The following is a 70630-nucleotide window of genomic DNA, read 5'->3' on the forward strand; positions in this document are numbered from 1 at the left end:
ACTCCAGATGTCTATACCCCATTGAGTATATTTGCTGTTTCCTCTCCTAGCCATCTCTGATGAGAGCAAAGGTTCCCTCATTCCCCCTTGTCTTCCCCCTTCCATATCATTGCAATAGCTCATTGTAATTAAAAAAAATCTTATTATGTGAAATAGCTTGGACTATTCCCCCTCTCCTTTTTCTTTCTCCCATTCCATTTCCCTTTTTTTCTTATTGACTCCATTTTTACACCATATTTTATCTTCGAATTCAGGTTTCTCCTGTGCTTCAACTATAAAAGCTCCCTCTACCTGCTCTATTAACTGAGATGGTTCATATGAATATTATCAGTATCATTTTTCTATACATGCAGTTCATCCTCATTAAGTCCCTCATATTTCCCCCCTCTCCTCCAATCTCCATGCTTCACCTGAGTCCTGTATCTGAAGATCAAACCTTCTGTTCAGCTCTGGCCATTCCAAAAGGAACCTTTGAAATTCCCCTGGTTCATTGAAAGTCCATCTTTTTCCCTGGAACAGGACATTCAGCCTTGCTGGGTAGTTCATTCTTGGCTGCATTCTAAGCTCTTTTGCCTTCTGGTATATTGTATTCCAAGCCCTACGACCTTCCAATGTAGCTGCTGCTAAGTCCTGTGTGATCCTGACTGCAGCTCCACGATATTTGAACTGTGTCTTTCTGGCTGCTTGTAATATTTTCTCTTTGACTTGGGAGTTCTGGAACTTGGCTATAATATTCCTGGGGGTTGGTTTTTTGGGATCTCTTTCTCAGGGGGATCGGTGGATTCTTTCCATTTCTATTTTGCCCTCTGCTTCTAGAATATCAGGGCAATTTTCCTGTAGTAATTCTTTGAAAATGATGTCAAGGCTCTTTGCCTGATCATGACTTTCAGGTATTCCAATAATTTTCAAATTATCTTTCCTAAGTCTGTTTTCCATATCAGTTGTTTTTTCAACGAGATATTTCACATTTTCTTCTAATTTTTCATTTTTTGGGTTTTGAAGTATTGATTCCTGATTTCTGGTAAATTCATCAATCTCCCTGAATTCTATTCTCTGTCTGAAGGATTTATTCTCCTCAGAGAGTTTTCTTATCTCTTTTTCCATCTGGCCAATTTTGCTTTTTAAAGCATTCTTCTCCTCAATAACTTTTTGAACTGTTTTATCCATTTGACCTAAGCTGGTTTTTAGCATGCTATTTTCTTCAGCATTTTTTTGGATTTCCTTGACTAAGCTTCTGACTTCATTTTCATGTTTTTCCTGCATCTCTCTCCTTTCTTTTCCCAGTTTTTCTTCCAACTCCCTCATTTGATTTTCAAAGTCTTTTTTGAGCTCTGTCATAGCCTGAGCCCAATTTCTGTTTTCCTTGGAGTCTTTAGATGCAGGAGCTTGTGCTTCCTCATCTTCAGACTGAGTATTTTGATTCTTCTTGGGCTCATTTGCAAAATATTTCTCAATGGTCTTCCTCTTGTTTCTTTGTTCATTTTCCCAGCCTAAGCCTGTTTTTGGGGGGTGCTTCCTGAGCTTTTGGGACACTCCCACAAGGGTCTCAGTGTGTGAGGCTCTGTCCTTCCTCCTGGTCTGTGAATGACCATAAGCGCCCCCCTCTGCCATGGGGCTGAGGTGGGGGGTTCCCTGCTATTCTATGGGGGGGCCTAGACTGCGATCAGGATCTGAATGTGGTCAGAGCTCCAGAGTCCTGTTCCAGGGGCAGAGGACAGAGCTCGGCAGTCTCTCTCTCTTCACTCCCCTCCCTCAGCTCAATGGGCTCATGCCCCGGGGGCTCCTGCTTACCGGCTCTACCTGCTTCTGTTTCCGGGTCTAGGCTGCCCAAAGACCAGGCTGCTGGCTGTGTGCCCTGAGGACTAGGCTCCATGTGCTTGCTCTGGCAGAGGTCCCCCACTGTTCCCCCACTTTGTGCCCGGTGCTCCCTGGGGTGCAGCTCAGGAGACTCCCCCGCTGCTGTGAGCTGAGGCTCCCAGCACCCTGGGGCTGCCTCTGGGAGGCTGAAGTTCTTTGGCTCTGGCGGGCCACCCCTCTGGAGGGCTGCCTCTCCGGCCCTGGGGAGCAGAACCTTTCTGCTCTTTTCCAGGTTACCTTGAGTAGGAGAACTGCCTCACTGGGTCTCTTTGTGGGTTCTGTCTCTCAAAAGTTTAGTTAGAGTCCTTAGTTTATGAGTTTTTATCAGAGAGCTCCTAAGACTCGATCCCTTCATGTCACCATCTTGGCTCCGCCCCCAATTTTATTTATTTTTAAGAGAAAAACAAATGTACTCTGCCTTAAGCTATTAATAAAGTATTAATGCTATGTAAAAGAATTAAGTCTCTAGGGACTGCAATGATATATTTTGAGTTCCAAAGGTAAGAGTCAATTTTTGAAATATTGTGAAGCCAGTACTATTCAATATCATTCAAGGGAACTACCATGGTCTGTGCAAATGGAATATGAACCAAGAAATGCTACCGGTAAGTGTATGTGCCTGAAAAGGTTGAGAAATGATTGTTGTTCAATCCTTTACAGTCTTGTGACACTTTTGGAATGTCATTTGGGTTTTCCTTGGAAGAGATAACTGGAGCGATGTGCTATTTCCTTCTCCACCTCATTTAAGGCCAGTGGGGTTAAGTGACTTTTTCAGGGTCACAGCTAGTAAATGTCTGAAGCCAGATAAGTCTTCCTGGCTGCAAACAGAGCTTTTTGAGTAGCCTTGCAAAGGTAATGCCAGAATCCTCTTGACTCAGTTTCCTACTCTGTTACTTTTTTAAGAAAATAAAAGTTTCCTGCCTAGTTAATCTTGAGTCTTGTTTTGATACCCCATGAATAATTTTGAACTTTTGTATTATTGGCCCTTTCCAAAAGTTAATTTTGACTTTTGCCCCAAATCAAACAGATAAAAGAAAACTTTATCCTGGTGTAGTTATTCTAGGTCAGTTTGTGCCTTTAGGTTTAGGTCAGAGGGAATAGTTTTGATCTCTTCTTCCTTCTTTTCCCCCATAGTCAATTTCTATAACCATGTCTGATGAATTATAAAGATTTCATAATGAATCATATTATCAGAATTCTCAAACATCTTTGAGCTACTACAATGAGATATAAGAATGAATGCCCCCATTGTTTTGATTTTTACTATTCTGACTTCATTATTTCCTCTTATTTTAGCTTTTTATCTGAAGGAAAAATCAGCCTTAGTTTTGGCATCTCTTATCTCATTGAATTAATGTATCTTCATGTATAAAGTTATACCTTTAAAATATCCTATTCTTTCTGGATGACATGAGGATATAATATTTTCATAGGGAGAACTATGTGGTATTTGATAAGTGATAAAGATGTAATAGTTTTCATTTTGAATGAAATAGTAATCTTTTTGCTTTGTAAAAAAACATCAAGATCCAACTATTTCCTCTTGAGAACTAGGATGTATGTGATTGACTTTCAACGTTTTCCATTGAGTAAAAGAATATAGGTAAAGGCCTTGTGAAAGCTGTAGTGGTCTTAGAACTTTGGCTGTTGTGTCAGTAAAAACACAATGGTAGGAGAGGCTAGGTGGCACAGTGGATAGAGCACTGGCCCTGGAGTCAGGAGGACTTGAGTTCAAATCCGATCTCAGACACTTAATAATTACCTAGTTGTGTGGCCTTGGGCAAGCCACTTAACCCCATTTGCCTTACAAAAAATCTAAAAAAAAAACACAATAGAAAAAATCAAAGAAAGATGCTGGTTCTAAATCATCTATTTAAAATTTTATCCTAGAAGTAATTAGGAACTACTACTGGACTTCTTTTAGGACTATTTGAACATTCACAAATGCCTATTCAAACAAGCATACAGGTCTTAGATTTGTTTTAGCAACAGGTTTTAGATATTTTATAAGGTCTCAAGACAGACTGAAGTTTTTATATATAGAATTATTTCAATTAGTCATTAAATGTTTAAATCATGTTTTTTTTTTTTAAATTTAGAGACAATCAGGCTCAAGTGACTTACCTAGACTCACACAGTTAACAAGTGTGTGAGACTGGATTTGAACTCTGGTGTTCCTGACTTCAGAGCCAATGTGTCACTTAACTGCCCCATAGATCATGATTTTTTAAAAAAGAAAAAGATAAAGAGGAGACAAATATCACCCATCTCCTTCACAAAAACATCTTAAATTACTGTACCTAGAAATATATATATTTTACATTGAAAAAGAAAGGGAGATTCTTGTATGTGCAGAATGAGTAGAGATAGAATCCTTTGTCAAATCATACAGTAGGTCAGGAAGGGTTCAATGAAAATGTTTTTTTCAATGAAAATTTTTTAAAAGGTTAGCTTGACTCTATGGAAAAAGAAAGATTGGATTAGTGAACTATTAACATTCTCTAAAAGAAATATATTTTTAATAAAAATTTAAAAACTAGAATAGCTTACCTCTCCAAGGAAACATGGAAAATGAATAAAGAATTTGATATTCTTTCTTACTCACTTTGTAGAGATTGCTGCTTGTTCTAAGCAAATGACCAAAGATACCTTTGTCTCCTTCCCTTACAAGGTGTGGCTATTATTTATGCAAAATAGTTGGATATAGGTTCATGAAGCATAATACATCTTTATATTCACATAATCCTAATGTTCCTAGCTTTAGAAAAAGGTTATTCAATTTGTTGAAGTTCATTAAATAGATTTGCTGGCTAGTTTTTTTTTCAAAATGGATAAGATGATTAAAAATCATTTTATTAAATGTTTAAATGTTAACAATTAAAAAACCCTATTTAAAAATGCAAAAAAATCTTATTTTGTGAACTTCTTAAATAGGAGAATGATTTTAATTAAGAAATTCTCTTAGGCAGGAGTACCTGAGTTCAAATCCAACCTCAAACACTTAATAATTGCCTAGCTGTGTAGCCTTGGGCAAGTCACTTAACCCCATTGCCTTGCAAAAACCTAAAAAGAAAAAAAAAGAAATTCTCTTTAAGATCTCTCCTAAGATTGAGAGGAGCTCTTTTTTTTTTTTTGCAAAGTCATATCCACAAGTATCTTTTTTAGAGCTTTTTCTAAACTACAGGTAGCATTATCAAACTAATACAAGTTTAAGGCAAAGGCAAAAACAACAAATGATATAGAAGGACTATGACTTTCAGATGAATTTATTGTTCTTGTTAAGTTGTTTCAGACTCTTCATGTTCCCCATTTGGGGTTTTCTTGGCATAGATATTAGAGAGGTTTACTATTTCCTTCCCCAGTTCATTTTACAGATTAGGAAACTGAGGCAAATGAGTTAAGTGACTTGTTCAGGGTCATGCAATTAGTAAATGTGTGAGGCTGGATTTGAACTCATGAAGTCTTCCTCATTCCAAATCCAGTATTCTATCTACTAGGCTGTCTAGCTAGCTGCCCAGATGAGTTATGCATGACCTAACCTGATATTCTTCCTTTAGTACTAATGCTCATGAGATTAACTATTAAGTCTTGCACTGGCATTCCACATATAAGCTAATTGCTGTAAACCCAATGTAAGCTTTGTAGCACAATACTAAATTATATTAGTATTATTTCCTACAGATTTGAGACAATAAATTCCTAGAGAATTTCTGCAAGTGAGTTGGAACTTGGAAAATGGTCAAGATATACACACACACACACACACACACACACACACACACACACACACATATGAATATATATGAATATATATGAATATATGTATATATATATATATATATATATACCTTCAACTTGAAAACTAAATGAAAAGATTTCTTTCAAGTACCATCAGCAATCAAATTCCTCATTAAAGACACCAAAATGTTTATTCAAAGATACATGCATATCTCTGAGTTTAAGTTGATCAAGCTTGACAATTTGTGGCCAATGGTGAAGGACAGATACGTTTTACACAGAATTTCCAAAGGAATATACTTCCCAGAAGCTGGTAACTTCATGAAGTAGAAAGCAATCTCCCCCTTACCCCCAACAGAATAAGAAACCTGCTAACTATTTGAACATTAAGTTGCATTCCCTATGACGTAGCTTTATTTATTGTCCATTTTTTTTAGCATGTTCTAATCATTTTTGAGAAATGTTTATGATTCTCCAATCTTACTTAAAAGTTTTATTTAAACTTTCTTATTCCTTCTCATAGTTATCATTATTGATTGATGTTTGATAAGTAATGTTTGTCCTTCCTTCTTGAAGAAGACCATGACATCAGGGGAGGTGGGGGGTGATGCCATAGCAAGTTGGATCTGAGTGAGGGGCTACTGTCTCCCTTTCTCCCCCATAACCAACTGGATCTAGGGGTCAGATATGAATCAGATGATTGGAGATGTCCCTGGATGCAAGACAATCAGGGTTAAGTTACTTGCCCAAGGTCACGCAGCTAGTAAGTGGCAAGTTCATGAGACTAGATTCAAACTCCTATCCTCCTGACTCCAAGGTCAATGCTCTATCCATTGCACCTTCTAGCTGAGAAATGTTCTAAAATTTATATGATTTGTTAGCCATATATTTTTGTTCAAAATATAATCCTCTTTGTAATGTTACCTATTTCCATATTGGCAGCCAAACTAATCTCACACTTATATGATATTCTAAAGATAAAAATGGTTTATGTAGGAACAAAGTAGAAATTGAAAATAACTGACCTCATTTTGTTGTTTTGATCATTTAGCTATGTTTGATCTGTACAGTAACTAAAGGACAAGCTATAATAACATTCTCTTGAAAGTCTTTCCTCTTCAAAATGGTACAAAAAGATGAATTGCTAAGTAAAAAGGATTCAGGAGTCTCTGTAATGTCTCTTTCCCATATTTAGCCTGACAGATACGTCTCTTTGATATATTGAAACTAGCTAATTTAACAAGGTACATATCCTCCTTAAGAAGCTTACATTTTTCTGTGTTCAACCAACTCTATTCTAATGAGCAGTCATCTTGTCTTTGTCTTATGTAAGATAGAAATATTAATAACTGAATTGTGAATGACACATTTCAATCAACTTTGATACTTTGAATCTAATAAAAAAGAATGTTTATGGGATTCATGCCGGTTTATTGGCATTAGTTAGTTGAAATGGATAAGAAAATGAATGCATCAATTGACAATAGTACCTTAATGGTAAATCTGGCAGTTTTAAATCACAGAAGCTCTCTACCCCACAGAAGGTAAACTTTATCTAGGGAGATTTCTGGGCAAGGGAAAAAAAAAATGGACGGAGCAGTTGAATTGTTGTCTATTTAGAAAATCTCAGAGACAAGTTAGAGTTCTGTGTACCTGTCTGCATTTGTTTGTACTTGTCTTTCTCTTACACAAGACTGGTCTATTAGGCAGAAGCCATTGGACTCAGATATATTAGCTAAGCAGCTCCGCTGATATCCTGAGGAGTGTAATGTTCTGTGTGTGTGATTCAAGATTCAAAAGCAAGGGCTTGGTCTTAATGGGAGGAGCTCATCTCCTCTCCTTTTAATAAGTGACTACCTGGATTAGTATGAGGATTTATTTAAACTTCATGCCCTTTCATCCTATTTCCCACAGACACATAAGAAAGAAACTGGTCTGATTGTCATTGTAATAATTATACTGTCTAGGCTACCCCATCTGTCAAAATTCTCCAGTAATCATGGTCTGGGTCTGACAGAAAACTCATTTGGTCACTGAGGGCCCTGATCACTAATGATGGAAATCCAATGTCAGGATCATTTTAGAATCCTTCAGTTTCTGGTGACTTGAATCTGCTTCTGGTAACTCTGGGTTGTGACAAACTGCTTGTAAATTTGGAACCTAAATTACTCCTAATCACATTTACTCATAGCCCAGAGACACCCCTTGGGCTGATCAGAAGAAATTCCTTTCAAAGAACCCAGTTTTTTTAAAGCTTGATCTGACATCTTTGCAAAAATGTCTGGACTGGATTAACTTCTGAAACTAGACAATCTTGATCCTGGGGAGAAGGTTTGGGGAGAGAATCTCTTCATGTCTCTCCTTCTTTTCCCTTCTCTTTCTCTTTCTCTTTCCCTCTGTCTCCTCTTCAACTCTCTGTTTCTCCTTCTCTTCATCACCCCCCTTTCAGATTCTTTCACTATCTGCCTCTGCAACTGTGACTACTGTGCTGTCTGCAAACCCAATGTAACTTTCTATCTCTGTGTCTCTTTCTCTTTTTTTGTGCCTCTCTGTCTCTGTTTCTCTATGTTTAATTGTTGAAACTTTGTTTGGAAATCAACTCTGTTAGGTATCTGCATTTCTGTTAAACTCACCTCCCAAAAAGAAATCAAAATCAAACCAAGGACTTCACTGACCTTTGACTATACTTTCATTGGGAAATGTGTTTTAAGAACAGGCAGGAAAAGAATGCATGTATTTTCTGAGTGAATTTTAAAACTTTCAAAAGGATATCAACTCAGGGCTGCTAGGTGGCATAGTGGATAAAGCACTGGCCTTGGAGTCAGGAGTACCTGAGTTCAAATCCAGCCTCAGACACTTAATAATTACCTAGCTGTGTGGCCTTGGGCAAGCCACTTAACCCCATTGCCTAGCAAAAACCTAAAAAAAAGGATATCAACTCAATTTCCCATGCTCCTAATTCTTGCCAGATTGGGGTAGAGACGGTCCTGTGTGTGTGTGTGTGTGTGTGTGTGTGTGTGTGTGTGTGTGTGTGAGAGAGAGAGAGAGACAGACAGACAGACAGACAGAGACAGAGACACAGAGAGACAGAGACACAGAGGTAGAGACAGAGACAGAAGGAAACAAAGAAAGACAAACAGAAAGAGAAAAAGAGAGAGAGAGAGAGGGGGGACAAATATAGGGACAGCAACATTAACAGTTACAGAGGGAGAGAGGGAAAGAATCTGAAGGGGGCGATGGGGAAAGAGAGACAGAAAGAGGAAGATGGAGAGAAAACAGAAAGAGAGAAGGAGAAGGGAAAAGAGGAAGAGACAGGGAAACAGAGACAGAGATTCACATATTGAGAGAGACAATGAGACAGCAGAGAGACAGACATAAACATAGATAAGGACAGACAGAAGGAGAGAGAGGGAGGACTGGTGAGAGATTGGGGAAAGGAGGGAGATGGAAAAGGTTGGAGCATACTTTTCCTTCAGGGTCCTCTCCTATTACTATGGTATGTTGAAGCTCCTGGCTAAAGGCTGAAGGGAAGTGGGAGAGTTTCTGATCTTTGACATCAGCACAAATGGAATTCTTCTGAGAAAGAAGAGTGATCCTTTAAAAATCTATGGAGAGAACTTATACAAAAATTGACCATGTCCTAGGACATAAAAACCTAATGATCAACTGCAGAAAGGCAGAAATAGTGAATACACCTTTCTCAGATCACAATGCAATAAATGTCATATGCAATACTGGGCCAAGGAGATATAGACCCAGAGCAAATTGGAAACTGAATAACCTCATTTTAAAAAATGAGTGGACCAAAAAACAAATTATAGAAAGAATTAATCATTTTATTCTAGATAATGATAATAATGAAACAACATACCAAAACCTATGGGATTCATTCAAAGCGACTCTCAGGGGATATATTATAGCTCTAAATGCTTACATGAATAAGTTGGAGAAAGAGGAAATCAATGAATTAAACATGCAACTAAAAAATTAGAGAAAGAACAAATCAAAAATCCCCAATTAAATACCAAATTAGAGATTCTAAAAATTAAAGGAGAAATTAATAAAATTGAAAACAAAAAAAACTATTGATTTAATAAATAAAACCAAAAGTTGGTATTATGAAAAAACCAATAAAATTGATAAACCCCTGGTCAATTTGATTAAAAAAAAGAAAGAAGAAAACCAAATTGCTAGTATCATAAATGAAAAAGGTGAACTCATCACCAATGAGGACGAAATTAAAGTAATAATTCAAAATTATTTTGCCCAACTCTATGCCAATAAATTTGATAATCTAAGTGAAATGGATGAATATTTACAAAAATATAAGTTGCCCAGGTTAAATGAAGAAGAGATTAAATACCTAAACAACCCTATCTCAGAAAAAAGAAATTCAACAAGCCATTACTGAACCCCCTAAAAAAAAAATCTCCAGGGCCTGATGGATTCACAAGTGAATTCTACCAAACATTTAAGGAACAATTGGTTCCAATTCTATATAAATGCTTTGGAAAAATAAGGAAAGATGGAACTCTGCCTAACTCTTTCTATGAAACCAATATGGTACTGTTACCTAAACTAGGAAGAGTTAAAATAGAGAAAGAAAATTATAGACCTATTTCCCAGATGAATATAGATGCAAAAATCCTAAATAAAATCTTAGCAAAACAATTACAACAAGTCATCACTAGGATAATACATTATGATCAAGTAGGATGTATTCCAGGAATGCAGGGATGGTTCAATGTTAGGAAAACTGTTAGTATACTCAATTATATCAACAACAAACCTATCAGAAACTATATGATCATATCAATAGAAGCTGAAAAAACTTTTGACAACATACAGCATCCATTCCTTTTAAAAACACTAGAGAGTGTAGAAATAAATGGACTGTTCCTTAGAATAATTAGCAGTATCTATCTGAAACCATCAACATGCATTATATTGAATGGGGAGAGGCTAGAGGCATTCCCAATAAGATCAGGGGTTAAACAAGGGTGCCCATTATCACCACTACTATTCAATATTGTATTAGAAATGTTAGCATCAGCAATTAGAGAAGAAAAAGAAATTAAAGGAATTAGAATTGGGAAGGAAGAGACAAAACTCTTACTCTTTGCAGATGACATGATGGTCTACCTAGAGAATCCCAAGAAATCATCTAAAAAACTACTGGAAACAATTAGCAATTTTAGCAAAGTTGCAGGTTATAAAATAAACCCTCATAAATCCTCAACTTTTCTATAAATGTCTAGCAAGAAACAGCAGGAGGAGCTAGAAAGAGAAATCCCATTCAAAGTAACCTCAGACAATATAAAATATTTGGGAGTCTATTTGCCAAGACAGACTCAGAATCTTTTTGAAAACAATTATAAAACACTTCTCACACAAATTAAATCAGATTTAAATAACTGGGCAAATATCAACTGCTCATGGATAGGGAGAGCTAATATAATAAAAATGACTATTCTACCAAAACTAAACTCCCTGATTAGTGCCCTACCGATCAAAATTCCAAAAAATTACTTTAATGAGTTAGAAAAAATTGTAAGTAAATTCATATGGAGAAATAAAAAGTCAAGAATTGCCAGGAGCTTAATGAAAAAAAAAGTGCAAACGAAGGTGGCTTAGCCCTACCCAATCTAAAATTATATTATAAAGCATCAGTCATCAAAACTGTTTGGTACTGGCTAAGAAACAGAGTGGTGGACCAGTGGAATAGACTAGGTGTAAAAGCAGGAGATGATTATAGTAATCTGCTGTTTGATAAACCCAAAGAGTCTGGCCATTGGGATGAAAACTCCCTCTTTGATAAAAATTGCTGGGATAATTGGAAGTTAGTATGGAAGAAACTTAGATTAGGCCAACACCTCACACCCTTTACTAAGATAAGATCCAAATGGTTACAGGACTTAGACATAAAAAACAATACTATAAGCAAATTAGAAGATCAAGGATTAGTTTACCTGTCAGATCTATGGAAAGGGGAGCAATTTATGACTAAGGAAGAGTTGGAGAACATCACCAAAAACCAATTAGATGATTTCGATTACATTAAGTTAAAAAGCTTTTGCACAGATAAAACCAATGTAAAACCAAGATCAAAAGAAATGTAGTGGATTGGGAAACGATCTTTACAACTAATGATTCTGACAAAGGACTCATTTCTAAAATATACAGAGAACTGAGTCATATTTTTTAAAACAAAAAACCATTCCCCAATTGACAAATGGTCAAAGGATATGCAAAGGCAATTTACAGATGAGGAGATCAAAGTAATCCATAGCCATATGAAAAAATGCTCTAAATCATTAATTATTAGAGAAATACAAATTAAAGCTTTTCTGAGATACCACCTCACACCTCTCAGATTGACCAATATGACCAGAAAGGATAATGATCCTTGTTGGAAGGGATGTGGGAAATCTGGGACACTATTACACAGTTGGTGGAGCTGTGAACTCATCCAACCCTTCTGGAGAGCTATTTGAAACTATGCCCAAAGGGCAACAAAAATGTGCATACCCTTTGACCCAGCAATACCACTACTGGGTCTGTACCCTGAAGAGATGAGGAAAAAGGGTAAAAACATCACTTGTACAAAAATATTTATAGCAGCCCTGTTTGTGGTGACAAAGAATTGGAAATCCAGTAAAGGTCCTTCAATTGGGGAATGGCTTAGCAGACTGTGGTACATGTATATCATGGAACACTATTGTTCTATTAGAAACCAGGAGGGAAGGGATTTCAGGGAAACCTGGAAGAATTTGCATGAACTGATGCTGAGTGAGATGAGCAGAACCAGAAAAGCACTGTATACCCTAACAGCAACATGGGAGTGATGTTCAACTTTGAAGGACTTGCTCATTCCATCAGTGCAACAATCAGGAACAATTTTGGGCTGTCTGCAAAGGAGAGTACCATCTGTATCCAGATAAGGAGCTGTGGAGTTTGAACAAAGTGCAAGGACTATTCCCCTTAATTTAGAAAAAAAAAAAAACCAGATACCTTATTGTCTGATCTTGTTACCTCTTAGACTTCTCTTTAAGGGTATGATTTCTCTCTCATCACACCCAATTTGGATCAAGGTACAACATGGAAACAAAGTAAAGACTGATAGAGTGCTTTCTGTGGGGGTGGGGTGGGGGAGGGAAGCAAGATTGGGGGAAAATTGTAAAACTCAAATAATATCTTTAATAAAAATAAATTAAAAAAAGAAAAAAATACATTCAAAGAAAATGAATAGTGAAACAACTGTGAACAGATCAGTGAAAGTACATAGGGAGAAAAGGTAGAATAGTGATCAGTTTTAGGCAGGAAACTAGGTTGGAAGTGCTGCAAGTTGGTTCTGTTTTAGAAATTTCAGGAAACAATCATGAAATTGTCCTGGGGTGAACAAAGGCTAGAGAAAGAAAGAGTAGAGACTCTAGGGAAATAGGAATTGCAAAGAGTGTAGTTAGAGGTACAGAAAAGATCACCAGAAATAAGAACTACTAATATTTAACCAATTTCCAGGAAATTATAATTGTAATACTATTTAGTTTCTACCTTTCCTGTAATTATGTCTGTTTTTAACCTCAGAAGTCACTTTTGATGGTAATTTATTTTTCCATACAATTTCTTAGTTGAATGGCATTTAGCCATTTAGATTAATCTACAGAAACTATATCCTTCATATTTAAATGGAAGAAACTGATTAGCAGTTTTGGTAACTAGAAAGTACACTACAGTGTACTTGGTGGCAAATGAAAAGTCTTTTTAACATAAAATTATTCATTTATTTTTCCAAATACATGCAAAAATAATTTTCAACATTCATTTTTTTGGTAAGATTTTTGATTCCACATTTTTCTCCCTCCCTTTCCTCTCTGCTATTCTTGACAGTGAGTAATCTGCTATAGATTATATATGTATAAATATATTAATCATAAAAGAAAAGTGCTAAAGTCAAAAAAAGTTTGAAAGTTATTATTAGAAATCATCCCATGTCAAAATTTGCTGGTGATACTATATTGTATGGATTTTTTCCCATTGAATTTATATTTATTTATTTTTGGTTTTATGACCTTTTTAAAAAATTTCACATTTTTAATAAAGAATGACAGATTGCTTTCCATGGCAGGGGTGGGGGGAGGGAAGTAAAATTGGAAGAAAAATTGTAAAACTCAAATAAAATCTTTAAAAAAAATCTATGGAGAGGAAAATAGATGAGGAAAATAGATGAGAAATGTCGTGAAAAGGTCCTTCCTCAAACAAAAAACCAGTAGCAAGAGAGGTATGATCCAAACAGACATCCTCATCCCTTCCTCTTTTTTTTTTAGTTTTTGCGAGGCAAAGGGGTTAAGTGACTTGCCCAAGGTCACACAGCTAGGTCATTATTAAGTGTCTGAGGCCAGATTTGAACTCAAGTCCTCCTGACTCCAGGGCCAGTGCTCTATCCACTCATCCCTTTCTTTTGAAAGAAATGACTTTTGATATCTAATGATTTGAGGAGATTTTGGAGAGTGTTTCCTCCTTTTCTAAAGTTCTAATTTTAAAAGTTCGGTCTCTTGAAGGTCATTACTAGCAATGAAACTGGACTGGGATCCCACTCTGTCAACTATGTCATCATCTTCAGGCAGAATGTATACATTCTTTAATTAGCCCCAAATTGGTTGAGTGGTCCAAGTTTAGAGATAGCTTCTCTGTTCAAAGATGACATAATTTCACTCTCAGTCCTTCATTGTAATAAATCTCACCTCCTATTGTGTTAACCGGAATTTCTAGCTACCCCTTTTCCAAAAGAACATATAAACCCTGAGTCTACCACTGATTGTCTTCAGTCTAACAGAGAAGGTCAAATGACCATTATTTTATTAAGAAACTGCTCACCTCATGAATAAAATGATTAAATTAGCCCAAATCTATGTCTCTCAAGTCTTTTTAACCACTACACTCTTCATTTGCATGAATATTCATCTTTTCTTTGACAGAATCCATAGACATCACCATCATCCATTTTGTCACATGGCAGGGATGTCAGAAGAACTGGGCTTGCACTCATGCCACTTTTCTACAAATGGAGGTCAGATGTTGATGCAAATCTTCCTAAAAGGGCACTACAATATTTCTTCCAGGATCATCCTACTTTCTTGTGGAAGCTGCAGGGGAGAATGAGAAAGATATCCACAGGGAATCTACTGTAGACTGTATTCTACCATGTTTTGGTCTGGAGGCTTGTTTGGTCTTGCATATTTTTTCCTGATTGTATCCTTTTGCATTTGGTTTAATTTTGCTTAAGGGTAGACATAGGTCACATAGGTCATAGATGTAGATCATAAAGCCAAATATGGAAAGAAGTCCACCACAATGCATCTTTTTTTTTGATACCTTTCTTTTATTGAAAATGAAGCTGAGGTCTCTGCAGACAAATGACTTGCCCAGAGGCACCCAGGTAGTAAACATCAGTGACAAAATTTGAACCCAGGGGTCATTGACTCAGAGATAATGCTCTTTCTATTGAATCATGTGGCCTTTCTCATTTTTAATAAGTGGGTTATGGTAACCAGAGTGCTGGAACTGGAATCAGGAAGATCTGAGTTCAAATCATGTCTCAGTCACTTAATCATCATGAGATTCTCCCCTTAATTTCATTGAACCTGTTTTTCTCTAAAATAGTCCCTGAATTCTCTGAACCTGCTTTCTCATCTGTTAAAAATAAAAAGGAGGAATGTACATTATGACCTTTACTGCCCCTTCCAGTCATAAACCCCTGATCCTCTGTCTTTATGGTATCCAATGAAATTGTGCTGTGATCTACCAAGTTGGAGAGTTGCCCCCATTGGCATCTTCAATGAAGTCCAACTGTTATATTCATAAGGTTGTAACTATAATCCTTCCCCTTCTTCTTTCTCCTTGATATCTGAGGGATTAAATCTTCAGATAGGGTCTCAGGACCATGATTATGGCTTCAGGATGCTTCTGTGGAACTGAGTTCTCATAGTTCTGCAGAAGTGTGTGATATCCTCCCATTGGTCATGTTAAACATTGCCTTTTATTCATTGGTTGACAAAAGTCATACCATGCTTAAAGGAGAGTCTTATCAAGGTAATGATGACGGGGCAACTGAAGGAACTCCCAGTGATGGACCCTGCAGCAAGGAAGGAGAGGTAAGAAGGGAGAGGATTTCCCCATAGTCTCAAATGAATATTTGAATGACATCAAGTCAATAGCAACAGTATGAATGTAATAAGCATGGACTGTATCATAAACCCATTTAGTTTGTTTATGTAACATTAGGCCCTTGATGCCCCAATTGGAATGCTCCCCCAAGGTGTGTCTGTAGGTCCAGTCTACATTCTGTGGTCCTTGGATTACCTCCATTGCCACAGTGAGATATTGGAATAGGATTTTACTAGAGATTTATCCCCCCTTATAATTTTCAATGTCATCCAAATATCTCTCCCATATTCCCTTTGTAATTTCCATTTTTTCTATGAACCCCCTGATATCTCATACATATATCTTTATTCTTAAACCCACAAATCCCTTCAGATTCCCAGTGTCATCCTTCTATATTCCCTTTACCTCAAATATCCCTTACTTATTTCCAACTTCATTGTATATTGAAGATATTTATTAATATCTGATTCAGAACTAAATTTCTGGGTTTCTAGGGACTGGGTTCTGTCTTGGAGACTTTTCACTGATCATTCTATATTTGCCTCCTCTTCCTCCATCCAGGATCTCACTGAAAACATTGGAATTTGGTCCATTTTGCTCACACTAAAGATTTCCCTAGGGAATAGCAGAATATGGTCATGTCTGGGACTCTGACCAAAAGAAAAGGACCCCCACTTTCCTTGCAAACACTGTGACAAAATGTTGACTATCAAAAGGCTTTATTTATTTTTCAAGATTAAAGAAAAAATGCAACTATAAAGAATAAACAGAGGAAATAGTCCTCTTTTTCTTTCCAGTCTATTTGGGTATCTAAACTGTCTTCTAGACTTATTAATACTGCTGTGAGTGGGTCGGTGGGGGACACTATTAGAGTCAAGCCCCGATGATCTCCAATGCCCACAGATCCCACAATGCTGTAAATCTAGAGTTCTACCTTAAGCAGAGATCCCTTATAAAGGGAAAGCACTTAGGTTTGCTAGACAGTAAGCTCCTCTCTCCATACCCATAGAATCCACATAATTCTCTGGACTCAGAGATCAGGGGATAGTCCTCCACAGCATTGCTCTGGCCTTCATGGTTCCTGTTTAGTCTCTCTCTTAATGATTCTCCACTTTAGTGGGATGGAATTCTTGGAGCTTGGTCCAGAAATGACTGGGTGCTGTCTATTTGATTTAATTTCCCGGGCTTTGATGTTCCCAATCAATCAATCAATCAATCAGTCTTTATTAAATATCTATCATATGCCAGTTACCATGATAAATCTGTTTGAGGATTTCCCATGGATGTGTAGTCCTTCCTCCAATGAACTGAGTTTGAGTTAGTCTATGGCTCCTCACTTGAATGTGTCTTCTACCAGGTCTTATTCTCTTAAGTCTCCAACCTTCAAAATGTTCATATTCAATTAGTGAATGAATTAGATGTACATCATTGATCCTTCATCGTTCAGAATGTGTGTCAATAGGGTACCAAGTACCCAGGACAAAATAAGAAATTTTCACCTGATCCAAGAGATTCTGTAGAACCAAATGTAGCCTTAAGAATTTTCTGAAAGGGGGCGGCTAGGTGGCACAGTGGATAAAGCACCATCCCTGGAGTCAGGAGTACCTGGGTTCAAATCCAGTCTCAGACACTTAATAATTACGTAGCTGTGTGGCCTTGGGCAAGCCACTTAACCCCATTTACCTTGCAAAAAAACTAAAAAACAAAAGAATTTTCTGAATGCAAAGAGACTACATACACATTTTAAAATTATATAAAATTCCTTGATAAATAGAATTATGGAGATATCTCTTGGGAAGAGTTCAGATGGTAAGATTTTCCAGATTAATGTTGTACTGACTGCATCAATCCCCAGAATAGTGATGTTTCTGTCTGTCTCTGTCTCTCTCTCTGCCTCTCTCTCCCCCCCTGCCCCCCCCCCCAAGCTGAAGGTCTCCAGAACCATTGTGCTGACCTCATTGTTGTATACTTTTGAAACCTGGACAGTACCAGAGTCATGCCAGAAAACTGAATCACTTCCATTTAAATTGTTGTAGGAAGATTCTGATGATCACTGAGCAGGATCAGCTACCAAACACTGAGGTCCTTTCTCAAAAACTACATGGGGCTAGCCATGTTGTTTGCATACCAAAATGTATGCTTGCCAAAAAGATTATTTTATGGAGAACTCACATAGGGCAAACACTCATGGGGGGAGGGAGGATGGTCAGCAAAAGACAGGACACTCTAAAGGTCTCTCTGAAGAAATTTGGAATTGACTGTGGAGCATGGAAGACCCTGGCCCAGGACTGCCCAGCATGACTTGCCCTCATTGGAGAGGGTGCTGTGTTCTGGAAGCAAGGCAGAGTGGAAGCAACTCAAAGGAAATGTGAGATGTGCAAATTTAGAAAATTTGCTCCAAATGTTCACATGGAGTATTTGTGCCTGACCTGGGGTAGAGCCTTCCTGGTTCATATTGATCTGATCAGCCACAGTCAGACACATTATAATTTGACTCTAATGAAGTGATATTGTTTTGATCCTCTTTGAGAACAAAGCCAACTATATACACATATGTATGTATATGGGTAATACATACACAATATATATCTATCTATATGTATAGATATCTATATCTATATCTATACCTATATATATCTCATCTTGTGCATGACTCGATTTCATTTCTCAGTCTTTCTAAATGTGTAAGTTTTTATTATTGTATTTTATTATTAATTTAAGTTATCATTATTATTATTATTAAAATTTTAATTTATGGAACAAAATAAATATTTCCATAGCATAACATAATAAAAAGATGATTTTACATGAAACTGTGAGTCTATTATGTGCAATGTTATTCCTTTTAAATACATAATAAGATTATTATATAAATTTCTATTTTTTTCTTTTTCCTCTCCCCCACCCTAGTGATGGCTACATCAAATATACACATCTACATATGTATGTAAAATTTTTCTCTACTTCTGTTTTTGAATTTATTCTCTGAATGCAGAGAGCATCTTTGCTTCATATTTTCTTTATAATTAATTTGGACATTAAGTGAACACTATTGTAATCCATATGTTGCCCATCAATTATGGTACATTATGAGAATGATGAGAATGACCCACTTTTTTTCCTGGTCAAGCACCATTTGACCTGTGTATCATGCACAATTTCCTGTTGGCCATCTGTTCCACTTCAATGACCCATAATTTCAATGAGAGAGAGAGAGAGAGAGAGAGAGAGAGAGAGAGAGAGAGAGAGAGAGAAACAGAGACAGAGACAGAGAGACAGACAGAGACAGAGAGACAGACAGAGACAGAGACAGGGAAATAGAGACAAACTAGAGCCACAGAGTGAGAGAGATAGAAAGACACACACACACAGAAACAGAGAGACAGAGAGACACAGCAAGCCAAAGAGAGAGACATAGACAAAGGTAGAGAGAAAGAGATAGAGAAAGACAGAGTCATGTAGAAAGACCAATAAAACAATGAGGCAGAGAAAGAGAGGGACACAGAGAAAGACAGGCAGACAGACAGACAGTGATAGAGACAGAGACAGAGAGAGAGTTTCATGTCATTGAAAGAGTTTCCCAGTTTCCCAAATACAATCCAGAACTTTCTTTCCTTTTCAATCTGAGCCCTGTTCACTGTCAAAACTTATGACGTCTGTCCTTCTTTCTTGAAGAAGGGTACAGCATCAGGGAGGTGATGCCATGCTAAGCATGTGAATTGGATTTGAGTGAGGGGGGCAGGTTGTGCTGTCACCAGCCTCACGTTCTCTTCCAGAGTCATCTGGGTCCATTGGTCAGACATGAGTCACATGGAGATGACCCTGGATGTGAGGCAATCATGGTCAAGTGACTCGCCCAAGCTCACACAGCTAATGAATATCAAGTATCTGAGGCTGAATTCAAACTCTTATCCTCCTGCCTCCAAGGCCAGTGCTCTATGCACTGCGCCACCATAGCTTACTTGTATGTATTTGTTTACATGTTATCTTCTCCATTATTTTGATAAGTCTTTAAGGAAGGGGCACTGGTCTTGGAGTCAAGAGGATGGGAGCTTGAATCCAGACTCCGAGATCCTTGCCGGCTTGGCCAAGTCCCTTAACTGTGATTGCCTTGCGTCTCAACTATCCCTAGTTGTCCTGATTCATCTGGAGTCAGTGATTCTGAAGGAGAAAGTGAGGTTGGTGACTCAGTCTGACACCCCCACACTCAAATCCAATTCACATGATTGTCATGGCATCATCTTCCCTGATGACTTGCTTGTTCACAACAGAATTGAAGAGAAGGAAGAAAGTTCTGGATTGCATCTGAGAAATCGGTCAATATGCACTCATCATTTACGCACATATACCTACGAGAGCTAACATTTAAATAGCGTTTATTATGTATCTAGGACTTTACAATTATTATCTCCTTTGATTCTCACAATAGCCCTGGGAGGTAGGTGTTATTATACCCATTCATGGATGAGAAAAACAAAACAGAACAAGATTAAATGACTTGCTCAGGATCACACAATGAATATCTGAAACTGGATTTGATCTCAGGTCTCTTTCTGCCTCCAGGCCTAATGCTCCACTCCTCCACTTAGTTGCTTCAGTAGCTATTTTCATGATATGTGTGTGTGTGTGTGTGTGTGTGTGTGTGTGTGTGTTTTGCTGATCTGTATCATGGAAATTGCAATATATAATGATCAAATAGCTCAAGAAGTAATATTTCTTGTTATTCCTGGATATATAATAAAGTGAATTCCAATTCATTTCTCTTTCTCTCCAAGAAAGACCTTATGAATCATTCTTTTTTTACATACACCTTCCTTCTGATTTCCTTTATAGCAAAGATGTAAAGATTTACATCATTCAACTTTTTCAATACCATTTTGTACTGGATGGAAATCTCATAATTAGAAAAGCACTAATAAGCAATTTACATTTGATAAATATTCTAAAAACTGGTGATTCTTGGCACATACTGACCTTCTGCCACTCTGACAGTTCACTTGGGAAGAAGGCTACACAAAACTTAAGAACACGGTCTTTGTTGGATTACTCTGAATAAAGAGTCATTCTTCAAATGGACAGATACTTGTTGAGGAGTCTCTGTCTGCCTAATTAGGCTGGCCATTGGAAAGTAGAAATCTGTGTGGTTCTTGAGACGCTAAGGCCACTTACATGTACTTGAATCCCTTTTATATTTCTCACATATTCCCACATTGCCTCAAGATCCTCCCAAACTCTATTTTCACTCACATTTCTCTTCTCGTTATTGTTCAGTTGTTTCTAACTCTTTGGGATCCCTTTTCAGGTTTTCTTGGCAAAGATGCTGAGGTGGTTTCTCCAGTTCATTTTATAGGTGAGTAATGAGGCAATCAGGGTTAAATGACTTGCCCAGGGTCACAAAGCTAGTAAGATTCTGAGGCCTGATTTGAACTCAGGATAATGAATCCATGTGCCACCTAGATACCTAACGGTTAAGGTGGAGTCAGTTCTAGAAGTCTTGACTTCTCCCCCTGTCTTTAGGGATAGCAAAAATAATAAATCCTATCCTGTAACATTTCAAAGGTGCATCTCTTTGTAAAAGTTCCTTCTTTATAACACCCTAATGAGGTAAGTATTCCTAGTGTTATTATTCCTATTTTCAGATGAGAAACTTGAGGTTCTGACCATTGGGTCTTCATATATATATATATGTATATATATATATATATACATATATATATATATATATATATTCCAGTTTGATTGGGGTGCCAAACTGAAGGCCAGAGGAAAGCTACAGAGGAAAAGAAACAGATAGGGATCCCTGGAAAGAGACCAAAAAAATCCTTGAATGAGAAAAGGGAGAACTAAACTGTAGTGAAGAAAAAGACACAGGGAGAGAAAGCTAGAGAGAAGAAGAAAGATAAACAGAATTATGGAATGAAATACACAGATACACAATGTGCATGCAAATATATATATATATATATGTATACACACACACACACACACACACACATATATATATATGTATATATCCATGTGTGTGTGTGTGTAAAAAATCCTTTCCCTTCTTTGCTTCTTCCCCAAAAAGAAAGAGATAAAGGAGGGGAAGAGAGTGAGAGAGACAGACAGAAACAGAGAAAGAGAAAGATAGAGATAGAATGAAATAGAGTGGGAGGAGGAGAAGAAGAAAGAAGAAGCAGAAGAAGAAAAAGGAGAAACAGAAGCAGAAGCAGAAGCAGGAGCAGGAGCAGAAGAAGAAGAAGAAGAAGAAGAAGAAGAAGAAGAAGAAGAAGAAGAAGAAGAGAAGGAGGAGGAGGAGGGAGAGAACATGTAAAATACATATAACATAGATAACACACAGAATAAATTCAGGAGGCATATGGTGAATCCTAGATGAAGACATAGAGACCCTGAAAGGAAGTCTCACTAAACTGTAGTGAAGAAAAAGACACAGGGAGAGAAAGTTAGAGAGAAGAAGAAAGATAAACAGAATTATGTCTTACCTATCCTGTTAGAGATGGTGTTGAACCCAAAGAGCAAGATGGAGACCAGCGTTTGATAAGTTTGGGAATCTTTAATTTCCCAGGGACTGCCTGGGGATGAAGAGGACCCAAATCAGACAGTCCCTGAGTGTTCAGGGGATAGGGTTTTTATAGTATTTGGGGGGGGGTACTGAGAGCAAGCAGGAGACAGAAGCAAAGACAGCAGTTAGATATATTTTCTGTACTACTACAAACATATGTAAACATGGTTCAGTATAGATAGGGAACTAGACAGAGTGGGAAAGGGTCAGGGTCTCTGTGTTATGTCTCAACATGTCGTGTATTCCAGGGCTTCCCACAAGTTTGAGGGAGTGAATTTTATTATCTTATGGTTCCAGCTGCATCTGGGGAAGGGGAAGCAGTCCTGGGAGGAAGCAGGAATTTTACAGATACAGCAAGATAATTAGGCTAACAAGGGGGCCTCGTGAATCTTAGACACATTTATGGTATATCTGTGACCCCAGAGTCAAGCATTTGGGTCCTGTCAGATTATTTTCAGACCCAAAGGTGCCTAGCCAAAGTTATATTTCTGAGGAGTTTCTCAGGGCCCAGAAAGGTGTCAAGGACTCCTTCCATACAGGGATTATACAAATATTGATATTGTACTTCAATGGGAATGAGGCTCAGGGTGAATAGAGAGTACCTGACTGGTAGGGCACTATCTAATCAGTCAAGTCTGAACACAGGACTATTGTTCTTGGCCTGCTGCTTCCTTTCCCCATCCTTCCCTTTCCTGCTCCTCTGCCCCCCCACCCTGTCTCCAGGCTGGGGGAGGGGGCCCCTCCCTGTGACACACACCAACACAGTTACTGACTTTGTGGGTGTCCATCCAGGGACTTACCAGCAGGAGATTGAGTCAACCCCAAACCCATTGAACTTAGATATTAGTATCCCTGTCTCCACCCCCTCAGAGACCCAGGCATCTAGAGTCTCTCAATAATCTATTCCATCAAGGACCTTGTATTCTGCCCTATTGAACAATCACACCTTAACCTGTCCTCTGGTCCTTACTCTCTCTGAGTCTTAATTTCCTTGTCTGAAAAATGTGGGGGTTGTATTATATCATCACTTATCTCCCCTTCATCTCTATTGCTAGGATCCTATGAGCTTAGGCATCTAGGACCTGCCACCATGAGGATATAGGCATCTACCATCTTATCTTCCCTACCCCCATCTACCAACAAACTAATGTTCTCTCCAAGATCCTGGGATCTTTCTTCTGAATTTTCAAACCTCTTTGGTGCTTAGGTATTCAAACCTCAAGCCAGCAGAACCTAGGTGTCTGAGGTCAAAGGGTAACAGAGGGCAGGGCTTCTAGTTTGCTGAAGAATGTTTGGGGGAGGTATGGGCGGGGCAGAAATGGGGTGGAGAGTGCCTAGGGCCCCGGGCAGGCAGGGGTTAAAAGGCAGGGAGCTGGAACTGCAAGATGTGAGGATGGGTTTCTGAGAGAGACAGTCCAGGATCACCCATTCCTCCTGGTGGGGTACCCTAGCCAATCCAATTCAGGCTTTGCCTCTTTGCCTCTGGGATTCTCTTTGTATGTTTGCCTCTTGTCTTTCCCTCTAATTTCTTCATTTCTCCCTCTTTCTGTCTCTGGTTCTACATCCATTTCTCACTGCCTCTGCCTTGCTCTTTTTCCTCTCTCTGTATGTTTCTCTCCAGAACTCCATCTGGATTCCACTCAGCAGGTAAGATCAGAAGCCTCTTCCTCAGTCTTCTTTGAAGCCCTGAAAAAATCAAGAGAATAGAGAGACCATTGGGAGGGGAACAGAGAAACTCTGATTAATAAAATATGAAGAGATTATCCTGATTATCTAGAGTCTAGAAGAATATTTTTTTTAGGTCTTTTTGCAAGGCAAATGGGGTTAAGTGGCTTGCCCAAGGCCACACGGCTAGGTCATTATTAAGTGTCTGAGACTGGATTTGAACCCAGATACTCCTGACTCCAAGGCCGGTGCTTTATCCACTATGCCACCTAGCTGCCCCTTGGAAGAATATTTTCTGGTGGGGGGAAAGAATCTTGTTTTACAGAAAAAGAAACTGAGCTCCAAAATAGTCAAGTGATTTTGTCCTCTTCTTTTTGCCTCCTTGATGATTTTATAGAGCAGCAAGGAAAGGAAGGGATTTATCTGGGGTCAAATGAGTGATTCAATGTCATTCAAGAGAAGATTGGATGACCATTTGGAGGGGATGTTGCTCTTTGGGGTCCTTTCTCACTATGAGGTTCTATGATTCTAAAGACCATACAAGAAACCAGAAGTCTTGGTTCTTATGTCATCTGAAGATTAGAAAAGAGAATTGATGAGTCAAGTGAAATTGGGGAAGAGGGATGAGTTCAAAGTGGAGAGATGATAATTTATCAAAGAGAAAGCAGGACTAAGGTCACCAGGAATGAGTCAGTATCCCAATTTAGAGTGAAGAATCAGGGTTAGAAAGGGGTGGAGTCTATTTCAGGAACCAATCAAGTTGCTTCCTCTTTCCCCCAGGAATGGTCATGAAGATATTGATGTTCACCTTGATGCTGATGACCACAGGTTTGGAGATGAGGACAGGGATGGAGACAGGACTTTGGGTCAGGATGGGACTGGGGTGAAAGATGAAGATACGGATGGGGATGGGGCATATATGGAATTGGCCATCGAATTGAGGAAATGGATGAAGATGAGCATGAAGATGGGTTTGGGGAGAGAAGTGGGGTTGGAGACAGGTAAGAGGGGGGGATGAGATTTAGAGTAAAGATGCAAATAGTCATGGGATTTGAAGAGGGGATGTGAATCGGGATGTAAATACAGAAGGGTTAAGGGGTTGAAGCGGGGTGGGGGGAGCAGATTATAGAATAGACAAGGATCAAGATGCATTTTGCTGAATGTCAGAGAAAGGATAAGGTTACATTTGGGGGTGACCTTATGGTAGTATTTCTTCCTCCACAGCCTGGGCTAAGGAAGGTGATAAGATTTTCACTGCCCACCCTTGTGAAGGAAAACAACACCCCTACCAGGCTGCTCTCTTCTCTTCCAACCGCTTGCTGTGTGGTGGAGTCCTCATACACCCCCAGTGGGTTCTTACAGCTGCTCACTGTAATAAACCGTGAGTTTTTTGACCCAGTGATGGGAGAAATTATGGTTAGACCCCAGTATATACTTCCTCCTCACTATATATTTGGGATGATTGCAACTATGGGTGACTGCGACCTTCACCTTCAGCCCCATTCTCTTCTTTGTTGTATCATGATAATCAAGGGATGGTTGTAGCAGCCCAGGGAAGTAATGGGTCCTTAATCAAGGTCAGAGGGCCCAAGGAAAGACCAGAATTTCTCTTTCAGCAATTTACAGGTTTTCCTAGGCAAGCACAACATTCAGCGGTGGGAGAAAAACCAGCAGCTGAGGAAAGTAGTCCAGACTATCCCACATCCAGACTATGATAGATCCCAACATGATAATGACATTATGCTGTTGAAGCTACTTCAGGCTGTGACTGTGACTCCTTTTATCCAGCCCCTGTATCTTCCATGGGAATCAGACTGCACAGATAATTTGACCTCATCTTGCATCATCTCTGGCTGGGGCAAGACAGATATAGAGGGTCAGTGGGAGGACAGAAATCACAAGGGGGAGGGCAATATGTTGGGAAGGACCAATGTCTATGGGAAGAACAATTAATAAGTGGTGATAAACAGAGGAAGACTTTGATGATAGGGGAAATAGTTCTTTGGGGAAGTAGAGGACAATCAAGAGTGCCCTCAATCTAAGGGAAGCAGGATGGGGAATAAGAATGAACCTGGATGAACAAGCAGCATGACACAGAAAAAAACAGCAGCTGGAGGGATCTGTAATGATAAAGACCAATGATGAGAGAGCTAATAGTGGGAAAGGTCCATGGTGGGTGGTATTTGTAATGGGAGGGGCCAACACCAGACTTGGAAGGAATCAGTGATTAGAAGAAATGATAAAGGAGGGGATAAAATTGGGGGGGGGGAAGATTGGTAAGATAAGCATTCTTTGGAAGAGCCTCTTAAGGGAAAGATCAATAGTGGGAGAGGCAAGTTCTAGAATATGGCTGAGCAAAATAACTGTATTAGTAGCTTCTAGATTCCAACTGTGTGACCCAATACCAGTACTTTGATGTCTCTTCCTCCAACTTTCTCCAGGCCATTTTCCAAACACACTCCAGTGTGCTTCTGTCCACCTGGTGCCTCATAAAATCTGCCAGCAGGCCTATCCCAACCAGATTACTTCCAATATGGTGTGTGCAGGGGAACAGAAGACCGGAGAAGATGCTTGTCAGGCAAGTTGGGGAGATGCAGGTTCAGAATTCAACAGAGAGGCAAAGAGATACCCAGAGACAGAAAACTGGCAGTAGGGAGAAAAACAGAGTCCCAGAAGAAGAGAGAGACAGAGAGACAAAGAGACAGCAGAGACAGAGACAGACACAGAGAGAGAGAGAGAGATAAAGACAGAGAGAGGAGAGAGACAGAGAGAGACAGAGCTAGAAAGAGAAAGAGAGAGGAGAGACAGAGAGAGAGAGAGAGAGAGAGAGAGAGAGAGAGAGAGAGAGAGAGAAGAAAGAGGGAGAGAAAGAAGGAGTTAAGAAAATGAAAGTGACACTAAGAACCTAAGGATTCCACAGTGCCATAAGCAATCAGTTAGTTAGCAAGCATCTGTTAATGATTTATCCTGGAATCAGATAATATGACAAGGACAGACAAACAGAAGTCCTTAAGGAAATTCCCTTCTTGTGGGAGAGAACAGATGGGGAACCCTAAAATATATAGCATTCCATAGCATAGTATAACATAACATAACTTTACATAATGTGTTGATTGTCCATGGTGTCTGATTTTTCATGACCCCATTTGGGATTTTCTTGACAGATACCCGAGTGGTTTGTCATTTCCTTCTCCAGTTTGTTTTACAGATGAGGAAACTAAGGCAAACATGGTTAAGTGATTTGTGCAGGGTCACCCAGCTAGTAAGGGTCTGAGTCCTGATTTAAACTCTGGAAAAGGAATCTTCCTGACTCCAGGTCTGGCATTATAACCACTACACTACCATAAAATATAGCATAACGTAAGATAACACAACATAACAAATTAATATAACATAGTGTAGCATAATATAATATGGCATAAAAATATAACAGCATAATATAATATAATATAATATAACATATTGTAAATAGAAAGTAATTTTAGAGGGCAATGTCTAACAGAAAGAGGAAGGGGAAGAATGCTTGGATAGGAACTCTCACAAAAAGGAGGATTTGAAGCAAAGAGGTAAGCAGGTTGACAAATGAGGAGCTTTCTCCAAGGTCAGGCTAGGGACAGGACAGGAGAGGTTGTCTAATCCCTAAGCATGTCTTCACCTGTCTCCAATTCTACAGAGCCCTTTGTCTTTGTGTCTCTCCTTCTTTACCTCTCCCTCTAAGTCTTTCTTTGTAGCCTCATTGTCCTGCCTCTGTTTCCATTCCTCTCTGTATCTTTCTATGTGTCTCTGGGTCTTTCACAGTCTCTCCTCTCTCCAGGGTGATTCTGGAGGACCCCTCGTGTGTCAGGGACGTCTTCGAGGTCTGGTGTCCTGGGGGGAGTTTCCCTGTGGCTCAGCCCAGAAGCCAGGAGTCTACACTGATGTGTGCCGATACTGTGACTGGATCCGAAGAACGATTCGAGCCAACTGATCACCATGTGAAACTTCTGACATTTGACTGTACTGGCTGGTTCCAAGTTCTCATGTGTCAGACTTACTCTAGTCCTTTTCCCCCCTCTCCTGCCACAAGTAATATACTGAAAATTAACATATTCAATAAAACAAAATTTACTCCACATAAATAATGTCTTTTCTGTTCAATCCAATCTGATCCCTTAATCAACATCAGTAGTCTTCTTGGGCATTTTTTTCCCTTTCTAAGATTTAGAGGTCATATCAAAACTCTCTCTCTCTCTCTCTCTCTCTCTCTCTGTGTGTGTGTGTGTGTGTGTGTGTGATGGACACCTTTACCAATCTGGTGAAACAATGGACCCTTTACAGAAAAATGGTTTGGAATCCTCATTTGCGATTGAAAAAAAAGAAAAAGTTAAATTTTAGTTAGACGCTTGTGAAAACATAGATGTGCTAATTGGCCAGTGTAATTTTGCAGACCTCATCTGCGAAGCCCTGGGTTGTGCAGTCTCAAAGATTTCACTTCTACAGCCCATATTCCTCTCACCTTCCCCAAATCCTCTTCCCCTTCTCCTGGTCAATTCTGTGGTCTTCCTGACTTAATTCTTTTTTTCTTTTTTTAGGTTTTTGCAAGGCAAATGGGGTTAAATGGCTTGCCCAAGGCCACACAGCTAGGTCATTATTAAGTGTCTGAGGTCGGATTTGAACACCCAGGGACTCCTGACTCCAGGGCCGGTGCTTTATCCACTGCGCCACCTAGCCGCCCCTCCTGACTAATTCTTACTCCCACTTCCTTCTGGAATCTGGGCTCTGCCGCTGCCTTGTCCCCCCAGGGGTAGGGAAGACCAGAAAGGCTCTGGAAAAATCTGAGGAAGGAGGAGGAGAAAGCGGACTCCGGTTCGGTTTAACTTGAGCCCGGATCGGACGCGGACAAAGGCTCAGGATGAGGCGGGGGACAGAAGGGGGAAGACAGGCTTGGCAGAAACAGAAAAAAACCAGACCAAGAGCTAGAGGGGTGAGAAAAAGAGGGGCCCTGGCAAGTGAGGGGAAGAGAGAGACCTGGCAAAGGGAGACAGGCGCGGAAAGGGAGCGAGTCAGTGTGCACAAAATAGGGACTGGCCTGGCCAGAAAGGGAAAGGCATGGGAAAATGGAAATAGGAGAAATTCAAAGATATGGAAGGAGAGGTAGAGAGAGGCAGAGAAAGAGAGAGAGAGAGACAGAGAGACAGAGAGACAGAGAGACAGAGAGACAGAGAGACAGAGAGAGAGAGAATGAGTCAGAGAAACAGAGAGACAGAGAGAGAATGAGTCAGAGAAACAGAGGCAGACGTAGAAGCAGACGTGATAAAGAGACAAAGAGAGCCAGAGAGCCAGAGAAAGATAGGCAGAGACAGAGAGCTAGATAGAGCAAAAGAGAGACAGACAGAGGAAGAGAGAAACAGATAGAAACAGAAACACAAAGGGAGAAAGAGACAAAGAGAGTGGAATTTAGGGAGTGAGAGGAGACTGATAAGAGAAAAGGAAAAGAAGGAGGAGGGAGGTGGAGAGAAACAGAGGAAGACAGGAACAAGACGAGGAGGAAGCAAAGTGGGACGAGGAAGAGGAAGAGGCGAAAAGAAGAGAGGGATAGACAGATCCAGAGAGAGGGGCGGGAGAGGAGCATCCAGGGTCACAGATAGCGCCCCGGGGTTCGGACAGGGACGTCGCGTTAGCGGGGCTTCCGAAAGAGCCCCGTCCCTTCCTGTGCCTCCCCCTTTCCTGCCCCCAGCCTCCAGCCTGAGCCTCTTTCCCCATCAGGGCGGGTCCCTCCCCTCCTACTGTGCTCTCTCCTTTCAGTTGAGCTCCAGCCAAGTCCCCACACTTCCAGGACTCCCTCCCCTCTCCAGGGTCTCTGTACCCCCCCTCCCTCCCCAACACCCCCCCCCCTTTTCCCTCTGTTCCCCCCCCCCCCCCCCCCCAGCCAGCTGGAAGGGTGTGCCCAGGGATGCGGCGGCTTTCCCGTAGTCATCAGATTGGGAGAGGGAGACAAAATCCGAGACCCAGAGGGAGTCGCTCTCCTAAATAGATGGAGACAAAAAGACCTAGCAACGCAGGAGTCCTGGGGACCCAGAGACTAAGCCACGGGGTCGGAGATGCAGAAACTCGGGGCTGTGGAGATGCGGCCAAGCCGAGACTCCGAAATGGGGACACTGGAGCCATAGAGAGATAGGGAGGGAGAGAGAACCCCGGAGGAGTGCCTTTATCATTTTAAACTTTCCAAAACACTGTAACGCGAGACCCCGAGGTAGAGGTGAGCCGAGAGCCCGCCCGGGCTTTCTGGTCCGGGGTCCGAGGTCCCCAATCCGTTCCCTGGCCGGCCCTCCTGGGGGAGGCTTTGCTGGCTGGGCCCCCTGTGGAGGTCCGGCCGCAGCCTTCTAGGCAGGCGGGGGCGAGGGTGGAGGGCAGATACGTTCACCTTAACCCTGCCCCCCCCAGTCCGAGGAGCCTCACCCTCGGGTACGGAATGCGACCGGGGGCAGGAGGCAGGGGCGGTGGGGCGAGCCGGTTATAAGCTGGGGAGGAGGCTACCGCACAACGTGAACCCAGGACCAGAGGCTGCAGGACCCGAAAGCGGAGGGGAGCCCGGCAGAGCTTTGGTAGGCACTAGCCAGCCCCCCCCTACCCTGCCGCCCCTGAGGCCACCCACAGGTACCTTGGCCAAGGATGCGCAGGGGCTCTGGCCCATCTCTATTCTCCCTTGGGGACTGGCCCGGGCGCCTGCACCGGCTCGTCCCCTTCACCTCCTTTGTCTCTCAGGTTCTCCTCTAAGCTCGGAATGTCTCTGCACCCTTATTTCGCTCTCCCTCCACCACTCCATTGGGCTTTCTTTGTTTGCTTTGGCTCTTTGTTTATTTGTTTGGGTCTGGGTGGGCGGGTGCTCTGACTGGGGCCCCCTCTTTCTCTGTCTCTGATTGTCTCTTTGGCCTGGGGTCTAGTCTTCATCATTGTTATATTTCTCCCTTATCTCTGTGGCTCCCCATCTCTGCCGTTCTTTGAGTGCTTGCAGTTATCTCTGTTACCTCTCCTCTCTCTCTCTCTCTCTCTCTCTCTCTCTCTCTCTCTCTCGTTCTCTGTCTCTGTCTCTCTGGATATCTGTGGCCATTTTTGTTATGATTCTTATGGCCCTCTCTGTGACTCCTCAGCCCAGTCCCTCTTTGGATCTCTGTACCCATTTTTTAAAAAAATCTCTATCCTGGAGATCTGTGTTGTTTCCTCTCTCTGCCACTCTTTGGATCTTTTTAGGTTTTTGCAAGGCAATGGGGTGAAGTGACTTCCCCAAAGCCACATACCTAGATAATTATTAAGTGTCTGAGGTTGGATTTGAACTCACGTCCTCCTGACTCCAGGGCCAGTGCTCCATCCATTGTACTACCTAGCCGCTCTGTGGGATTTTTTTTAAACCTTCTTCTGCCTATATTCATGATTTACTCCTTCAGTGTCATTTTGGGCCTTCCCTAAATATTTGAAATGCAGACCTCTTTTAGCCCAGAGAGAGGAGGGGCGAGGTATGGGGGAAAGAAACTGGAGATCAAGGGCTCTGCCAGGGTTTGAGGCAGATGGAAAGATTTGAGTCCAGAATCAGAACTGGGTGATTTAAATTCTGGTTTTGTTAATTACTACTTATATGACCTTGCTCAACTCACTTAATGATTCTGGAACTCATAAGGTCATTGGACTAGATAATCTCTAAAGCACCTTACAATTCCAGATCTATGTCCCCATGAAAACAGCAGCTTGCTTTGATGCCCATCTTCATCACTTATTTTGTGATAATGTGATCTTGATTGCTTGACCTAAACCTCAATTTTCCCATCTGTAAAGTAGGCACAGTAATACTTGCTTGCACCCTCCACCTCCTTGAATTATTTTGAGGAAATCAAAAATATTAGAGAAATTTGAGTTATCATTAGAATAAGGTCTTAGAAGTTGACTTCCTCCTCTCCCACCTCCTATCTCCCAATCTCAGGTGCAGTGATGATGCCTCCAGTGGGTTTCCTTTGGACCTGGACCCTGGCACTTTTGATGTCAGTGTTGATCATGGGAGACCCAGGTCTGTCAGGTTAAGTATGTGAACAAAAGTGTGTGGAGAGAATGGAATGGATGTATGTGTGTGATATAGAATAGAGGTAGATGGGAAGGAGAGAGAGAGAGAGGAGAGGAGAGGAGAGGAGAGGAGAGGAGAGGAGAGGAGAGGAGAGGAGAGGAGAGGAGAGGAGAGGAGAGGAGAGGAGAGGAGGGGAGAGGAGGGGAGAGGAGGGTAGGGTAGGGGAGGGTAGGGTAGGGGAGGGGAGGGGAGGGGAGGGGAGGGGAGGGGAGAGGAGGGGAGAGGAGGGGAGAGGAGGGGAGAGGAGGGGAGAGGAGGGGAGAGGAGGGGAGAGGAGAGGAGAGGAGAGGAGAGGAGAGGAGAGGAGAGGAGAGGAGAGGGAGAAAGAGAGAGAGAGAAAGAAGAAGAAGAAGAAGAAGAAGGAGAAGAAGAAGAAGAAGAAGAAGAAGAGGAAGAGGAGGAGGAGGAGGAGGAGGGGGAGGAGGAGGAGAAAAGGAGGGAAGGAGAGATAGAGAAAGAAGACGGAGGAAGGAAGAGAGAGACAGAGAAAGAAAAGAAAAAAGGGAGAGAGAGAAACACAGAGATACAGAGACAGAAAAAAAAGAGAGGAGAAGAAAAAAGAGGAAGAAGAGGTGCAGGAAGAAGAGAAGGAAGGAGGAGAGGGGAGAAGAAAGTAAGGATAGATTCTGAGGGAAGACTTAGCTGGAAAGAAGCAATGGAAGGAGAGTGAGGAGCAGAGCCTAGAGAGTGGAGAGAGAATCAAGAGGGTTCAGAGTCTCTGAAGAAAAGGAGAGGGGGGGGGGGGTGGCGCGGTGGCTAAAGCACGGGCCCTGCAGTCAGGAGGACCTGGGTTCAAATCCGATCTCCGACACTTAGTAATGACCCACTTCACTCCATTTGCCTTGCAAAACCCTTAAAAAAAAAGAAAAGGAAAAGAAAGGAGAGAGTGAAAGGAGAGAGTGGGCAGTTGGATCTGCAAAGCTCAGAGGAATCAGGGGAAAGAAGGAGTAAATGGTCACACTCTTCGTCATTTCAGCAAAAGATAATAATGGGAAAGACAAGTCAGATTTAAAGGCTCCAGTTGAGTTTGGTGGTTTTCTGTCTAATTGGGTGATTAATTGGTTTGTTTATTTATTTGATTTTTAATTTGTTTTTCCCACAAATTTTTTTTTCATGTTTACCCTTTTCTCCCTCCCTCCTTTCCCTCCCCCTTCCTCTGACGGAAAAGCATTCTAATACAGGTCAGGCATGTACACTACGCTAAACAGATTCACGAAAGTGTGGCTGTTTCCAAGCAGGTTGTCAGGAAAGGGGAGCAGTGAGCTGGAGCAGGTGAAGGGGATTTGGGGAGAGGGGGCAGGGGCTCACTGCTAGTCCCTTACCTCAATGGCCCAGCTACCCAAGAGGTAGTCCGCCCCCCTCTCAACCTGCTGCTGTTCACTCAAACAACACCCAATCCCATCCTAAGTCCTATATCCTGTCTCATTTCTTGAGCCCAGGCCCTATCCCATGTTCTGTCCCTACCTTCCCTCATCATGAACTTTCCTTCCACCACCCCCCCCCCAGGCCAGAAGAATGGGGCCCACCCGGAGAACGAGGCCTGCCTGGATCAAGGGAGCCCTCAGCAGGACAGGAGCAGCACAGATCCGATGGAACCCTGCCAGGACACCAATACTGTTCGGGATACTACCGATCGCATCTTACAAGGCATAGAATGTCAACCCCGAACCCAACCCTGGCAGGCAGCTTTGTTTCTGAAGCCAGACAGACTCTTTTGTGGGGCAGTACTGATCCATCCACAGTGGGTGATCACAGCTGCACATTGCCAGAAACCGTAAGTGAGGAGGGAGAAAACAGAATGGGGGTGGGGATGGGGATGGGGAGGGGAGGGGGAGTGAAGGAAGGAGGGGGAGGAGTGAGGATGAGGAGGAAGGAGAGAGATGAAAGGGGAGAGGAGGGCTGGAGGGTAGAGAGAGTGAAAGAAGGAGGAAGGAGGAGGAGGAGGAAGGAAGGAAGGAGAGGAAAGGGTGAGAAGAAAGAAGATGAGGAGGAGGGATAGAGATTAGAAGGGAGAGGAGAAGAGAACAAAGGGGCTGAGGAGAGATGAGAATGAAGAGGTGGAGGGGAGGGAAGGATAGAGGAAGGAGAATGGAGAGATGGAGATGAAGCTGAAGATGGGAGGGAAGGCAGAAGGGGTGGGGAATCAAGGATAAGTGACAGTGGTGAATCTGGAATCAGTAGAACTTGGATTCAGATTTTGTCTCTGACACTAGATCATAACTCAGAGACCCTATGGATTAGTGGATTGAGTCTTAGAGTCCTGAAGGGCTTCAAACCCTACCCCAGACACTTCATAACTGTGTGACCTTGGTCAGGTCCTTTCTGTTCCCTGAATATCCATGCCCTCATCTGTAAATATCTACTTGCCGAGTTGAGTCTGTGATGAGTTATTGTTTGCAAAGTGTTCTGATACAGTATTCTGTTATCATATCACTAGCATTGTTATCATTGGAGGTTGGAAGACCAGAGTTCAAATCTGATCCCAGGCATTAACCATGAGACCCTGAGCAAGTCACCTCTCCTCTGCTTTCCATTACTTCATTTCTCCAATGGAGATCACCTATAACCAGAATCTGCCAGGGTTGTTAAAGAATCAAATATTGGGATAATCAATTCCTTCCTCTTTCCCTTTCATGGGAGTCTCACAATCTTGGGAAATGGATATTCAGGTTTCGTCAATCTCATCTTCCATGTAGGGAAACAGACTCACAAAGATTATGACATTCCTCATTGTGTGGCATGGAAACAAAATATTAGCATCTCAAATTTAGAAGTAAATATTTTTAATATTAATATATATCTGAGGTTGGGTTTGAATCTACTTTCCGACTCCCTCCAATATGGAACTTCTAAGCTCTAGACATACTTCTCCAACTATCTCTGTGACATCTCTACCAAAACAGATCATAGGTACCAGACAGGATATGGAATTGAGAGGACTTGTAGATGTCCAATAGCTCATCATTTAATAGATATGGAAATAGAACTCTAATACTAGGTGGGCATCTATGGGATTGACCATGAGAGTAGGGCTGGGGTGAGGGTGTAGGAATGACCTGTCTATCATCTCCTGCAGCAACTACATTGTTGTCCTGGGCCGGTATTGCCTCCATGGGTCTGAGGAGAGCCAGAAGATTCTGAGTGGTGTCCAATCCTTTCCCCATCCCAACTATACCCGGCCAGCTCACTCTAATGACCTCATGTTAATTAAATTGAACACAAAGGTCTCAGTCTCAAAAAGCATCAGACCCATCAACATCTCAACTCAAGCTCCAACTGCTGGGACCACCTGCATTGTCTCAGGTTGGGGGACTACAAGCAGCCCTCAGGGTAAGTTTTGGACTCTTTCTATGTATCTTCTCAGTCAGATTTGTGTCCATCTCCATGTCTGTTTCCATAGCTACCTGGAAATAGTGTTGGATTCGGCATCATAGGATCTCAGTTCAAGATCTTCTTCTGCTGCTATTAACCCCCTGTGTGTTCTTTTTTTAAAAAAATTATTTATTTAAGGCAATGGAGTTAAGTGACTTGCCCAAGGTCACACAGCTAGGTAATTATTAAGTGTCTGATGCTGGATTTGAACTCAGGTCCTCCTGACTCCAGGGCTGGTGCTCTATTCACTTTGCCTCCTAGCTGCCTCACCCCCTTGTGTGTTCTTCAGCAGGAATCTTAACACCCTTGGGCCTTGGTTTTTCCCCACTATCCCCCTCCCTCCAAGAAAAGATCTTGGTTGGATTTGATCTTAGCCCTTAGACTCTCTTCCAACTCTATAATCTATGAATTTATTGACATGGTTGTACTAGCTGAAGTCTCTGATCCCACCACTTGATTTTCCAGTCCACTATCCTGAAGCCCTGCAGTGTCTTAATGTCACAATCCTATCTCAGAAGGCCTGCCAGAAGGCCTACCCTGGAGAGATCAATTCTAGCATGTTCTGTGCTGGAGATGAACAGGGCAAGGACTCCTGTCAGGTAAGTCTAGAATGCCTCACCCAATCTGAGAAATAAGGGAGGAAGACAGAGGAAAATACTAAATGAAAGATAGTGGAATGGAGGTAAAGATAGTAGACAGAATGGGGGAGCAGGTGAGGGAGGGAAAGACTGAATGGAGACAGTTACAGAAAAGTGGAGGGATTGAAATAGAAAAATGTATGTGGGAGGTGTCTCTCCATCTGTATTTGTCTCTTTCTGTCCCCATCTCTCACTATTTATCTCTGTCTTGACTCCCTTTCTTTTTGTGTCTTTCCTGTCATTTTTTCCCCCTCTATTTGTTGCTGTCTCCAACTCTTCTCATTTATCTCTATCTCTCCTTTCTCTCTTTAATTATTCTTTCTTCCCAGGGTGATTCGGGGGGCCCTGTGGTCTGCAATGAAGTGCTTCAAGGCCTGGTATCCTGGGGGGATATTCCCTGTGGACAACCCAACAGGCCTGGTGTCTACACCAACCTCTACCAATACAACCAATGGATCAATAGCATCATCAAAAACAACTGATTTAAGGAGACACTGGCATGTAGATTCCTAGTCTATGTTCTGTTAAGAGATCCAGGAGCCCTGGGCATCCCCATCTTCTGTCATCTAGACCCTCAACTCTTATCACCTCAGGACCCAGAGGTCTGGCCCTTAGAGACCCAGACATTTGTATTTTCTTTCCCAATTTTTACTCCACTTGGAGTAAAGAAATTCCTTGACCTTTGTCTTTGTCTCTTGGAGTGAGAAACACCCAGAACAGGGGCACCTGTATAGGGGTAGGAGGATCTGTATCTCCATTCAAGGCCTATGAGATATTCTTCCTCAGGTCTATTTTCACAGTTCTTTTTTTTTTTTTTTTAACCTTCCCTCCCATCCTCCTTCCCATAAGCCCACTGGAATTCTCTTAGCTCTTCCCCATTTCCTCTCCAGTCCCTGAGCCTCCTGTTCCATTCTCAAATACCACTTTTTCTCTGCCTCCCAGGCTTTTCCCAGTCTTTTCTCATCCCCCAATATGAGCATTTGCAGCACTTTCCTCCAATTTTTCTTCCTCTCTAAGCCTCCTCCTCTTAGACTCTGAGGGTCTCCCCACTCATCATTTCCTTATCCATCCCTAAGCTTACCAACATAGGCTTGGGTCTCTGATGATTTATCTACTGGCAGGGTGGAATAATGAGTAGAACTCTGGACTTGGAACAAGAAGACTTGGGTTCAAATTTCAAGTCATTTAGTTTTTGTCTCAGTTTCTTCTTCTGTAAAATAAGACTAATCGCAGTCTGAATTGTGAAACTCAAATGAGATAATGTGTATAAAACATTTTACAAACTTTAAAGTATTTCAAGAATCTGAGTCATTTATATTATTCCCAGGAAAGGCCCTAGGCTTGCTTATGTTTCCCCTTCCTACCTCCCCATTCCTAGAGGGGGCTGATGAAAAAGTCACTTTGGTTAGTGGGAAGAGTCAGAGAAGGGATTGTGTTTTGTTTTGTTTTGTTTGTTTTTGTTTTTGTTTTGCAAGGCAATAGGGTTCAGTGGCTTGCCCAAGGCCACACGGCTAGGAAATTATTAAATGTCTGAGGCCGGATTTGAATTCAGGTACTCCTGACTCCAGGGCTGGTGCTCTACCCACTGCACCATCTAGCCACCCCAGATTGTTTGTTTTAATCCCCTTTTTATAACTTTGGTAAGACCTGAAGGACACCATGACAGCTTAGACTATTTGTCCTGGGTTCAAATTCCACATCCACATTTAATACCATTGTGACCTTGGTCTCTTCACCTCCCTGACACCCCAATTTCTTCTTCTGCATTGCCATGATGACCTCTGAGGTTCCTTCTGGTTCCTAACTTATGATGAATTTATGTTCATCTGGATGAGAAAAGCATCTGATGACCTGAATCACTGCCATTTTCCAACTCCTCCCTTGTCATCATCAGTTTCTACCTTCGTCAGAGGAGTAGGCTTTGTCAGCAATACCCTAAGAAGGGAGTGACAACAGACTTCACATCCTAGGACTTTTGGGACCAAAGGCTTGTCCCTGAGGACAAGCTTATCTTCTTATCTAAGAATGAAGACCTATCTGTGGGGTGGGGGTGGGGGAGGGAAGCAAGATTGGGGGGGGAAAAAAAGAAAAAAGAAGGTACTAACCTTTAAAAAAAAAGAATGAAGACAATTTATCCAAGGATAACAGAGGTTTTCCTCTGGGGACCAGGGAAGGATAATGGAGATATGTCCTGAAGACAATAAAATATTTGATCTGGGGGCTATCCAGATATTAATTTTGAGATTCAAGCAACTCTACAATGTGGTCTCTGAGTAGGTATGGACTAGCCACTGGCAACCACTGTGACAGGTGAAGGGTCTCCATTCACTTGAAAGTCCCTTGGCATTTATGAGGCTTCTTTCAGTGACACATAGTAGTTCTTTCTTCCACTTGGCATGGAACAAATGGGAACCACTGACAGAAGTGAGGCTTCCCCCTTGGGCAAGGGAGGGAATCCCTTCTGGTCTTGATGGGGTTACTTCTTGGGACCAAGGAGTGCTCATTCTGGGATGATGAATACTCTTTGCAGGGAGTTTCCCATCTGCCTTATATGGAAGAGGGATTGTCTTGGAAAAGATGAAGCTTTCACTCAGAGAAGGAGTAATTTATTATTATAGTCCCTCTTGTGTTTTTTTTTAGCTTTTATCTATCTATCTATCTATCTATCTATCTATCTATCTATCTATCATCTATCGTTTGTTCGTTTGTTTTTTTGTTTGTTTATTTGTTTATTTATTTGCAAGGGAATGGGGTTAAGTGGCTTGACCAAGGCCACACAACTCGGTTATTAAGTGTCTGAGGTTGGATTTGAACTCAAGTCCTCCTAACTCGAGGGCTGGTGCTCTATCCACTTCACCACCTAGCCACCTCCCTTCTTGTGTACTGAGACCAGTGAAAGCTTATTATCTAGTATAACAAAATTTAACTTTTCAATTCAATAAACATTTCTTAAGCTTCTCATTTGTGCAAGGTCCTGTACAATGTTCAGAAGGGAAAAAAAAAGATGAAAATGTCCTAGCCTCTGCCCTAAAGAAACTTATAGTCTCACTAATACATTGTTGGTGGAGCTATGAACTCATCCAATCTTTCTGGAGTACAATTTGGGATTATGCCCAAAGGGCAACAAAAATGTGCATACCCTTTGACTCAGCAATGCCACTACTGGGTCTATACCCTAAAGAGATGATAAAAAAAAAGGGTAAAAACATCACTTGTACAAAAATATTTATAGCAACCCTGTTTGTGGTGGCAAAAAATTGGAAATTAAATGAATGTCTGTCAATTGGGGAATGGCTTAATAAACTGTGATATATATCTATATCTATATCTATATCTATCTATCTATCTATCTATCTATCTATATATCTAACAGCAACATGGGGGTGCTGATCAATACTGATGGACTTGCTCATCCCCTTCAGTGCAATAACCAGGAACAATTTTGTGCTATCTTCAATGGAGAATATGATCTGTATCCAGAGAAAGAATTATGGACATTGAACAAAGACCAAAGATTATTAACATCCAATTAGAAAAAAAAAGCATTATGTTATTATGTAATTTTACTATCTCATACTTTAGTTTTCTTCCTTAAGGAGACGATTTCTCTCTCATCACATTCAACTGAGATCAGTGTATACTAGTAACGAGTAACACTAACAGAATGCCTTCTGTGGGGGGGGGTGGGGGGAGGGAAGCAAGAATGGGGGGGGGATTATAAAACTCAAAATAAATAAACTCTTTCTTTAAAAAAAAAAGCTTATGATCTCCTAAGGGAATATGACCAGTCACACATATTATGCTTCAATGTAGAGTGTGATCAGAACAGGGAAGAGATCTAGACAAAGTTCTTTGAAAAATTGGAGGCTGGACAGAACAAGCTTAACTGTTCCAAAGAGGTAATGTTTCCTGGAGTTGTTGATCTGTGAATTAGATCTTGAAGAAAGGAAGGGACATCAATGAATAGGAAAGAGGGAGAAGTGAAGAGAACTTGATATTACCGCTTGGGGATTCAGTAGATGAAACATGGAGATAGGAAAGGAGAGCAAGATGGGAATGGCAGGGAGTAGTTCAATTTATCTAGAATAGCCCTTGTTCTTTCTTGTTCTTTTTCACCTCCTCCTTTCTCCTCTCCCTCTCTCACTTCCCTTCCCTTCCCCTCCTCTCCTCCTCCTTTCTCTCCTCCTCCTCCTCCTCCTCCTCCTCCTCCTCCTCCTCCTTCCTTCCTTCCTTCTTCCCCTGGACTCTTTTGTCCATTCAGCAGAGCCCATGGACCTTGTTTTGGATAATAATTTTAAGTGTATAAAACAAAACCCACAGGATTCCAAAGGCTCCTAATTAGATTGAGTACAATTAAGTTCATGAACATCAGCTGAAGAATGTCTGTCTTCGTGAAGGCAATTAGAATAGGATAAGACCACACCTATGCAGTGACCACATTGTAGAGTTGCTTGAATCCCTGAATCAAAATCTGCCATTTTACTTGGTAGACAGTAGAGAGCCAGTGACAGTTTATAAATAGAGAGATAAGGTTATACTTAGCAAGAAAATTAAGCACCCTGGTAGCAATGTGAACTAGAAAGGGGAGAGAAAATTAGGAGGTGCTTAAAATAATTGGGTGGTGGGATTGATCCATTATGCTCTATCTACTTGAAAATGGAGAATAGAAGATGAATGCTAGATGAGTTGGAAAGGGGGAAAGGTAAGTCAGATGATGGTTCCTGGGACTATAGAGGCCTGCCTGGGATTAAGCTAGGCAGTCACGAGGACTCTATTCTTTTACTCAGACTATGGCAGAGAGCCTGTGCTCCATCATCAATAGTTTCTTAGCCTACATTGTCGATCAACATTTGTTAATGTCCTACTATGTGTAGGCCCTGTGCTGAGTCCTAGGAATAAAAAAGATGAGAACCAAAATAGTCCCTGTCTTCAAGGATCTTACAGTCTAATGGAGGAGACACCGTGGATATCAAGACCTGTGCTTTTGGTGGTATTGGAAAATTCAAGGTGAGGAAACTCCCTCTATCAATGCAGATTGATACCTTCTTCTAAACATATAGTCTTTGAGTTGTCTACAGTCTATGGTCACACCATCAGCATTTGTGAGCCTCAGATTTCCTGGTTCCAAGACCAGTTATCTGTCTTTTTCACCAGGTACCTCTCAAGAATGTGAATAAAATGATAATATTTATTGTGGTGGGATCTGATGTGGGTCAAGGGGAGATATCTCAATAAGTTTCTCTGAAAAAAAAATTGTTGAGGGAGAGAGCCCATTCTAGAGGGCTGGAAAGGATTGGAAAGAGTGACCAAAGGCTTCATGGGGAAGTATGTTCTGTCAATACACCCATCAATCACTTGGTGTGTGTACAAGGTACTATATTAGACCCTAGAGGTACAAAACAAAACCAAAAAAATTCTTCCCCTTAAGAGGGAAAGAAAAGCTGTACACATGCAAACATGTATAATGTTCAGTTTGGCAGTGGAGGGTGGGAAATTGTTAGAAGCTGTATGAGTAGAAATTGTCTTATGTAGGATATGGGGTTTGAGATGAGCTTTGAAGGACAGTAGGACTTCGAAGAAGTGGAGGCGACAAGAGAGTGCATTCCTGGGCAAAAGCATAGAGATGGCGGACAGAAGACAGTTTAAGAGGACTAGTAGGCAGGACAATTTGGATAGAGTCTGTTGAGTACTTGAAGTAATATAATCATGGGAGAGCCAGCTGGGGCCAAACTGAGGCATTTGGCAAGAAGAAAACACTGGACATTCTATTATACAAAGGAGGGACTGTGGCTAGGGCCTGTGTCTTAGGAATGGATCTTTGGAATGTGTGAGGCAGATGGAGTGAAGTGGAGAAAGACCCTGGAGGCAGGGAGGCCAAGTACACTAGGAGACTATTGATTTTCAGTCACATCTGACATGTAGTCTAGAGGTAAGTACGATCTCATTGTATCTTAAATATTATCTGAGATATTAAAGATAGAGGAAACCTGGAAAGACAGAAATGTTGATTAAATTATTAAATTATCATTTGTTTATTAATATTAATTAAAGATAATTAAATTAAAAAAATAATTAAAGATATATTTCATATTTATTGTAACTACTATTTATTTATGTTTTTACTTTGGGGCTATTCATTAATGAACTATGCATTCATTAATACTAATATTTACCATTGGTGTTATTCTAGAATTTTGTCATACTGATTTCCCCAACACCGGTCTTTGTAAGGAAGTCCTATCAGGGAAGGAAGTGAAAATTCTGAAAGATAAATGAGGGAATAAAGATGAGAAAGAGGGAAGGATATGAGAGAATCAAGATTCAAACCCAGATACTCTGAATTATTTCTGCTGCTCTATGGTCCATGGATTTCAGGTCCAAAAGAAGTTATCACCTTTCTTTGACTACTGGCCTGATTCCATCTGGGGCACTGTGTCTACTATGGTAGACCACATTTAAGGAAGGTTGCTATCAAATGGCTTCATTGGTTGTAATCTACCTAATCTGAAAGACATTGTGGGGAGAGTGAAGGATTTAGAATCAGGAAAATCTAGTTTGACTGTCAACATATCAAAAATCACTTTATTTTAGAGTTATTAGCTTTGTGAGCTTTTAAAACTTCTCTGAACCTCAGTTTCCTCATTTATAAAAAAGGGATATAATAGTTATATGAAATATACATACAAAATAGAAATTTGTATAATATTATAAGGAGTGGTATAATGACTTGAAGGCTGATTTTAGCCAGAAAAATCTTTGTTCAGCTTCTTTCTGTAATTCAAAATCTAACACTAAGATGTATAATGATGGGCAAGTCCCTTAACCTCTCGCTGATGATCCTGGATAAGTCTTTAAGACTATCTATCAGTAGGGAACATATAGCTGATTGCATTTGTGGAAGAGTTTTCCACACTAGGTGTTTCTTACAACTATGAAAGCATAGGGCCAGACTAACCAAAAATGAAACAATGTAGAAACAAAAACTCTACCTCATGGGGATTATAAAGATCAGATGAGGTAATGTTGTTCTTTAAAAATTTATGGAAACTATGAAAATCTAAGTGAAATGGATGAACATTTACAAAAAAATAAATTGCCGGATTAACAGAAGAGGAAATCAAATACTTAAATCACCCCATTTCAGAAAAATAAATTGAATAAACCATCAATGAATTCCCTAAGAAAAAGAAATCTCCAGGCCAGACAAATTCACAAATATTCAAGGAACAATTATTTCCAATTTTATATAAACTATTTGAAAAAACAGATCTTCCAAATTCTTTCTATGGCATCAATATGTTGCCGATACCTAAACCAGGAAGAGTCAAAACAGAAAAAGAAATTATAGGCCAATTTCCCTAATGAATATTTATGCAAAAATTTTGAGTGAAATATTAGGACAGTGATTATAAACAATTATCTCTATGTTAATGCACTAGGATAACGATCTATGATCAGATAAGATTTATACCAGGAATGCAGGCTTGGTTCAATGTAGGCAAACTATAAACTATCAACATAATTGACTATACCAATAACAAAGCTAACAGAAATCATATGATTATTTCAACAGATGCTGAAAAAGCTTTTCACAAAATAGAGCCCCCATTTCTCTTAAAACACCAGAGAGCACAGGAATAGAGTGTTCCTTAAAGCAATTAGCAAAGTCTATTAAAAACCATCAATAAGCATTATATGTATGAGGATAAACTAGAAGCATTCCCAATAAGATCAGGGGTGAAATAAGGATGCCTATTATCATTATTATTCAATATTATATGAGAAGCATTAGTTTTATCAATAAAAGAAGAAAAATTGAAGCAATTAGAATAGAAGAAACAAAACTCTCACTCTTTGCAGATGGTATATTAGAGCATCCTAGAAAATCAGCTAAAAAACTATTTCAAACAATTAGCAACTTTAGCATAGTTGCAAGTTATAAAATAAACCCACATTACTCATCTACATTTCTATATATTACCAACAAAGCCCAGTCTAGAGAAATAGAAAGAGAAATTCCATTTAAAGTAATTGTAGAGCATATAAAATACTTGGGCAGGTAGATATGGGAGCAAGTATAAAATACTTTTTGCACAAATAAAATCATATCTAAATAACTGAGCAAATGTCAATTGCTTATGGGTAGGCTAAGCTAATATAATAAAAATGACAATACTAAATTAAATTTCTCATTCAGTGTCATACCACTCAAACTACCAAAAATTACTTTATTGAGCTAAAAAAATAGTAACTACATTCATATGGAGGAACAAAAGGTCAACAAAAGATCTAAAATTATATTATAAAGCAGAAATAGAGTGGTGGATCAGTAGACTACAATAGATATAAAAGAAACAGAAGTAAATGACTATAATAATCTACTGTTTGATAAACTCAAAGACTCTATCTTCTAGGTTAAGAACTCACTCTGACAAAAACTGCTGGGAAAACTGGAAGATGGTATGACAGAAACTAAGCATAGACACAAATTCACACCCTATACCAAGATAAGATTGAAATGGATAAAGGATTTAGACATAAAAGGTGATACCATAAGCCAATTAGGAGTAAAAGGAATAGCTTATCTGTTAGATCTATGGAAAGGGAGAAGTTTATGAATAAAGAAGAGATAGAGAACTTAATAAAATGTCAAATGGATAACTTAAATTGAAGAGTTTTTACACAAATAAAATCAATGCAATCAAGATAAAAAAGGAATGCAGTAAGTTGGGAAACAATTTTTTTTGCAGCTACTGTTTCTGTTAAAGGACTCCTTTCTTTATTTTGGTAATATTTATTTATTCATTTCTTTTTTAAAAAAGATTTTATTTATTTTGAGTTTTACAATTTTCCTCTAATCTTACTTTCCTCCCCCCACCCCTCACAGAAGGCAATTTCCCAGTTGTCACGTTGTTTCCATGGTATACATTATTCTAAATTGAACATAATGAGAGAGAAGTCATATCCTTAAGGAAGAAACATAAAGTATAAAAGAGAGCAAGATCAGACAATAAGTCAGTTTTGTTCCCCCTAAATTAAAGGTAATAGTCCTGGGTCTTTATTCAGACTCCACAGTTCTTTCTCTGGATGCAGATGATATTCTCCACTGCAGACAGCCTCAAATTGTCCGATTCTTGCACTGATGGAATGAGCAAGTTCGTCAAGGTTGAACATCACCCCCATGTTGCTGTTAGAGTGTACAATGTTTTTCTGGTTCTGCTCATCTCGCTCAGCATCAGTTCATGCAAATCCCTCCAGCCTTCCCTGAATTCCCATCCCTCCTGGTTTCTAATAGAACAATAGTGTTCCATGACATGCATATACCACAGTTTGCTAAGCCATTCCCCAATTGAAGGACATTTACTTGATTTCCAATTCTTTGCCACCACAAACAGGGCTGCTATGAATATTTTTGTACAAGTGATGTTTTTACCCTTTTTCATCATCTGTTCAGGGTATAGACCCAGTAGTGGAACTGCTGGATCAAAGGGTATGCTCATTTTTCTTGCCCTTTGGGTATAGTTCCAAATTTCTCTCCAGAAAGGTTGGATGAGGTCACAGCTCCCCCAACAGTGTAATAGTGTCCCAGATTTCCCACAACCCTTCCAACAATGATCATTGTCCTTTCTGGTCATACTGGCCAGTCTGAGAGGTGTGAGGTGGTACCTCAGAGAAGCTTTAATTTACATTTCTCTAATAAGTAATGATTTAGAGCAATTTTTCATATGACTGTGGATTGCTTTGATCTCCTCATCTGTAAATTGAAAGGACTCCTAACATATATAAAGAACTGAGTCAAATTTATAAGAATGTCAGTCATTCCACAATTGATAAATGGTCAAAGGGTATGACCAAGCAGTTTCCAACTGAAGAAATTAAAGCTATCTATATAAAAATGCTCTAATCATTATTGATTAGAAAAACACAAATTAAAATAACTCTGAGGTACCACCTCACACCTATCAGATTGATCAATATGACTAAAAAGAAAATATTCAATATTGGAAGGGATGTGGGAAAATTGTAATTGAAAGTGATCACAAAAAGGGTAAAAAACCCACATATACAAAAATATTTATAGCAACTCTTCATTGTGGCAAATAATTGAATATTGAGAGATTGCCCATCAATTGAGGAATGGATGAACAAATTGAGGTATGTTCCATCAGAAATCTTGAATGGGCAGACTTAAGAAAAACATGAAGAGGCTTGCATGAACTGATGCTAAATGAAGTAGCAAGACTAGAACATTATATATATATATATATATATATATATATATATATATATATATATTAGCAAAAACATAGTATGAGAATCATTTTTGATGGATTTACTCATCTCAGCAGTACAATAATCAAGGACAATTCTAAAGGATTTGAAAATACCACATTCAGAGAAGAAACTATGGAGTCTGAATGCAGACAAAAACATATTATTTTCAATCTTGAAAATTTTATGTATTATTTATTTTTCCCTTGTGTTTTTCCCCTTTTGGATTTGATTTTTCTTTTATAATTAATTTATATGTTTAATATAGTTATATGTGCATAATCCAACATTAGATTGCTTTCTGTGAGGGGAAAGGGGAAAGAAAGAGAGGGAGGGAGAAAAATGTGAAACTCAAAATCTATCTAAATATTGATTGTTGAAAACTATCTTTGCATGTAGTTGGAAAAATAAAATATTTTTAAAAATTATTGACATTAATAAATGAAATGGTTATTTTTAACCATCCACACAAAGAACAAAGTGGATGAAAAATTATGTGAAAGAAAAGACAATGGCATGTGGTTGGGAAGGAGTACAATGAGTCAATCTGTTTGAATGTATATAGATGATGATGATATATAGATAAACTGTGCAGTTTATGAGCAGACATTAACTTCAGGCTTCTAGTCCTGTATTACTCATTGCCGAGGGGCTTCATCATAGCTGTCCCCCAATTGGCTACTGAGCCAGAGGAAATGATGACTGAGTGAATATCCAAAAGCAAATTCCCAGTAACTCCACTTCTCTTTTCCTTTGTCACTCAAAGGAAAACCTCTTTTAGGACTGCAAGGAAATGCTTTATCCCTCTGAACTGAAAATCTTACAAGTCCAAGGAGTTCTCAAACCTTTCTAACAGGAAGGGAGTCTTGAACATAGAGATAAAGAAGAGAAAGAGACTAGATTAGATAATGCAAAGGTCAGAGATGGGACTTTTGAAGGTTCATGGTTACCCTAATGCCACCAGGAGGCATTGAACTACCAGCTGAGAGTGAGGACATGCTATTATCTTCAAAGGATAGGAAATAAGTATAAGCCAGAGGACCATGGAAAAGCCCATAGTGGGTGTGAGCTGGCAGTGAATTACATAAAAGGAGTAGGGAAGGAAGATGCCAATAAAAAATATATTATATAATAAGTAGTTGAGAGAATAAGGCATAACCAATGAATACAAATCATGTGATCTATTGGCATATTCATGTTATCAAGAGGAAATGAGGAAAGCCTTCAATCATATGGGATTCTCTGTGTTAAAGTTATGGTATCATAGAATGAACTGAAGGGACTTTAAGGGTCATCAAATCCAATTCCCTCTTTCTACAAATGAAGAAAATGAGATGGAAAGAGTTCAAGTGACATGTCCACAGTAAGTGTCTGAGGTGAGATTTTAAAATAGCTCTTCCAGACTCCAAGTCTAATGTCTTATCTACTTTAGCATACTATAGACAAGACTGGATATTGGATAGGATGGGCAAGCATGGATGGGTTGATTGATATTATTGGAGGGAATGCCCTCACATGTGAGATCGTGGATGTTTGGTATATTTCAATAATCTCCTGGTGGTGTTACATTCCTGAGAATCACATCCTACTAGAAGGACCAGAATTTCAGTTTAAACAAAGGACAATAAAAATATGGCAAATATGAACAGGCTCAAGGCACATTATCACAATGACTTGCATGGAAGAAGTGTAATAAAAGTTTAATAAAAACCACAGGGGAGAGGTGTGCCTTGAAAACCAGGTGGCTCAGTCATATAATGAGTGAAAGTGAAGGATAATAGACAGTAATTATGGACAGATTACATGTTATACAATCCATTTATGAACTATCCAAGAACCAGAGATCTAGGGGGCACTGAGTGAACTTTCCATGTAGAAATAATGGAAAGATGTGGACCAGAAAGAACTGTCTTGGTGGAGTGAGGGCCCTGGATGAAGAGGAGACAGACTCTATGTCTAATCCCAATTTGGACTCCAAACCTAACTGCAGTGATCAAAAATGGAAGAAGACAACAAGGGGACTAGGAGAGGAAAACAAACCATTTTGGGGACCTGATGGACATCTTCTAGCACATTAAGGGTTTAAGTGGAAAAAAGTTTAAACTTGTCCAAATGCTCCTACAATCTAATTATTGGTTAGCCTATATCCTGTTGTGCTATTCCCTCTCAGTTCTGAGGTTCCATGGCTTCCTTCAAGGCTTAACTACAATCCCACCCCTCATTTGGTAATTCATTCCTCTGAGATTACCATCCCTTTCTTCTGAATTTCTTCAGGACATGTGATCTCTCCCTTTAGAATGTAACCTTTGATAGCAGAGGAAGTTCTACCCTTTTCTTTGTATTCTCAGTAAGCTAGTTAAGCATCTGTTGCCTTTTTGTTGTTCAGTCATCTAACTGTATTTGATGCTTTATGACTTTATGGACACAATAGGCCCTTCTGTAATCCCCTGTCCCCCAAAGTCTGTCCAAGCTCATGTTTGTGGTTTCCATGACACTTTCTTTCCATCTCATCCTCTTATTGCAAAATTCAGACTTAAATTGAAGAAAGTAGGGGAAATCAGCAGGCCTGGAACATTCTTCTTGACTTACTGATTGATCAGTTGGCCATTCTCGATTCAGGGTGATAGAGGTGTTGACATTTGTCCTTATGAACTAGGAACAATGTGAAAGGTAAGCAGGGAGTGAGGAGGGACTTGTCAAAAGATATAGTTTGTTTTAATATAGGCTTAATTCTGGCAGGACCATAATTAGAGGCTGGATATTCAATTGTTGAGGATTCTACATGGGTCCTTGAATGACCTCCCTATGAGAATGCCCTCCAAATATTCTGCTCATGCTTTCTTCCAATTAATCCTGTCTACATCTAGTTTGTACATAGTTGTTTGCACACGTCTTCCTCATTGGATTGTATACTTCTTGAGTCTTTGCCTTTGGATCCCCAGTGCTTTGCCAGAAACACTTTTTTGACTTCCTGACTAAATTAGAGATGCCCCCAAATTAGGTGAACTGCTTTGTTGTATAATGAGTGCCTATCCTTGGAGATGTTCAAGCAGAAGGCTGACTAGCTGCATCTTGGGGATGGAAAGAGGACTTCTGTTGAGGTGTGGGTTGAATGAGATGCTGTGATGGATAAGAAGCTCTGACTTCTGGGGAATTCTGGTTCTGGGTGCTTGACTCACTGTCCTTGAGTTCTAAACTCTGGTCCCATGGCCTCATCATTGCTCCAGGCTTTGGGATGGACTGGAGTGGCCTGTGCTGGAAAAATCTCCTAACTGGGGACGCGGAACAAAAGCAACAACCTCATAAACGCTCATTATGGCTGACCCACCCTGCCCCCCTCCTGCTTAGGCGTCATCACCCATTAAACTGGGCCCTTACCATTGTCTCCCTTCCTACCCACCCCTCTAGATCTGGGTGGGGCTCAGGAATTTATAAAGTTGGGCATCCCAGGACCTGCCTCCCCCTTCCTGAGCAGACAGAGCCTGAGCCTAATCCATCTGCCCCAGACTGCTCACACCCTCAGATCAGGTGAGGCCCTGAAAGCTGAAAGGCAAAGAATAGGGAAAGAGTGGGTAGGAGGCACCAAAGGAGTCCTGTGAAAAAACCCAGGCTCTGAACCAAAGAGGAGAGGACAGATGGTTCTGAGAGGGCTGGATTAATTCTTGGAGGGATTCCTGGAAGAGGGGAACTGGAAACCCTGTTGGGTAATGCAGAAGAGAAATGACTATAAGGAGAAGAGGGAAGGGTAGAGGGTATTTGTGCTGGAGTTGAGGAACAGTGGAGAGAGTCTACAAGAAAAAGCATAAAACTTGCCTTGTCTCAGGCCCTTAAGGTCTCATTTTCCTCTGTTGAAAGAGGGTCTTGGAAGGGTTGATTTCCAAGGGATCTTCCAGCTCTAATGTGCTATGATTTCAAAAGCAGTAATGTCTCTGGAGCTGCAAACAGTTGTCCTGAAACTAAGGGGGGGAAAGACATGACCTGAGTGCTGGAGAAGATTGTGGGAGGGCTGGGAGGGTTCTGGGAAAGGAAGAAGAAGAAGAAGAAGGATCCAATCCTCTTCCCTCCACTCCCCAGCATTCCATTCTCCTTCCTTACCCAGAGTCAAGGTCAAGGGCCTCATCCAAGGCCCTGACCCACCATGCATCGGCTCCTCACCTTATTCTGCCTCCTGACAGTCACAGGTGAGAAGAGGGTCTGGATCGTGTTTGTGGCTGAGTCTATTATCTTGAGTCACACCCTCATAGATGTACAGGGGTGACTGTGTATGTGTGACTATGGTTGTGGCTGTCACTGTAGATCCAATTATGACTATATTGGTAATTGAGTCCATAATTAGGGAGAACCACAGTTATGAAGATGTGTGACCTTGTGTGTCCAAATATGTGGCCATGTCTTTGCTGTGACCTTATATATTTATAGGCATATAGGAGAAACAGAGATGATAGACAAACATAAAGATAGTTAAATGATAGCATTAGACAGAGTTGGAATATGTATATATAGATAAAAAGACAGATGGATAGATTGAAAATAGAAAAATAGAAAGATTATAGAGATAGATTTGGAAAGAAGGACAGATAGAGAGATAGTTATATATATATACATATATATATATATATATATATATATATATATATTAGGAAGATAGCCAATAGATTAAGATTTGGAGAGATGAAAGGATAGATAAATAGATTAGATGGAGAGATAGATAAATAGATAATTTATTAAGACCTATTCTGGACCAGTCACTGTGGACACAAAGAAAAGTAAAACCAATCTGTGTCCTACAAGAGCTTCTATTCTAGTTAGGGAAGACAAAAAATAGAGGAGAACTTGGAAGGATAGGGAGAGCGTGGTAGAGACCTGGGCTCCTGCCATAGTCAAAGGTCCTAGGGTGGAGTCTAAGCCACCTGTGGGGAGGAAGTAGAAGGTTTGAGAAGAGAAGGTAGAGGCTGGAACTGGCCAGGAAATAATAAGAGACCTCCTAGATTCATGCTCCAAGAGATCCCAGAATCCATTTAGTTCAATCTCCTAGATATTTAGACGAGGGAAAGAAAGCCCAGAGTGGAAGTGAATTGCTTGAAGTCATTCAAGTGATAAGAGAAAGACCTTGAAGTAAAATCCTGGTTTTTAGACTTCAAATCCAACATCCTTCCCCTTCTTCTCCCTGCTATGCATGTGACTGCATGTCTCTGATTTTGGCATAACTTCACTGGTGGTCTGGTTTTTATGAACTCAGGTATCTGTATTTGTTATTTTATATGTTCCCTTCAGGAACAATGTCTTCCTTTTTTTTCCAAGGCAGTGGGCTTAAGTGGTTTGCCCAAGGCCACACAACCAGGTAATTATTAAGTGTCTGAGGCCGGATGTGAACTCAGGTCCTCCTGACTCCAGTGTTAGTGCTCTATCCACTGCACCAACTAGCTGCCCCTCAGGAACAATGTCTAAACATTCTGAAGCCACTCATCATCTGGAAAGCAGTTTGCTCCATTGTTGGATGTCTTTGATTGTTAGGAAGTTTTTTCCCCTCATCCAGTCAAAATCTACCTCTTTGCGAACTGCCTTTCCTCCTTCACTGAGGCAGAGCAAAACACACAGAAGACAATGCCCAATGCTGGGTGCTTCTTTTCCATTCTTATTCTCTATTATCACACCTTTTCTTTGGGCATGTTGACTCAGACCCTTCTATGACTTTATATGCAATTTGCTCAGAAACTAGGTCATCTTTGAAATAGAGAGTTGTAAATGGTTTTTAGAGTTTAGACACTCTACACCCTAAAGTTCCTCTCAACCCTGAGACTGAGAATCACTTCCATCCTCAGGGAGAGATACCTTAGGACATGTTGTGAATTTCTACATTGGAAGCTGCCTCCTGTCACAACCAGCTATATTGCTCCATGTTGAGTGGCAGGGGTGTGCCTAGGGTCCGGAAATACCCAAGCTTAAATTCTACTTCTGTTAGCTACTGAGAAAGACTGAGCCATGAACTGCATAGGCAGGTCATGATGTACATCAGTGGAGAAAATGTGTTCATACACTAATGAAATCATAGGTCCTTGAGATTTTGATATATGTACCTTTGGTTGAGCTCACATGTTTCTGACCACAGGATATATGTCATGTATGTGTGTATGTATTTGTATCCATAGCCTTTCATATATGTTGGTATAAATGTAATTTTATGGGTGTGCATATGCACATGCCCATATGTTACATATACTTTTATAAGTATTATAGACACATGTTCCTCCCATTGTCTTTCATATGTGTATATACATGCTTCATGCCCATGATCTTTCATATATAAGAATATATATCATATATGTCTCATGCCCTAGACCTTTATTATATACAAATATACGCACACATGTATGTTTAATATCTATAGCCTTTCCTATATATATTGTGTATGTGTGTGTGGTATTCGATTCTATGATACCATTGTCCATAACAAAGTCTTAAATTTGGAGTCAAGAGGTGTCTTTTCTACTTTGGTTCCCTCTTCTAGCTGTGTGATCTTGGATAACCTTTATTTCCCTCTTTGAGTCTCACTTTCCTTCTTTATCTAATTATCTCCAAGGTTTTTCCCATTTACCACTTTTTTATTCTATCTTCTGTGATTTTTCCCTAGCTTTGACATTCCATATTCTAATGACTCATTTAGCTCTCAAATTTTTGTTCTAGGATCCCTCTCACCTCTTACATTCCATCTTCTAAGATTGCACCTTTGATTTTTTCATGTTCTAAGGTTCCTCAGTTTCCCAGTTCTGTTCTAAAGTCCCTCCTAGTTTTGATATTCCATGTGCTAAGATTTTCTCATCCCTGATTTTCCATGTTCTAAGGCTCCTCAATTTCTGTTCTAAAATCTCTCAAAACTCTGTCATTCTTTGTTCTAAGTTCCTCCCACCTCTGATTTTCCATGTTCCTAGAACCCTTCCACTTCAGTTCCAGGTCTCTTATAGCTTAGATGTTCTATTGTAGATGTTCTATTTCTCAGTTTTGACATCCTACATCTCTTCCAGCTTTGAGACACCTCTCAGGACCCTTTCAGCTCTAACATTCTGTATATTCGGTTCTATTTTAGACACACTATGCCCATTCACAGTTTTTTACTTACACGTGTTCATACACATAGCATATGAGGGGCTATGCTGAAGTATTACCTGGTCATCTTATTGATGTCTTGATATTGCTATCCCATGATACTTTCTTACCCGGAAGAGATCTTAGAGAGAATTGAGTTCAGATCTTTCATTGGATAGATGGAGAACCTGAGGGTCCAAGAGATGACAGAATATCTTGGCTGAGTTCTTTCCACCATACCAGACTGTCTGCTTTTTCATGACAATTCCCGTGGCTTTGTGTCTCCTTGACCTCTGGTGACACTGTCCTTATGTCTTTGAGGGACTCTGCCCAAATCTATGCTTGTGTAAGTTCAGAAGATTCTATGACTATAACACAGCTTCCATGTCTGTGCAGGCTCAAGACCTTGACCATTCCATAGCTATGTACAACCCCATTTTTTAAAGAAAGATCTTCCTCAGATAAAGCTGTTTCCCTTTCCTTCCTTCCCTCTTCACTATCTTTATCTATTTTTATTATTGTAATTTTTGCTAAATAATATTCCAACTATGAGAGGGCAGAGTGAAAAGATGAGATCTTTAGATTCATCTGGATCTATGAGATGGGATATGAGGATGTTAGTCTGGAAACCTAACAGTAGCTTCATTATAAATTGGGAAATGGATTTAAGAGGTATCCCTCCTCTTGGGTTCATAGAAAGCAAAGGCAGATAGGCAGCACAAACTGTACAGAGAGCTATTAGGAAGCGGAGGGCTTTTCTCTCTTTTTAAAAAAAAATGATCAATTTTTCCAGCACCATACAAAGATAGTTTCCAATGATCACTTGATCAATGATCAGGTTTTGAGTTTCACATTTTTCTCCCTCCCTTTCCTCCCCTTTCCCCCCTGACAGAGATCAATCTAATATAGCTTATATATGCATATCTATTATAAACATATTACCTCTTTATCATGCTGTGGAAGAAGAACAAGAGCCAAAAGAAAAACACATGAGAGGGGAAAAGCCATTGGTCTCTGGATGTGCTGGTATTTTCCAACACCATTCCTTTAAAATTGCTTGAATATTACACTGCTGAGATGAGCAAGTCCATCACAGGTGCTCATCTCACTATGTGGCTGTTAATGTGGACAATCTTCTTCTGGTTCTGCTCACTTCACTCAGCATCAGTTCATGCAAGTCTCTCCAGGAAGCTCAACTGCTCATGACTTCTTACAGAACAATAGTATTCTATCAGATTCATATATCACAATTTGCTCAGCCATTCTCCAGTTGTTGGACATCCCCTCAATTCCCAATTCTTTGCCACTACAAACTTCTATAAATATTTTTGTACATGTGGGTTTTCTCCCCTTTCTTATGATCTTTTTGGGATACAGACCTAGTGGTTATAGTACTGCATCAGAGTATGCCTAGTTTGATTGCTCTTGGGTGTGGTTCCAAATGGCTTTCCAGAAAGATTGCATTAGTTCACAGCTCCACCCACAATGCATTAGTATCAGGAGAACTTTTCTCTTTAAAAATTAGAGTGCCTTTTAAAAGGAAATATGATGGCAAGACTTATGGGAAAGCATTGATAGAGATATTGGAAATCATACCGTAGGTTCTAGGCAATGAAATGTCCAGAAATCACATCCCATGTGTCTGTTTTTGCCCATGTGTGCCTGCTCTGTCCTCATTGACCTCAGACCTTCCCTCTTCAAGTGTCACAGGGCAGTGACAAGGTCCTAGGTGGGGAGGAGTGTCCTCCGCATTCCCAGCCATGGCAGGCAGCAATCTTCGAAGGGAGTCGGTTCAATTGCGGGGCTTCCCTCATCTCCAGCCGGTGGCTCCTTACTGCTGCCCACTGCTACACTGGGTATGTCTATGGGGGCCTGGCCTCTAGTGAATGAAACAACGGGATCTGGAGGCTTGGGTCTCTGGATATATGTAGGGGCTTGGGGCCATGATCACTGGGTTCTCATGTCAGCCCTGAATGCCACTAATTTGCTGTGTGACTATGAGAAAATGAATACCTTGGCCGAGCCTCAGTTTCCCCTAGCTGTAAATGGCATGGTTGAACTAGTTGATACTGAAGACATTTTCCCTCTCTGATCTTATATGGCTTGTTTATGGCATGGACACTGAGTCCTTGAGAGGGACGGAGGACGCCCTGGATGCACAGCTCCATGGGTGGGATGGGGTGGAATGGATTGTGGAGTAGGGCTGGGGGCTTAAGGAAACAAGGGGAGTCTTCAGGACATCCAGGTTCCTGAGGCCTCATGAGTTAAGGGGAGGTGGTCAGGATCCTTGATGGTCCCCTAGCAGGGTGGAGGATGACGACGTCTGGGTCCAGAAAAGGAAAATGGGAACCTGGCCTTTGGTCCTTGAGGAGACTGGGCCTTGGGGAGGAGGGCTTTGGGCGTCTCGAAGGGAAAATGGGGATCTGCGCTGGCTGGCTCCTAATTGAGTCAGACCTGGGGATCGGCACCCACAGCGCCCAAGTGGTCACCCGGCTTGTCCCGCAGCAAGATGCGGGTCCGGCTAGGAGAGCACAACCTCCGCATATGGGACGGAGCGGAGCAGCTGCGGGGAGTGGTCCATGCTTTCCCGCATCCTCGCTACGAGAGTCACACCCACCATGATGACATCATGCTGCTCCGCCTGAGCCGACCGGCCAACTTCTCGCCCAGCGTCCGGCCCGTGGCCCTGCCCACCCGCTGCCCCCAGCAAGGGGAGCAGTGCGTGGTCTCGGGCTGGGGCCTGGTGGCCGAAACCAAGAACGGGAACCGGAGTAGCCCGACTGACCGAGGTGCGGGGCCGCAAGGGGCATCCGGGAGACCTAGGTGCCTGAGAGCTAGATCACTGGGGTCCCCGAGACACAGAGGGGCTGGCACTGGGGGGAGGGAGGGATAGAGAAGACTGAGGATCCAGTGGCAGGACTGGCCAAGGTGCTGAAATGGAGAACTCTGGGTTTCCGAGTTGCGGCAAGGCTGGACATCTGGGACCCCCGGTCCACAGTGGAAGGGTAGATACTTGCAAGGAAGAGAGCTAGCCTGTGACATCTGGATTTCTGGGTCCCCTGCAGACATAGACTAGGGACCAGGACTCCTGGGTCCCCATGAGACATGGCCCTTAGGAAAGGGGCTTTGCTGCCTCCAAGATCCTGGGCCTTTATATCTGAAAGGATGGGGGTAATGTCATATGCACACCTGGAGAAATGGGGGGTCTCTTAATTTGGGGATAGGAACACTGAGGACATGAATACAGGACTGACCACGTCACCCCGAGGTTCCAAGTTATAGGAAGGCTGGACAGCTGGGGCCCTCCAGAATAGAAGGGCAGATGTTACAGGGGAGAAGGGCTAGCCTGTGATATCTAGATTTCTAGGTCCCCCGCAGACATAGACTTGGAACCAGGACTTCTGGGTCCCTATGAGGGATGACCCTTAGGAAAAGGACTTTGCTACCCCCGGGATCCCTGGGACCTGAAATACTTTATATCTGAAAGGATGGGGATAATGTCATATCTATCCCTGGAGAAATAGGAGGGGTGGTCTCTTAATTTGGGAACAGGACCTAGGGGCTAACATTTTGAGTTCCTTCCTGACTCCTATGCCCACAGTGAACCTTCCAGATACTCTGCATTGTGCCAACATCAGCATCATATCCACTGCTTCCTGTAACAAGGACTATCGCGGGCAGGTGACAGACACCATGGTGTGTGCAGGTGTTGAGGGAGGAGGCACCGACTCCTGTGAGGTCTGAATCTTGGAGCTCTTGCTCATCTGGGGAAATGGCAGGCTGCTGGGAAATGGGAGTGGATGGTGCTTGAGGAGAGAAATGATGAATGGGCATGGGAAATATACTTGGGAATAGGAATGAGGATGGGTTTGGGCTTAAGGATGGGGCTGGCAAAGGGAATGAGGATAGGGTAGAGATGCATGGGGAGATGGGAATGGAGTTGGGTTATTGGATGGGGGTGGGGTGGGGCTAGTAGTGAAGATATGAATGGAGGCTGGTTGAGATAGCAACTCTCTTCTTGTTGTCTTTCTTCCCATAGGGTGACTCAGGAGGCCCCCTAGTCTGCAATGGAACTCTGCAGGGTATTGTCTCATGGGGTGACGTCCCCTGTGATACCACTACCAAACCAGGGGTCTACACCAAAGTGTGCAAATACTTGGGTTGGATTCAACATGTAATGAAGAAGAACTGATTTGGAAGGCTCCCTGCTCATACTTCCCCTTAGGAGTGCTCCCTGAGATCGTTTTCTTGACTAGCACAAGACAGAGACCCCTTTAATCTCCAGCCCAAAGAACTGGAGATTGACTAAGAAAAATCTTTACTTTAAGAACCTGGGGGTTTCTCCCGTGAGATTCTGTCCAAAGTAATCATGTAATCACAACTATAATTGGAACGAGTCTGCCTGTGTCTTCATGTCAAGTCAACTGTGTGCCAGCCACTGTGCTCTGACTGAATGTGGTCAGAGTGGATCAGATATAATAGAAAGCTAAGTGGCACAGTGGAGAGATTGCTGGATCCAGAGTCATGAAGACCTGAGTTCAAATCTAGTCTCAGACACATAACTAGCTTTGTGATTCTGGGCAAATCACTTAATTTCTGTCTACCTCAGTTTCTTCATCTGTAAAATGGGGATAATAATATCATTCCCTCCTAGGGTTATTATGAAATTAAAATGATATGAAATTGTAAAACCCTTTGCTAAAGTGATATACAATGTTAGATATTATTGTGTTGAGGTCTGAAAGTCAAACCTAGCTATCCTTCTATTTCTCATTATTTTAATTGCTCTCCTTTTTTCAGGGGTAATGACAACCCAGTTAGGCATAGGTAGTACAAACATTATTAGTCCCATTTTAAAACTGAGGAAACTGAGGTCCAGAGAAGGGAAGTGACTGGTCCAAGGTAATGAGTGAATGTCTGAGGTAGGATTTTATCCCAGGTCTTCAGACAACAAGGTTAAAGACTTTCTATTGCTGTCTGTTTTCATCTACACCTAGAAGTATCTGCTTGGAGAAAATTTCATCCTCAGTATCACCCACGACCTTCCCTCTTCCCTCTATCTGCCCTCCATCTATGCTTTAGTTCCTATTATTTTCCTTTAATTTCTTCTCTCTACCTCAAATTCACTTCTCTTCTGCCTTGTTATCTACTCTCATGAGCAAGCACTCAGTTGAGGAAAGTGAAAAAGAAAGGAAGGAGGAAAGGTCAGATGACACATTTCTCGGGTCTCAGGGAGTTCACTATCTGGAATATGTTAGGATACCATTTTTCCCTTTCAATTCTCTTCTTTCTTTTACCTCTATTCACAGGAAGCTATATGGTGGAACAAGAAAACACTAGATCTCAGTCAGAGGGATTAGTTTGATTGTATGACCTAGGACAAAATCATTTCACCTTTGTTGGTAATTCAGTAAAATGAAGCAGATGGAGTAGATAGACCATCTGGTCTCTATGTTTTCTTCCAATTCCTAACCCTAGGACTACCATTATTTTCCTTTACAACAAATATTCTCTTATGTGACATTCATGGTTTAAAAAAAAGCCTGATTCCTGGATGTTTAGATTTAAGAATGTAAATGGGAGAGAAAACAAGAACTCTATTTCCCATGAGGCCATTTTTCATAGCTTAGCTATAGATTTGATGTCTGCAATGGCCTGAATCCAAGCAAATTGGGAAACATAATCCTTTTTTTTTATTGCGCCATTGCCTGTTATAGTTAACTAGTTCTAGTACTTTGGGTGTTACACAGTCAATTCATTTCTGATGTGAGATTCAAACCCAGATTTCCTGACTCTAAGACCATTAGTCTTTCTGCTCTACCATTCTGTTTCTCCAGGTTACCTGTTCATCTCCATCCTTCCATTTACTTCTCTTTCTTGTTCATCTCTATTCATTATTCATTTCTAATCTTTCTCCAATCAATCAACCAGGCACACACTCTACTAAGGAAGCTCCAAGAACCCAACTTTCCATATTCCCCTCCTTTTCTCCATCCAATTCTATTTCCTTCTTCCTTTCCATTGTTCTAGTTTGCTTATTCATTCCCATTGCTGGTTTGTCTTTAATTCTTTTGATGCCCCCCCCAGTCACCTCTATTTCATTCAAAAATCATTTATTAAGTGTTAAGTTCTGTGGTAAGTGCTGGGGATGCAAGACGACAAACAGAAGACTTCCTCCCCTTCCTCCCCTTCTACATGGGGGGGAATAAGTGTATTATAATAATAATTATTATTTATTATTAAATAATTAATATTATTATTGACAATAACTAACCTCTAAAAAGCACCTATTATGTGACAAGCAATGTGTAAGACCTTTATGCAATTTTTATTTCATTTGAGTCTCACAACTCTGGGAAGTGGGAGCTATTATTATTCCCATTTCACAGATGAGGAAATAGGCAAATGGAGGTCAAGTGATTTACCCAGGGTCACCCAGCTAGTGAATGTCTGAGGTCAGATTTGAAGTCAGAAATTTCAAACTCCAGTCCCAGCACTCCATCCACTAAGCCACACAGCTACCCTATATTTAAAAACAAACTATTTTAATAGGGTAGACTACACAGAGAAGTGAACTAGAAAATGGGAGAGAGAGAAAGAGAGAGGGAGGGAGAGGGGGGGATGTGAAATTAGCCTGGAATTTTTAAATTTTTAAATGCCAAACAAAATTTTTAAAAATTGATTTCATTTCAATCCTCCCTTCCACCATGATCTACCAAAATCAACCCCATTTCCTTTGATTTCCTTTTATTTATCCTCTTCATTCTCTGTTTTTTATTGGAATGTCAGGTCCAGGAGTATGGTACTGCTCAATGCCCTCAGACTCTACTGAGTCTCTTCAGGCTGTCCAGGGTGTTTGGTGCCAGATTTAAAAACAATCTTTCCATCCTCCAAACCCAAAGGGAAACAAACATGGAGCTTGATTTGTGAAGGGAGAGAAAATGTAAAATAGAATCACCAGTATTTTCCTGATGGTTATGCCAACTTGGCAGATGTGGGGCAGAGGTCACAACCCCTTTAAGAAGGTCTGATAATCACTTTTTTTGGTCTCATCTACCTATACACACTGAGCCATTGTCCTTCTTGGCTCCCAAATCCTTTAGCCTTGGTCCTAATCCTGTTTCTAGTCAGCACAGGCAAGATCGAAGGGGAGGCTGGGAGTCCAGGTTATGCTGGGGACAGGGGAAAGAGATGAATCTCCTCCCATCTATTACCTAGCCCGGGTTTCCAGTCTCCTCCTTAGACTTCCTTTCTCTCTCCCAGGGAGAACTCCCTCAGTTCTCTTGTCTCCCTTTCCCTTTAAAAATCAAGGTCCCCTCAACTTCGGGTTTTGGATGGTTTTGACAGTCCTATAGCTTCCAAGCATGAGAGGCTGCCTCCTATAAATTCAAGTCATCTTCATTGCTCCCAAGTGGATGCTCCGTGATGCCCACTGCAACACTTCTCCCCTTGTCCTAAACCTGAGATGCTTTTCCTTTTTGGTTTTGTTTGTTTCTACTCTAGGATTGTTTCTGTCCACCTCCATTGTCTGCCGGCTGTATCTGTCTAAATCTTCACTCTCCTTTCGTCCACGTTGGTCATCTGGCTTACTGTCCCTGACCCTGTCCCTGTAGCACCAATGGCTCTCATTCTTTGTCTCATTTGGCCATGGCTATGCCTCTCTGTCATTGTGTTATATACCAATTTGTCTCTTCTTTCAACTGGTTCTCTCTCTCTGGTACTCTCAGATGCCACCTGGTAAACTGGGAGGTGAGGAGTCTGTCAGCTCTGAACCTGGGACCAAGATGAAAAAGGAGGAAGAGAGAGGGCTTCAGGGAACTTTGGACCCCCCTGATACTGGCAGTGACTTCCCAGGCTCTACTGAGTGAGGGAAAGGGGAATAGATGGAGGGGAGCAGTCTCAGAGAAAGATTTCCAGGCTCCCAGTTCCTAGGATTCAAGAAACTTTCTCCCCAAGCATAATCCCAACAGTCACTTTTTCCACATTATTTCTTTTTGTTTCCTTCTGCTGTCCTGATTTCCTGCTGTTATTTCCCCTTTCTTCTTTCCCTTTCCTGTGCCCTCCATTCTCTATTCCTCATCTTTCCTTTCTCCCAATTTGTCCATCTCTCTTCTTCTCTTCTCTTCCCTCTTTTCTCTTTTATCTTTTTTGGTCTCCTCTCAATTACTTTCCTCTTGTTCTTCTCTTTCCATTCTTCCCATCTTCTTTCCATTTTCCTTGGATCTTTTTGTGACATTCCCCTCCCCTTCCTTTTCTTATCTGTCTTCTGTTCTTTTTTCTCACTTTTCATCTTCTGTCCCTTTCTTATTCTATTTTGCTTCTCCTTGTTTTGTTTTCCCCCTTTCTTTTTCCCTCATTTTCCCCCTCACCTCATTTTCCATTTTTCCATTCCACCGTTTGTCCCTTTCCTTTCCTTTCCTCCTCTTCTACTCCCTCCCCATCTTCCTTTTTCATTGTCCCATCTCCTTCATATTTATCACTTTTTCTCATCTCTTGCCTAATTCTTATCAGATCTGGCTAGGTTGGCAAATCTTATGGGAAGAGAAGAATGGTAATTGTTCCCAGTGAAGACTGGTTTCATCCATCCTTGCTTTAGTTGGAGTCTCCTGATTCTCACTAGTTTGGCTGATCCAAGTCATGACACCATGCTGCTACAAGTGACCTTTCCAGTCAGGTTCAATACATTCATTAGATCCCTTATCCTGTCACATTCAGAGCCTGCTCTGGGCACTATCTGCTTCCTGTTGAACAGGGGGCTGGAGGGTCAGGAAATTTGCATCCCTAAAGAGCAAAGGACTTGGGAAATCAGGATTTCTGGGTCCCCAAGGAGTACGAGACTGGCAAATCAGGATGCTGAATGAACAATTAATGGAGACTATCACTTAGCGGAGGACAGATTAGAGATTACTAAGGGAATTATTGGATTACTAAAGGAAGCAAGGTATGAAGATTGGCACCTAGGTCTCTTGGGTGGGTCTGAGGAAGCCCCAGTTCCAGAGTGGGTAGGGACTTGTAAGTTAAATACCTGAATTCCTTTACAAAATAGGAATAATTAGGATCCTGGTGCCTGAGTCCAAGAACTATTGAGAAGCTAAGGGATTATCTCCAGCATGGTCCTGGACCTATGCTATCACTCTCCCACCAGTAACCTTTCCCATTGAGCTGAATTGTGTGGATCTGTGCTTTTGCTTACCCTGGGAATGTATCCAATTGATGCTAGGTGCTGAAAACTAGCTGGGAGAAAGAATGGGTGTCAATCTCCAAGGTCTAGGCAACCTGGGAGCTAACAGTAGGTTGAACACCTGTGGCAAGATGGTGGACTGTCTTGAAGAATTGCAGAGTTATGACATGAAATCAATTCCCCCCTTGTACTACTTACTTATAACCATGGGAAATAGTTTTCTCCTCTTTGAGACCCAGATTTCTTATCAGTAACATAAGTAGATTGGAAATGATCCATGGGATACCTTTCATCTCTGAAACTGAAGTTCAATGATCACTCCAAGGACTCTTCTCTCCCAAACCCATTAACTCCTAGTCTTGGACAATGTGATGTTCTCTTTCCTTGTCCCCATCAAAACCTCTTAAATAAAGTCAGATATGGAAAGGGATTTGGAAACCATTTAATACCTACTCTGCATTTTTATAAAGGATAAAACAGAGTGAAAGAGAAGGGACTTGACTAAGGTCACACAGAGGGGTGATGGAGGAGAAAACTCCTCTGTCTGGGGTGATAGAATCATGCTTGGAGAATCACAAATCAGGGTCTCAGCTCACCTACACTGGTACCTTAAATGTGGAATGTTCTCTGTATCACCTGGTTCCTCAGTTCTTGCTTCTGTAATGTGAGACCATTTCAAAGATCCCTTTGAAAATAGCTTTCTTGGGCTGAGGGATGAAATAAAAAGGTCTTTTCTTGGGACTGGGTCAGAAGAAGAACTGGGGATTCAGCCTCTAGTCCATCCTTGTTTTGAAGGTCCCTATGCAAAAGAGTAGGGACTCTGGCAGCCTAAGAGGTTGGATAGCCTAGCATCTTTTAATCTAAATTAAGAGGTTTATCCTTACCCACCTCTTAGGGCGGACAAAAGGATGAGTCTATTCATTGCTGACTCCTAGATTGGTAAACAAAAAGATGGAGAAAAAGATAGGGGACTTCTACCAAGGTCTTGAAAATCTTCAAATATCCCAGTTCTAGATGCTTCCCGAAGACAAGAGCCTGGTCAGAAATTCCTCCCCATCAGATTGGACCATAGAGATATCTCCTTCAACACTGGTCAGATCTACCAGTTACTCTGGAGAATCAGGATTTGGTGAGGGAAAATGGGAATTGGGATGGAGGGGAAATCTTTCTGCTCAGTCTGGGTGCTCTGATCTCTCTAGGATGACTCAGGTGACCTCCTGGTAAGTAATGGTGTCCTCCAGAGAATCTTATTTTGGAGTAATATTCTCTGGGGGACTTCTGATCCTCCTTCACTGCCTGGTCTTGCTTCCTATAAACTAAGATACACTTCCCGCATGGTTGCCTCTTTTATCCTCAAATGCCAAACCTAGTCCAAGTCCAGACCTTCCCCAGTGCTGCAGTGGAAACTCATCTGGAAATGGAGAACTACTATCAGGGGATGTGATTTTGATTTCCTGCCTCTACCTCCCTGTCTTTAGGCACATCACAGAGATAGAGGTTCATGGACATCTAGGGCTGGAGAAGACATCAGAGGCAACAGAGAAGCCCCTTTATTTGCAAAGAAATAAACAGAGGCTGATGGATTTGCCCAGTCACCTAGGTTGCAAAAAGAGGCAGAGTTGGAATCTAGGTCTTCTGACTTGAGCACATTGCTCTGGTTAAATAAGTCCTATTTATGAATAAGAACAGTGTGGCCCTTTCTTGGGGCAGGAGACCCCTCCCCAGATGACAAGATTCCTGAGGGTCTCAGTGGTCCCCTGTGAGCCTCTACCCTATGGTCCATGGGCCTCATTCCTTCATTTGGCAAATGAAGCCGTTTGATTAGAGGATCTTCACATTCAATTAATTGTGACCTTCCTTTCAAACCCTCAATCATCCAGGCAGAATTGGTGAAAATAACTTCAGAGACAAAGGCAGCTATAGAAATCTCAATACAGAGGCAGTGATACTCAAGAGACTCTAAGGGAGGAGGGAGAAAGGGAAAGGGAGAGTGAGAGGAGGATAGAGAGAAAAGGAGACTCAAGTCAAACAGGCAAGACATAGAGACAGACTCAAATGGAATAAAGCTGTTACACAGATTTGAGTTAGAGGCACAGGGAGAACAGCCTAGACTATGAGAGACAGAGAAAGGCAAGAGGATGAAAATGGGAGATGAGAGAAATGGGTCCTAGAGAGACCTACACAGAGTGAAAGAGAAAGAGTCTGGGAGATAAGGGGAAAGGAAGGCAGAGAGAGCCAGAGAGCCAGACAGAGAGCAGAGACTAAAGTCACTGGATATGTGATAGAACTAGAAGTGTCCTGAGAAAGCATCCCCACCCACCCCACTCTCTATTTACAGATAAGAATGCTGAGTGACTGCTAGGCCCTCCAAGTGGTCCAGGTATAACTAATTTCCTTTGTTTCCATGACTCCTTGGACCTCCCATCCCATCCCCACCACATTGCCGTCTCAGTCCCCAAACAAAGGCACTAGCCTGAAAGGACTCAGACAAGGAGATGGGTCAATGGACAGGTTTATTGGGGACCTGGGCTCTGCCAGGGGAGGCTGTCAGGCTTGGCTAGGATTCCAAGATCTGGGAGGAGAGGTGGAAGGTGGTCCTGCGTCTGCCCGCTGGGATAGTTTCTATTCTCTTGTCCAACGGCTCAGAGATGGTTTGTTGTATCCTCTGGTTGGTCTTACTAAGGGAGAAGGTGTGCTGGTAGTTGAACAAGCAGAGGGTGCCTGGAGAAAGGAGGATGAAGACCCAGCTGGGTGGGATCCCGGGAGAACAGCAGAGGGAAGCAGAGTGGAGGCAGGAAAGGTGGGCTGGGGTCGGAGGAGGCTGGGGGAGTGAGCCACCCCCTCCCGCTCCCCACCTCTGCCCCATCTGAGCCTAGAGCACTCTCCTCAGATTCTTTTATCCTTTCCTTGCCTGGACACTTCTATTCCCCCCCTTGCTTTAGTGTCTCCATCTCTCCTTTCCTTCTCTCACCTCTGCTCCCACCTTCTTCCAACTCTATGTAATGTCTCTCCAATTCTTGGATTCCCTTTTCCCTCTCCTGCATCCCCTCCTCCTTTTTTGACACTTTTTTCTTATCCTTCCCTCTCCAGTCTTCTCCCTCTTCACTCTCCCCTCCCTCTTCACTCTTCTCCCCCCACTTTTCTCCCTCCTCTCCATTCTTCTCTCTCCCTCCTCACTTTTCTCCCTCCCTCTCTACTCTCCCTTCCTTTACCTGACAAGAACTGCAGCACCACACTGCACCAGCACAGATAGTAAGGAAATACATAGGTGACCTTGATGGGGTAAATGGTCTCACATTCATGAGTGAAGAGCAGCAAAGCTAGCAAAATCAGGACTCCTGTGGGCCAATGAGGCCAGAGACACAACACAGGCCCTGAGAGATTTGGAGGGCTTTCTTATTTTTATTGCTATGCTATATGAACCTCAGAGCTACACCAAAATGGAAGAACCCTGAAAATGGAGGACCAAAGAAGACAGAGTGTACTAGAGACTCAAAGGAAGGACAAGGAGACAGAAAGTTCTGAGCCCTAGAGAGACAGAACAAGAGATAGTAAGAAATGAAGATGGGAGGGGAGGGAGAGAGAGAGAGAGAGAGAGAGAGAGAGAGAGAGAGAGAGAGAGAGAAAGAGAGAGAGACAGAGACAGAGACAGAGACAGAGAGATAGTGAGTCAGACACAGTGATAGAAACAGAGGAGAGAGACAGAGAGAGATATATAGAAGCAAGGGATAGAGACAGAGACAGAGATAGAAAAATAGAGAGAGACAATGAGAGAGAAGAAAGAAAAGAACCCTGAGATATAAAATATACTGGGGCACAACAGAGATGTTAAAAAGGTCTTTCTTATGGAGATGGAGGAATCAGAAATATAAGAGATAGAGACAGGGGCACAACAAATAGAAAGACTTTTGAAAGACAAGACAGATGGAGACAGGCTAAGAAAGAGGGATACCCAGAGATAGACTTGCATGACAGCAGGACTCATAAGGCAGAAATGGGAAAAAACCCTAGACATGGTAGGCCTACATATAACAAGGAGAACTGGCCACAGAAGAGGCTCAAAAATCCTTGAAGGGTCTTGGAACCACTCCTCTTTCCCCCTTCCAACTGAGGTCTCCTTACTCCAAGTACTACTATGTCTCCTTTCCCCACCCTGACCCAATCCTATCTCCTCCCTTCTGCTGTACCTCAGGCCAGACCCCAGGTCCATCCTACCAGTGACATAGTTGAGGAAACCAAAGACCAAATCACAGCGCTTGATTCTTCGGAAGATGGGCCGGAAAGATAAGCCCATGAAGAGGAGGCAGAAGATCTCAGAGGCCAGGGCAAGTGTCATGAAGCCCATTCCCAGGTGTTTACTCACTGGAAGAGAAGAAGTGATGTTGGTAGAGCCATTGGTGAGTTTCCTCCTAGACCCTTCCTCAGTGTAGGATTGTTTTTGTTGCTTGTCATTGGTTCTTGAAGAGGACTATGAGGTGATACCATGACATGCAAGCGAATTGGACTTAAGCGAGAAGGGTGCTGTATGAAGTTGCCAGTCTCACTTTCCCTTATGGAGCCATCTGGATCCAGTGGCCAGATAGAGATGGGGATGACTGGAAGTATAGGGATAGGGATGGGGATAAGAATAAGCCTGGGATGGGCTGAGATATAGGGAAAGGTTAGGAGCTGCGCAATGTGAGCCTTGTCATTCTCTCCTTCCCATAGCCCCTCATGATGCTGAGCTGTTAATCCATACCTGTGACCTTGCGTAGGTCTGGGCAGATGTGACGTTGACAGTTAGTCCAGTAGCCCAAGACTTCAGTGTAAGTTTCTGATACTTGAATGATAGCCAGCCGTCCATCAGTCAAAGAAAGTAGAAGCAAAAATGCTAATACACTTATACAAAGAGTCCAGGCCCTTAAAACGAATCGACTTTCATTCCAGATGGTAGTGGGTATTCGAGTCAGAATTTCTGGAGTGGGGGGAACAGGATATTGATATTCATCATTTGTCAGTCCTGACCCATCCATCCTCAGTCCTGTCCCCTTGTCCTCATGCCTATTCCCAATCCTAGGTTTATTCTTATCCTATTTCTATCCTCTTGCCCAAACTCCACTTTTAGCTTTGTCTTTATCCAAATTCACCCCATTTCCATATCTCTTTGTCCTCTCATTTCATCACCTCCAATTCTATCCCACTGTCCACCACATCATCCCTATTTCACATTAAAATTTATGCTTATCTCTACTTTGGACTCCAGAAAAAAGGGTAGAGACAGGAAATGTGTGAGAGGGTTAAGAAAATACTTAGCACTTGAACTGAGCTCTTGGATATCTTCCTCACTCCAACACATTTTCATCCTGCCTTTTATGAATCTGTCCTTTTTTGCCAATACTGGAAAATTTAAGAGAAACTCTTCCCCTTCACCAAAGATGAACATTTTTCTCTTTTGTCCAACCCTCAACTCAAGTGCCACATCTGGGAAGCCTTCCTTGAATCTCTCTTCCCTATGTGCAAAGGAGATTGTTTTCCTTCCTCCTATTTTTCCATACCACTTTCCCTGGCTCTGATTGGTACTTAAATAATTTTCCCAACGTAAAAGCAATTTACTTTGCAAGTCTACAAAAGGCCTTGTTTTATATTTATTTTTATATCCCCCCACCCCAATCACTTAGCATAATGCATATGCTTTTTGATTTTGGTGGCCTTGAATTGAACTTGGCATGATTTTGAATATATCATTGGATCTTCTAGTGCCTTGATTTGACAGATGAAGTGATTTGCCCAAGGTCAAAGAAGTAAAAGGTGGTCAAGTTCTCTGAATGCAGATCCAGTCCATTTTCCCTCCACTACATTGTTAGAGAATTGAGGGGATTAGGTCAGCAAATGGTTAATTGTGGGAATTAAATGACCTTCACTGACTTCATCTTATGACTCAATTCTGGAGCTAACTCAATTACTTTTCTATTTAATTATATGTCTAATTCAATTTCTATCCTGTGAGAAAACTTTATTCAATTGTGGGAACTGAAAGAAAATCTAATGGTATTGTGGGAACCTAGCCCTGCATAAGGTGGACAACCCTGCCTGCCTGCTACTTAAGAGACCCTTAACTAAAAAAACATAAGTTAGGTTGACCAGGAAACCAATCAGATTTGATGCAAGGAATTTTCTCACAGCTGTTTATATTGAGCTGTTCATTTGTCTTATGTGAAAACTGGCACTCTAGTGTTTCCATTTCCCTTTGTTTACAGACACTTGGGTGAAGGATGAGTGGGACAACCTTTCTGACTTCAGGGAATTATATCTGTTTACTTTCCCCCTTCCATTTTGGAAAATCTCTACTATTTCCTCCAAATAGAAATCAGATTTCCTAGTATTATATTGTTGTTTCTTTTTAATTGGCCTTATTTGAGTAATTGTTTTTAATGTGTTGAGTCCCTTTCTGGACTCCCTCAATCTTTCCCCAGGTGAGCGTTTGGGGGGGGGGAGGGCAGGAGACAAGGAAGACAAGGATGACAAATTCTCCAAGATCCCCAAATACTACAAGGTCTCCATTTATTGAACCAAATGCCAGTGCTTAAATACCTCCCTAGTCTCTAATCCACTCCCACTCCCATGGCACTTAGTAAGAAAAGGCTCTGGTGCTCAAGGATATCAGGTGAAGATAATTTACAGTCCCTAACAATATATAAAAATCTGTCTCACCCTATATTCAAAGTCCAGTCTCAAGATGAGAAAGAGGTCTGGTCCTGCTTTGTTGGATAATAGAAATGCATTGCTTAATAAATCAATATTCTTGGAAGATTGAATCTTTGTTTCTTCTCTCATTTTATCTTTCACTTTCCACAGCTTTCTCTCCAGAAGAAAGAAGATATCTTAAGCCTTAGATAATGAATAGAATCGGTTGGAAGCATGGAGATCAGACTGGATAGTGTACAGATTGTGAAGGAGGGCTTAGAATGGTAGACTTTTTTAGAGTCTGAATTTGATTCTATGGGTAATATGGAGACAGTGAAAACTTTTCAACTGGAGATGATATGCAGAGATGAAATGGAAAAGGTTAGAAGTAGGAGGTGAAAGGGAAGTGGAAATCAGGAAATGATTTCAACTAAACAGTTTTTTCAAGACCCTTTTGTGCAAGTAGGTCACTAGGAGTACAAAGATGGAAAGAAATGGTCCTTGACATTTGAGAGTTAATGTTCTATAGGACAATAGGACATGCATAGAAAAATAATGACACAATAGGAAAGAAATCTGAAATGTAAAGGGTCTGGCATTATACATTAAAGACTGAGATCTATGCTTTAATATAGTAATCTTCAAAACTGTTTGGTCTGTTTAACAAAAAACAAACAAACAAATAAACATAAAAATTATCATTGAACCAGACTTGGCAAGGATGACCTCGAGGAACACAAACAGAGTAGTTCAATGTTCTAAAAATCCCAAAGCACAAACTACCAAAGGAAAGCCTCCTTAAAGAAGAAAATTATCTGGGGAAAAATTGGTAGATAATTGGGTTAAACCAGTATCTAGTACCCTATGTCATAATAATTCCAAATAAACAAGTAACCTAAATATAAGAGGATATATCAAGGAAGATTGAATACTCTTTCACAACTATACTTTGGGAATGGAAAGGGAATTAGTAACTGATACAAGAGAGATTCTAAGAAACAAGGAGATTATAAAATCCAAAGTAAATAATTGCAGTGAGTCAAGTTTAAAGAGTTTTTAAGTGAACTAAAAAAAAACTATTCACTGGGAAAGATTTTGCATCAAACATCTCTGATAAAAAGCCTGACACCCCAAATGTATTGACCCCCATATATAAAATTGTGAGCCATTTCCCAATAGACAAGTGGTTAAAAATGCACAAAAATTTTTCAAAAGATCAAATGAAATCCAAAAATAACCAAATGAAAGAATATTTCAAAATGTTAATAACATAAATTAAAATAAGCAAGGCATCCCTGTAATGCATCAAGTTAAAATGATAATCAGATATGGAAATAATA

General features: G+C 41.1%; 4 protein-coding genes across 8 annotated transcripts in view; 3 read left to right on the forward strand and 1 right to left on the reverse strand.

The window, feature by feature from the left end:
* Nucleotides 1-23727: 23727 nt before the first annotated feature.
* KLK6 (kallikrein related peptidase 6) lies at nucleotides 23728-28091 on the forward strand. The gene is made up of 6 exons (XM_074219526.1): nucleotides 23728-23971; nucleotides 24770-24817; nucleotides 25214-25370; nucleotides 25606-25865; nucleotides 26431-26567; nucleotides 27804-28091. The coding sequence occupies exons 1-6, from the start codon at nucleotides 23932-23934 to the stop codon at nucleotides 27954-27956; spliced, it is 795 nt and encodes a 264-aa protein (XP_074075627.1). The 5' UTR covers nucleotides 23728-23931; the 3' UTR covers nucleotides 27957-28091.
* A 1834-nt stretch (nucleotides 28092-29925) lies between these two features.
* KLK5 (kallikrein related peptidase 5) lies at nucleotides 29926-37350 on the forward strand. Of its 2 annotated transcripts, none has more exons than XM_074219524.1 (6): nucleotides 29926-30625; nucleotides 31944-32027; nucleotides 33588-33855; nucleotides 35158-35411; nucleotides 35919-36052; nucleotides 36421-37350. In XM_074219524.1, the coding sequence occupies exons 2-6, from the start codon at nucleotides 31952-31954 to the stop codon at nucleotides 36571-36573; spliced, it is 885 nt and encodes a 294-aa protein (XP_074075625.1). In that variant the 5' UTR covers nucleotides 29926-30625; nucleotides 31944-31951; the 3' UTR covers nucleotides 36574-37350. The 2 variants fall into 2 exon arrangements, with proteins under 2 accessions (XP_074075625.1, XP_074075624.1); XM_074219523.1 differs by having other exon boundaries at nucleotides 29926-30573.
* Nucleotides 37351-49805: 12455 nt separating this feature from the next.
* LOC141492223 (kallikrein-15-like) lies at nucleotides 49806-67418 on the forward strand. Of its 3 annotated transcripts, XR_012469851.1 has the most exons (8): nucleotides 49806-49891; nucleotides 50463-50544; nucleotides 55149-55302; nucleotides 55952-56235; nucleotides 57048-57184; nucleotides 57486-57528; nucleotides 66820-67024; nucleotides 67335-67418. XR_012469851.1 is itself a non-coding variant. In XM_074192763.1 (6 exons), exons 2-6 carry the CDS (start codon nucleotides 50502-50504, stop codon nucleotides 57636-57638), a joined length of 771 nt encoding a protein of 256 aa, XP_074048864.1. In that variant the 5' UTR covers nucleotides 49806-49891; nucleotides 50463-50501; the 3' UTR covers nucleotides 57639-57842. The 3 variants fall into 3 exon arrangements, 2 of the variants coding, with proteins under 2 accessions (XP_074048864.1, XP_074048865.1); XM_074192763.1 differs by lacking the exons at nucleotides 66820-67024; nucleotides 67335-67418 and having other exon boundaries at nucleotides 57486-57842; XM_074192764.1 differs by lacking the exons at nucleotides 66820-67024; nucleotides 67335-67418 and having other exon boundaries at nucleotides 49833-49891; nucleotides 50438-50544; nucleotides 57486-57842.
* LOC141492206 (uncharacterized) overlaps nucleotides 65122-70630 on the reverse strand; it is a 7005-nt gene continuing 1496 nt past the window's right edge. Inside the window, exons 2-5 of one of the 2 annotated variants that reach the window (XM_074192757.1) lie at nucleotides 67366-67581; nucleotides 66843-66989; nucleotides 65840-65965; nucleotides 65122-65348 (exon numbers count right to left, since the gene is read on the reverse strand). In XM_074192757.1, the coding sequence (XP_074048858.1) occupies nucleotides 65185-65348; nucleotides 65840-65965; nucleotides 66843-66989; nucleotides 67366-67581 (653 nt within the window). In that variant the 3' untranslated portion in view covers nucleotides 65122-65184. The remainder of the gene's footprint in view (nucleotides 65349-65839; nucleotides 65966-66842; nucleotides 66990-67365; nucleotides 67582-70630) is intronic. The other variant, XM_074192760.1, reaches the window with a different exon arrangement.

This window comes from Macrotis lagotis, chromosome 1, assembly GCF_037893015.1.
Source record: "Macrotis lagotis isolate mMagLag1 chromosome 1, bilby.v1.9.chrom.fasta, whole genome shotgun sequence".
In the NCBI taxonomy this organism is placed as follows: domain Eukaryota; kingdom Metazoa; phylum Chordata; class Mammalia; order Peramelemorphia; family Peramelidae; genus Macrotis; species Macrotis lagotis.

What these genes read in the sequence shown, in the direction of transcription:
- KLK6 (XM_074219526.1), top strand. Translation starts at nt 23,932, where the DNA reads ATGTTTCTCTCCAGAACTCCATCTGGATTCCACTCAGCAG. An exon ending in GGGCAAGACAGATATAGAGG is followed by an intron (nt 25,866 to 26,430) that starts GTCAGTGGGAGG and finishes AACTTTCTCCAG; the next exon opens with GCCATTTTCCAAACACACTC. An exon ending in CCGGAGAAGATGCTTGTCAG is followed by an intron (nt 26,568 to 27,803) that starts GCAAGTTGGGGA and finishes TCCTCTCTCCAG; the next exon opens with GGTGATTCTGGAGGACCCCT.
- KLK5 (XM_074219524.1), top strand. Translation starts at nt 31,952, where the DNA reads ATGATGCCTCCAGTGGGTTTCCTTTGGACCTGGACCCTGGCACTTTTG. An exon ending in GCTGCACATTGCCAGAAACC is followed by an intron (nt 33,856 to 35,157) that starts GTAAGTGAGGAG and finishes CATCTCCTGCAG; the next exon opens with CAACTACATTGTTGTCCTGG. An exon ending in AGGGCAAGGACTCCTGTCAG is followed by an intron (nt 36,053 to 36,420) that starts GTAAGTCTAGAA and finishes CTTTCTTCCCAG; the next exon opens with GGTGATTCGGGGGGCCCTGT.
- LOC141492223 (XM_074192763.1), top strand. Translation starts at nt 50,502, where the DNA reads ATGCATCGGCTCCTCACCTTATTCTGCCTCCTGACAGTCACAG. An exon ending in CTGCCTCCTGACAGTCACAG is followed by an intron (nt 50,545 to 55,148) that starts GTGAGAAGAGGG and finishes TCCCTCTTCAAG; the next exon opens with TGTCACAGGGCAGTGACAAG. An exon ending in GAGGCACCGACTCCTGTGAG is followed by an intron (nt 57,185 to 57,485) that starts GTCTGAATCTTG and finishes TTCTTCCCATAG; the next exon opens with GGTGACTCAGGAGGCCCCCT.